At 39.8% G+C, this 53,798-nt stretch overlaps 1 protein-coding gene across 8 annotated transcripts; it reads right to left on the bottom strand.

The window, feature by feature from the left end:
* Positions 1 to 1,701: 1,701 nt before the first annotated feature.
* On the bottom strand, positions 1,702 to 51,695 carry PARP15 (poly(ADP-ribose) polymerase family member 15). 8 transcript variants are annotated; one of them, XM_086675249.1, is made up of 15 exons: positions 51,485 to 51,693; positions 43,771 to 44,038; positions 42,488 to 42,723; positions 33,966 to 35,309; positions 32,835 to 32,951; positions 29,200 to 29,436; positions 27,999 to 28,220; positions 26,723 to 26,801; positions 23,951 to 24,100; positions 20,775 to 20,837; positions 17,467 to 17,634; positions 14,508 to 14,714; positions 10,270 to 10,403; positions 6,721 to 6,895; positions 1,702 to 6,411 (listed from the first exon to the last, which is right to left on the bottom strand). In XM_086675249.1, the coding sequence occupies exons 5-15, from the start codon at positions 32,862 to 32,864 to the stop codon at positions 6,122 to 6,124; spliced, it is 1,755 nt and encodes a 584-aa protein (XP_086531375.1). In that variant the 5' UTR covers positions 32,865 to 32,951; positions 33,966 to 35,309; positions 42,488 to 42,723; positions 43,771 to 44,038; positions 51,485 to 51,693; the 3' UTR covers positions 1,702 to 6,121. The 8 variants fall into 8 exon arrangements, with proteins under 8 accessions (XP_086531375.1, XP_086531377.1, XP_086531376.1 ...); XM_086675251.1 differs by lacking the exons at positions 42,488 to 42,723; positions 43,771 to 44,038; XM_086675250.1 differs by lacking the exons at positions 33,966 to 35,309; positions 42,488 to 42,723.
* Positions 51,696 to 53,798: the final 2,103 nt, after the last annotated feature.

Consider the following 53,798-nt stretch of genomic DNA (forward strand, 5'->3'; position numbering starts at 1 on the left):
AGGGTCAAATTACCTCAACAGCCTCTACCCTCTGTGGAAGGGAAATGGAAATTCTCCTAAGGGCAAAGAATTGTTGAATCCGAGTTGAGACTTTGTCTTCTTTAATTTGGGAATTCGTTTACTTACGGTTTCTAAATGTACAGTCTCTTCTATCTTTCCTCTTTTTATTTGGTATGTTTTTAATTAGGCCTTATCTATGGTACACCTGCACACCCTGACTTGCTTTTCATAGTGGCTGTTATAATTTATTCTTCTACATCCCCAATACTCGATACTGTTAGACATTATTAAATTTTCCCAAGCTGATATAGGTGAAATAATATGTCATTACTGTTTTAATGATGTTGAGCATTTAAACGATCTATTTATTGATTATTCTAGTTTCCCTCTTCTGTGAACTGCCTTTTCGGTGGTCTTGTTCATATTTTTGTAGAGATTCTTGCTTTTTCTGTTGATGCATAGTTCTTGATATTGTCATGGATATGAGTCCTTTACTGGTTGTCTGCATTACAAATCTTCCAGGGTTTTTTTTTTAACCGTATTTATTGCTTTTTAAAATTATCGTACAGAAGTTTTTAAGGTTTAAGGGATAGTATTTGTTTTTTTAAATAGGTAATACATTTGTGAGATTCAAAATTCAAAAAGTATGGAGGTATGCAGTGAAAAGTCTCCTCCTATCCCATCTAGCCATCTAGTTTCCTTCCTTGCAGAGAAGACAATGCAAAAATGCTATGATTCTACATTAAGTAACCTTGTACATATATCAATCATCCTTCACTTTTAAAGAAAAAAAACCATTAATGTTTATTTATTTATTTTGAAGGAGACAGAGCACAAACAGGGCAGGGGCAGAGAGAAAGGGAGAGAGAGAATCCCAAACAGGCTCTGTGCTGCCAGCATGGAGTGCAACGCAGAACTCGACACAGGACTTGACATGGGCGATCTCATGAACTGTGAGATCATGACCTGAGCTGAGACTTAACCGACTGAGCCACCCAGGCGCCCTATCACTCCTCATTTTTATCTGTATGACAAATTCCTAGCAGTCGGATTGCTGGGTCAAGGATAATGCACTTGTGATTTTGACAGTTATTGCTTCTTGTGTATCCTCCCAGAGATATTCTATGCATATCCAAACGTGTGAAAATCTGGAAGAATTTCTCTTATTTGCGCAGACTTGTATTTTCTCCTGCATTGTAGACTACGATGACCAGAAGGCTCTTTTGCCAATACTGACTGTTAGAAATCTCTTTCTACTGGAATTTTGAAATCATTCACTTCACTGTCTTTAAGCTTCCAGTGTTGGTGTTGAGAAATCTGAAACTATTCTGATTCTTGATCCTTTGTATGTTTTATTTTCTTCCCTCTGGCAGTTTGTCCTTAGTGTTCCTGAACATTTCCCAAGGTATACCTTGGGATTAGTCTATTTTTTTTTTTTGCTGTTGTACTGAGCACTAACTACAGGCTTTCAATCTGGAAACTCATGTCCCTTAGTTTGGGGATTTTTGGAATAATTTCTTTCATTGATGATTTCTTCTGTGCTTTCTGATCTCTGGTTCTGGAATTACTATTAATCCAATGTTGGGCCCTTTGGAGCTGTCTCCTAATTGTATCCTTGTTTCCTTTTTTCCATCTTTGTGTGCTTTTACTTTCTGAAATTTCCTCAACTCTATCTCCCATATTTTTCACATGTTATTACACTTTTTAGTTTCAAGACCTCTTGTTTCTTTTTTTTTTTTTTAAGTTTATTTTTGAGAGGGAGAGAGCCCACTCAAGCAAGCAAGTGGGGGAGGGGCAAAGAGAGAAGGGAGAGAGGATCTGAACTCACAAACTGTGAGATCATGACCTGAGCCAAAGCTGGACACTTAACTGATTGAGCCACTCGGGTTCCCCCTCTTGTTTCTTTCTTTCTTTCTTTTAAATTTTTTTTAATGTTTATTTTTGAAGGAGAGAGAAACAGCATGAGCAGGGGAGGGGTAGAGAGACAGAGGGAGACACAGCATCTAAAGCAGGCTCCAGGGTCTGAGCCATCAGCACAGCGCCTGATGCGGGGTTCGAACTCACAAACCACAAGATCATGACCAGACCCGAAGTTGGACACTCAACCAACTAAGCTACCCAGGAGCCCCTGCTGTCAGTATCTTTAGGGTAAAATTTCCTCTTGACGTGGACAGGTGCAAAGTAAAAATGTCCAATGTCTTGCCTGAAAAGTAAAAGTCTGGCTTCTGCTATTTTGGGAGTCAAACAGGGAAGGGAGCTTTGGGAGAGTTGTCCTCTCAGGATTTAGTATTTGGTATGCATTTGGCCACAGACTCCTCTGTTTTTGCTATAGTACCTAAGACCTCATCTTCTCTTCTAAAATTTAGTCTTTGACCCTATTTCTTGACACAGAGTTGCTAAATGCCTTGGAATTTCTTGGGTGTGGCAGTAACTTTTGTTCTAATGAAGTGACTTTTGCTGGTTTCCTGGATTTGGAATCAGTCAACTAAAAAGGTCAAGCCATGATTAGGAGGTTGGAGCTTTCAGAGCGTCTGGGTTATCGAACTCAAGGAGGGGGATGTGGGCACACTGAGTATAAATCAGTAGAAGCACAATCAGTCAGAAGTACAGGGAACAACCTGGGCTTTGAGATTGGCATCTGAAGTGATGGGGAGGTAAGATAGTCTCATGGGGCTGAGCCCTTGTGGGATCTGATGCTATTTCCATGTAGGTAGTGTCAGAATTTAGTTAAATTGTGGGACCCCCATATAATGTTGTAGAGAATTATTTACATTGGGAAAGAACTCACACATCTGTTGTCGGAAGTGTTCTGAGTGTGGAAGTGTAAGTAAAGGAGAAATAGCAACAGTTTTTCCTACACAGCTTGTAAATGTGATAATTTAATCAGTTAAGCTCATAAAGCATGTTCACTATAAGAAACAGTATTTGTTCTAATAAACAGTTTAGCAGAAACTGAATTGGTTCATATTAGCTGTAAATAATCTTACCAGCATTGTGATAATTAGCCTACCAGCTGAAAATGAATTCACAAATCCTGGGTTCAACTAACCTGTCAGCATATATACTACATGGAATCTGTTTCTCTACTCTAGATGAAGAAAAAAAAAAATAAAATGTTTCCTCTGATTCATTCAGCAGAATGTGTGTCCTCATCCTCCCACAAGTAAGGGGAAGGATTAGAGGGAAAAGAAAGGAATGAGAAGGAGAAAGATGCTAAAAGAAGTAAACAGAGAAAAGGAGAGAAGATATATGGGAGAGTAAAGCCATCTGACTACCAGTCACAATTGTAGTTTAGGTTTTCTGGTCTCAGATCAATCAGGTACCATCAGTCTGAACTCTGGAAATCCATAGAAAAGAAACCTAGTTCATCAGTAGTTAGCAAAGTTAAAGCCTTCCAATTTTGGTTAACTGGAAACAGTGCGTTATTAAGAGAGAAGTAGAGACTATTCTAGTCATATGTTTAGAGAATGTTAAGTCAACTGGGAAGGAGAGAGACGTAAAAGGTTGAAAAACATGATTTGGCTTCAGACTGATGGAAGGTAGAGTTTATAATACCTATATAATTATTGGGGTGTCTGAGCCTGGGTGGCTCAGTTGGTTAAGCGTCTGACTTTGGCTCAGGTTATGATCTCGCAGTTCATGAGTTCGAGCCCCAATGCAGGTTCTGTGCTGACAGCTTGGAGCCTGGAGCCTGCTTTGGATTCTGTTCCTGTCTCTCTCCGCCCCTCCCCTGCTGACACTTGGTTTCTCTCTCTGTTTCAAAAATATAACTATGTAATAATTGATTGGCCTATATTTTGTTTCTCAAGAAACGATCACAACTTTAATAGCATGGGTGTATTATATTCAAGACTTCTATGTCTTCTAGTGAAGTGGGAGTATAGCAAAATCAAGTGGGGAGTCCTTGAATATTGGAGGAAACAGAAGACAGCAGTTTACACTGCAAGTCAACTGCAATGTAGTTGCAGTACTACTACCTAACCTAAGTAAAAAGAGTCCTTCCATGTTTCAACCTGGCTTACTAGGATTCTACACTGGAGCTGGGAGCCAAGGCCCACGTAGTAGCAGAGCGTTATTTAACCTTGCTTTGTTCTCTAGGTCTTTATTTCCCTCAAGAAGTTCAGGAGGTGGTGTCTCATTGAAGGTAGATTATGGTCCTTTGCACCTCATAATCCAACCATATGTTTCTCTAGAAATATAGGGCACCCTACTTTGACATGACATTTATGTAGAAACATACAATGAAATACTATACAATCATCAAAATTATATGTAAGATATTTAATGACATGGGGGAAATAATACAGATATATTACAAAAGAAAAACTGGATTATTAAACTATAAGGGAAGACTATGACATTTTAAGACTTTATAATTATATATACATAGAAGGAAAATATATAGTGGAATAACTTGACGATTAAGATTATGTTTATAGTAAAAATTAATAACATGAGAGTAATACAATGTTAAATGAAAAAAGGTAGATGCAATATTGTATAATTAAGTAATTGAATAAAGTGTGATTTTGACTTTGTTGAAGGTGGATGTAGAAGAAACTAGAAGGGAATACATAAGAACGTTGGCAGTGGTTTCCTCTGAATGTTGCAGTTATGGGTGATAGAGTATGGTGAAGAGTGCTGTTTTCTTTATACGCCACTCTTTTTAATGTGCATGTGCTTATTTATGGTATAAACCCATCTTAAAAGTCTTCAACTCTTAAAAAATGATGCTTCAGGATAAATAAGCTGCTAAACATTTCAAGAATTTGCCTAACTCCAATAGAAGGAAGAGATGAATCTGAAGGGCCACCATCTGTAAAAAGAATGAGATATGTACTGCATCCTCCAGAAGGTGGAACAGTGATTAGCAGGCAATAGATTCAAAAGAACAGATATCAATTCAATGTAAACAAGAGTTTTCCAATAATTAGAACTGTCTCAAATGGAATATCCTTAAGATGTGGAGTGTTAGAAGCAGTCAAGCAGAGGCTAAAGGCCTTTTGGCCCTGGGAGTAGGAGAAGGTGAGAGAGAAAGATGAGAGGACAGTGGGCCTAGATGGCCTCTAGAGTCCTTTTCACTGCTAACATTTTATCAAAGTATTAGTCATTCACTCATTTATACAGCCTCTAAGATGGTCCCCAATGATCCCTGCCTACTGGTGTCCATACCCTTGAGTAATTCCCTCTTACACTGAATGAGCTGATCTATGTAACCAATAGGTTACTGTAGAAAAGATGGAGTATGACTTCAGAGGCTAGATCATAAAAGGTATCATGGCTTCTTCTTTTCTCTCTCCTGAATTGCTGACTGTAGAGTAAGCCAGCTGCAAGCAGCCTAGAGAGGAGAGGACTCCTGCCAACAACCAGCAAAAGCTGTCTAGCTATTTGAGAGATTCACCATAGAAGCAGATCTTCCAGCCCCAGTCAAGCCTTCAGATCCCCTGCCAACATCTTGACTCAACTTCCTGAGTCAAGAGACCCTAAGTTAGAATGACCCAGCTAAGCCATGCCTGAATTCCCTACCCAAAAAGCCACTAAATTTTGTAGTAATTTGTTATGTAGCATTAGATAATGGTACAACACATTTTTGCCTGATTTGTTCCACAACAGATTTGAGGTAATACTCTTTGATTCTGTCATTAAAAGCTGAGCTATTGCTAATAAGTATTCTTAAGGAGGCAAAATTCACAGTTATTACAGATGCACAACAGCAGCCTATTCATTTAATAGTACAGTTGAGCTCAACACAGTTTGATGTCTTAACATGTTCTGTAAGGACAACAGCTTGGTTTTAAAGTGATTCATCTTATGTCTTCTCTGCTAGAAAAAAGTAATGTGCTCTTTGTTTTCCTACAGACTTGCTGTCTGTAAATAGCTGTAGCTATAATTGTGTCATCTACATTTCTTAGCTTCCACCCATCAATGTGCTCTGAAGAGAGGTATGCTACAAATTTCAATAGAGCATTTTTAAAAGGCTGTTTTCAGCATTTTAGCACCTGACAGATTTTTATCTATAAAAACAGGCCAAAGGCAAAGACAAAACCCCTATAAATTGTTTTTATGAATAGACGACTAAATCATCTCTTTGAGATTAAAAAAAAAAAACAACCCCTATTTTTCAACACCTGAAAGTTATGAGATATTCTGGGTAAGCCTGATTATCAGAGAACACCACAAATAGGCTTGGATGTTGTACATTGTCTGTGACAGAGTCAAACAGATCTGTGGGATTGTGAGGGTTCTTTGATGGAGGGGTAACTAATCCTGCATATCCAAGTGTGTAGACTCCTGTAAGTACTCGCACAACATAAATATGCTTTCTCCCATTGCTGTCTGGTCTGGAGTACTTATCATTAGCAGAATAACTGGCATCAATAGCAAAATAAGTTCCCTTTCCATAGGCTGCAGCTGTAAAGAGAAACACAAAAGCCTTTCTCAGAACATAAAATTATCACAGTATGTAGAACCAAGCCCAAACCTGACACAAAAAATTTTTAATGTAGTTCTTGCCCACCAAAACCACTTTTCATCATTTCTAAAATTTACTCCATCTATCCTCAGAAGGTTGTCATCCTCCTTTCTGGTGACACACAATGAGCCTTATCCTGACAATGACAATATGGCTGCCATATATGGTTCTACACTGCTTGGGTGTGAAGTCAACGCTAGAACTATCATTCACCTCATTCTGGTTGGCCAGATTACTCACTTCCTTACCATTCTTCCCAGCATAACTGCGATTGAAGCCATGCTGATTGACATATGGCACTGAGTCTGCAGCTGTCCCATGATATAGGACTCTCTCATTATCTGTATGGCCATTCTTGATGTCCATATGCTTTTTCTTTATCTGGTAGCTCTTCCAGAGCCATATATTCTGTATCCTCTCTATCTGCAAATGACAAAAAAGCAAAACATTTTGAAAATGACTTTAGAGCTCAGTATATTGTGTTTGTTGTGGATTTTTAAAAAAGCAATTTGGAGGAGAAGCAGGAGGACTGGAGGAAGGAAATGAGAAGGAAAAGAAAAATAAAATGCAAATAAACAGCAAATTCAGAGAATAGGTAGCTTTCCACCTTTAGAAAAAGGCTAGGTTAAGAGTACCTATACTTTGTAATAGTGCTGATTATTATCTACTTTATATAACAGAACTTATAACTTACATAAAAATGTTTACCTGGAATTCCTGGAGATTTACTAACATTCAAATTCCTACTCAAAAATTTGTCAAGTAATGATTTCCTTAACGCCCTCTGATCTCTAAACCCATTCCATTGGCTTCTTCCAGTAACAGTTTTCTTGTATTGCTCTGATTATGGTCACAAATGACCTCATAACTGCCTAATCTAATGACTATTTCTTTCTAGACCTTCAATAACATTTCAAACCATAAATCATCCCCTCCTTGAAATTTTGTCTTTCTTGAAAAATTTTTAACGTTTATTTTATTTTTGGGACAGAGAGAGACAGAGCATGAACGGGGGAGGGGCAGAGAGAGAGGGAGACACAGAATCGGAAGCAGGTTCCAGGCTCTGAGCCATCAGCCCAGAGCCCGACGCGGGGCTTGAACTCCCGGACCGCGAGATCGTGACCTGGCTGAAGTCGGACGCTTAACCGACTGCGCCACCCAGGCGCCCCTTGAAAATTTTTTAAAAATATCATTCCCTACGGTTCTATTTCCTTCTAGAAAATGAACTTATTAACATACATTCAGTAATCATCTATTGAACATCTACTATGGATCAAGCACTGTTGGATCTCTGCCCTCAGTCTAGTGGGGGAGAAACACAAGAAAAAAAAATCACTACCTCCCAGAGTGATAAGGGATGGGTCAGGAGAATACACATGGAGTATGAAAGCATAAGAAAAGGATCCAGATAATCTAGGTCTAGGGAGAGAGGAGGAAATCTGAAAGAATGATGTTCTAGAAACAAAAGAAGAAAGTTCAAGAAGAATCGAGTGCACCCTCATGTTCACTTCAGCATTATTCACAACAGTCAAGATATGGGATCAACCTAAGTGTCCATTGATAGATGAATGGATAATGAAGATGTGATATATATATTTTTTTTTTCCATAATAGCATTCCATTATATATATATGTATATAATTCTATTATATATATAATTCCATTATATATGTATATTCTATATATAGGAGTATACTATATATATATATATATTCATACTACAGGAATATAGGATTCCTATATTCATACTATAGGAATTCATACTATAGGAATTCATACTATAGGAATTCATACTATAGGAATAGGAATACTATTCAGCCATTAAAAAGCATGAAATCTTGCCATAGACCTTAAGGCATTATGCTAGGTGAAATAAGTCAGACAGAGAAAGACAAATACCATATGGTTTCACTTACATGTGGAATCTAAAACAAACAAAACCCACAAAAAACAAACCAAAGCTCACAGATACAGAAAATAGATTGATGGTTGGCAGAGGCAGGGGCTGGGGGGATAGACAACATGAGTGAAGAGGGCCAAAATTTACAAATTTCTAGTTATAAAAGAAATAAGTATGGGGATGAAATGCTCAGAATGGTGACTATGTTAATAATACTGAATTGCATATTTGAAAGTTGCTAAGAGAGTAGATCTGAAAAGTCCTCATCACAAGAAAAAAAAATTTTCATAACTATGTATAATGATGGATGGTAACTAGACTTATTGTAGTAATCATTTTGCAATATATACAAATATCAAATCATGTTATATACTTGAAACTAATATATTTCAGTTATTCCTCAATTTCAGTAAATAATTAAAAACAAATACATAAATAAGAAGAATGGAGTGGTAACCTGTAGCAGATGTTGAGGAGAAGCCAAGTAATAAAAGCAGGAGGGAAAGTTTTTTGAGACAGATGAAGACCTCAAGGAGATGTTGAAATTTTGCAATGGAGAATGCGTGAGGGAGTTGACTGGAGGAAGCAATAAAAATTTCAGGCACCCGGACAGTGCTGCAGAGGTTGGGGACCATGAATTAATAATGATTTTATCCAGGGGCAGCAGGAGAGAAAGTAGGCTATGGAATTAATCCAAAGTTGAGGTGTTTCAAAATGGATATGATAGAAGGATAAGAGCCAAGAAAGTTGGAGATATTGGGTAAACACAATTGAACGAGGTTCTTGTACTCTCAACATCTTTTAACATCAATGAAGCATCTCTTCCTTTAAATTCTCTCCTTTCTGCAAGAGTCTCCCTCTTTTGATTCTCTTTCTTTCTCAGGAATTAAGTTCATTTAGTAGGTACTGTGTCCTACAATATGCTAGCTACCGTGCGATCCTACCTTAAGAAGCCCACTGTCTAATGGAGCAGTCAGGCATGTGAAAGCTTATGAAAGCACAATTTCTTAAGTGCTATAATATGGTTAAGTACGCTGCTGTATGGAAGTAGCAGCTAGGTTTTTAAATGACTAGGATGGAAATATCAATTTCCATACCCTGCTCTGACATACATGGTATGATAATGACCTAATAAATTCCTGTACTGGCTAAAATTTTTATGCAGCACAGTGGATGTTGTGAGAATCTGAACATCCATTCCACTTCATTCCCATTGTACAGCAACTCCTGATTGGGTGGAGATGGCCTCACTTACAGCTCCCAGGTGCAGCCTAATTGGGTTTAACCAATCTGGATAATCTCATGATGGGATCACACAATGATGGCATCTGATAGCCCAGGTATAAGCCAGTCAGCACATAGCACTCTCCCAACACAGACTAGCTGTAGTGGTACATTCAACACAAAGCCTGGGACTCTTATCCAGTGGCTGTATCCCTTCCATGGTATGTGAATGGAGGACATAGAGACCCCCTGATTGCCACCAGCAGCCGTCCCACAATTATGAAGGGAGTCCAGCCTTCGGATGAAGGTGACAAAGCCAGAGAAACTGGATCCAAGACATCACTGAGTCACTGGATTCAACTGTTCCAAAGACCATCCTACTTCTGGACTTTCCATTAATTTCAAATACATTTCTTCTTGTTCAATCAGTTTGAGTGAGTTTGTTTGTAAATTGTTAAGTGAAAGGATCCAAACATATATATGTCGCTTTTGGGAATCTTCTTCATTACTGCTAAGGAAGGAACCATGAGATTTGAAGTCTAGGAGCTTGAGTGAGTCAAATTAAAATAAATCTAGTAAGGCATAAAGGAAGGAAGAGTGTTATTTTAAAAAGATATCTTTGATGTTAGTTCTTCAATATTTGAAGGAAGTAATTTTTTAGGCACAATATTACCTTCTCTATTTTGTAGGAAAGACAAGTCTCAGAGAACTTGTCCTTTACGGTGTCGTATTCTGACTGTCCGGGTTGTAGTTCGATCACACAGGACAGCTGCTGATTCATGTCAGTCCAGTGTTCAGGAATATTATCTGGAAAGTTAACATTTGGTGAAAACACAATATCCATTTCCAGGGACCATTGAAAATCAGGACACTTCCTATGCTCTTTTTTCTCATTCATCTAATCCTGGTCTTTGAGAAAAAACAAAACAAAACAAAACAAAAAGCTACACATTTCATCGTTGCTTCTTTTATCATCCTCAATTTGTCAAACACAGATGAAATGAATGGTTCTGACACTAACATGACATATATTAATGCCTAGCTAAAATATTTAGGTAAACTTAGGTTCACTATAGCTTGAAATTATAATTTTCCTAGACAGCGCTGTGCAATTAATTCCATAAGAAACTGATTATAAACATGAAACCCGATTTATTGATGTCTTCATATTTATCAGTTTATTTAGCGTGGTCCTTTATTATTTTTCTTTTGAAACATGTACCTTGCCAAAGTTATTTAAAACACATTATTTTGTACCCTATCTTCTACACGAAATAGAGAAAGCACTATATAAAGAAAACAGTGGAAATTCTAAGTGAAAGCTTTCATATAAGATGATGATGCTCAAAATTTTCCTTTGCTTTCCAATGGCTTCTGGAACCTTCTAACACACTGAGGCTACACACCAAGTTGCTGAGATGGCTTGATGAATAGAAATATGGACAGACTGTAGTAGAGAATAAAATGCCAGAAAATGGCACAATACCACAGATAAAGGCCAAAGGATTTCTCCTTACAAACAAAGCCAGAATTTGCTCATTGTTAGTGAAAGATATAATAATCCAGGAACTCTCTTCCTGTTTAGCGAGTCCATCCAGGGAATGAAGTTCTGATGACAAAAGGAAACATCAAACCCTAATCGAGAAGCTCTTTTCAAATTCTGCTTTAAATACTTAAGCAACAGAGTGTGTTGTTTCTGCAAATTAAATTCTTTCCTTTCTCCCAGTGTCCACTCCCTCCAGATCTTTTGGCCTCATCATGTCTAGTCCTAGGTCTTAGAGTCCTCTTGGACCTGCTACATTCTTTTCTCTGAATACAGCAAGCAAGCCTGGGAAGTAAAGTTTTTCTTTGGGCTCTCTCTTCTTTCATGTCATGAGTTTGCAGAGCAGAAAATACCAGTGCTTGGAATCAGAAGACCTGATCAGCCTCAACCTGTGACCAGCCATAAGACATGGAACAAGTAATACCACTTCTGAGTGAATTTTCATGCTCTCTTTTGCAAAATGGAACAGATACAATCTGCTCTATCACCTCATGGGATTGTTTCAAATTTAAAACATAATGAAGGGTGTGAAAGCACTTTTAGGGAATGCCAAGTCCTTTATTAACATGGTTATTATTCTCAAAAAAACAATTAATCTTGATCTTTCCTACATCCCAGAGGTATATTAAAGAGGGAGTAAAGCTTATGGAGAGCTACAGCTTGAGTCACACACTTAAACCACACCAAACCGTGCTACCTTACTCTGTGGACAAAAGATGACTGTGGTTGGACAATTTAGAGATGAGAAAACCTAGCCCCAGGAAGGCTGAATATTCACACATCCATTGTTACATGGAAGGCCTCCCTCCAAAGAAGGAACAGAATTGTGTTCTATTGACTTGCAGCCCAGTGCTTCATGGGAAACAACATGATGGCTCTTTTTCTTTAGGTGTTTACCATGCACCAGTCACTTTCCCAAGTGCTTTTCCTATAAATCTCTTTTAAAAGATAAATGTCACTCTACTTTCCCATTCCTGATGTTTGGGATAAATGCCCCCCTGCACCTCTCCTTGTGCACCCTGCCTCAGTTTCCTCTCCACAGGTGGAGGTGGAATTATACACCAAGAATCCTGCCTCTGCTTTCAGCCTTTACTCTCTCCACCTTCACAGCCTCCATGGATAATCCAGTCCACACTCAATGGCTTCAACTCCCACCTACTTACACGACTCTCAAGTCCATGTCTCTAGTGTCTGATATTCAGCTGGTGCTCAGTAAAAGCTCTCTGAATCAATCAAAGCTTTAATGTGCATTGGAAAAGCAATTGTGGACCATCGGCTCAAATGCAACTCAAAGTTGTCCTCTGTAAATTCTTTTTTAAAGAAGTCCACATGATAAATTCTTACTAAAATTCAAGTTTGTGTGTCTGCCAACAAACTTCCTTTTATCTGACATTTTATCTGCATTATTACTTTCATCTACAACGAAGATTATGTAAGGCAGTTTTGTTGTTTGTTTTTGCTCCAAGTGCCATAGGGTCACTGGTCTACTCATTTTAGTTAGCTTTTATTTGCTTGTCTCTTTAACTTTCGTGTCTATTTTGTAAATTTCATAAGTCAATTTAAATTCTCGGTGTAAGCAGGGAATGGATGAACCAGTTTCTCTTAATTTTTTACTTTACTGATAATGACTTATTGCTCTTGTATTTAAGTACAAATTTTCCTCTACAAAGACCAAAGTGGGGGGCATGTTAATTTATAAATCCCTAGATACTCTAGTAGGTATTATAATTTTTAACTATCCAGCAGCCTTTTCCCCTTCTTCTGATAAAAGCATCCTGAATTTCCTTTGGTGAACAACCCTTCCCCATTGCTTCAGAGAGTGATCCCTTTCAGCTCAAGTATAGAGCATATAGACTCTGTATTGCTAATTAGTGTAATTCCAGTTCCCTCGCTGCAATCATTACCTAAGCTGATTCAATCAGAATTTCAGCTATATGTGAACACCTCTGTTCCCAGGCATCATGTTCCTGATGATAAGTATATATTGCCACAGGATATACTCTTTCCTGTTGGACCTGACCATATAGGGATATGAGCCTGAAGCTGCTAGCAGCCATCTTTCACCATGTGAAACCTAAGCCTAAAGACAACACAGCTGACAAGAGACTGAGAGATGAAGAAAGTCAGGGTCTAGATTATATAATATGAGCACCTGGATCAAACTGGACCTGAAGCCAGGTATGAGTCAACTTTATAGTCATGTGAGCCAATTAATTCCATTTTTTTGCATAAGCCAGTTTAAATTGGATTTTCTATTATTTGCTATTACAAGAGTATTAACAGATCCAACTATTATTTTCATTTCTGTTTAGTGCATGCGTGTGTGTGTGTGTGTGTGTGTGTGTAACTCTTACATATGCTGTATGTGGAGGCACATTGAGAAGAACAGTTGTCAGAAAATAGGTGTAGGGGTGCCTGGGCGGCTCAGTCGGTTAAGTGTCCGACTTTGGCTCAAGTCATGATCTCACCGTTTCCATTTCCCAAGTTCGAGCCCCGCATTGGGATCTGTGCTGACAGCTCAGAGCCTGGAGCCTGTTTCAGATTCTGTGTCTCCCTCTCTGTCTCTGCCCCTCCCCCACTAGTGCTCTGTCTCTCTCTCAAAAATAAATAAACATTTAAAAATTTAAAAAAAAAAATAGGTGTAGAGAGCACTGAAATTCCTACTGGTAGTGTCAGACAACAATTTCCAGTTTAGGGAGGCTCCTGATGACAGGTACATTTCATCACTAGTGAAACTCACAGTGCTCTATGAGTGAGTGCTCCAAATAAACAAAAACAGTGATCGCAAGAGGAGGCTGTTTTTCTAGGCAGTACAGAAGCCACAAAATGGGGGACAGAGGGGCAGGTCAACACAGATGCTTAAGCATAATGCATACACACACACCTTACAGAGAAGCAGCTGGGAATCTGCCTGCTCATGAAGTAGCACAACCAAATGACTCTGACCACTCTCTTCTTGCATCTGCTTCTATTCCCAGGCTAACTTGTCTGGTGGTGGATAATCAATAAACCAGTATTGGTCCACTTGTTCACAGCTACAAGGGACACTGAGAGTAACACTAATCAATAAGTATATAATGAGACAACTAGCTAGGATTTTCAAAGCCTATCCTCCTCTTCCTGCTTTCTCACTTCTATCCTCTTCCTGTTCCTTTGCTATTCCTGTTTCCCCAGGAGTAATTTTGCCCCGCAGAAGAATAATCAGCTGACAGGAGGCTGCGTTCCATAGTTCGTGCACTTTCCCCACATATTATAGGAGGCTGTCTGTAAAATCCTAAAACTGATAAAACACTGAGCATTAATATCTAAACATTTGCTAAGTGATATGAGAGAGAACCACATGATCTTTTTAAAGAAGAACATCTTACATGCATTCTCGAAGAATGTGGACTGAAAGACGGGTGATGCAGAATTTTCTCTCTTTTTCATGTTGTCATAGAATACATTTAGCAGTTCAGACAGAAAGATGACAACTTTAACTTTTTTTAATGATGGGGTGGAATGTTTCCAGGCGAAGTCTACAATAGCACTGATCATGTCATCAGCAACTATGACTGGGTTTTTTCTGGCGTTGCCTGAAAAAGAAAAAAATTTTAGATGACAAAAAGAAGCTTTAGCTGGTGTTAGTCAAGTGATAATATTTGGCAGATGCAGTTTTTGGTGCCAAGAAAGAACACAGCCCCTAACAGCCAGAACAGATCTGGCGCTCATAGCTGGGTGTTGGCGTTCTCTGGCTGAACTCAAACAACTTCATAGAACAGCATCAAATGTAACCACTCTGTGGCTGTGATGAGTCAAGTCAAAAACCACCGCTGAATAATCATGTCTGACCACAGATAAAAACATGAACACCAGCCAAATCACAAAAATGGCCAAACACTCTCCATCTTGACTAATATGAGCAAGTGCTGCCTCATTTATAATCATGGCTTCTGCCACACTTTCTCCTGTTCCAGGTAAGATACCCAGTCATAGAACTATGTCTGCTTCCTTCAAGTATCCAATCCAGAGCAAAAGCCCACTTACCCTAGACTGCCAGAAAGTCACCCAACACAAGCTCACATCCCTCAATGATTCCTTAACAACCCCTTGGTGAGATGCGTGCTCCTGGTGGTCTCTGACTAAAGGGCTTTGGAAGCACAGAGAAAGGAACAGGTGATTTGGGTGCAGAAGATCTGGGTTTACGCCCTGGTTCTCCACTGATTAGCTGTGTGATCTTGTGGAAGTCATTTGATCCCTCTTACATTAGTTTGCTACGGATGCCATAACAAATTGCCATGACTGGTGGCTTAAGCAACAGAAATGTATTTTCTCACAATTCTGGAGGCTAGAAGTCTGATATCAAGGTGCTGGAAAGATTGGTTTCTTCTGAGGCTTGTAGATGGTGGTCTTCTCCCTATGTCTTCACGTGGTCTTCCCTCTGTACCTATGGGTGCTCTAATCTCCTAACAAGGACACGAGTCGTATTGGATGAGGGAGAACCCTGATGACCTCACTTTAACTTAATTACCTCTTGAAAGACCCTATCTCCAAATACAGTCAGGTACAGAGGTTAGGGCTTCAACATATGAATTTGGCCAGGGGAACATAACTCAGCCCACAACACCTCCAAACTTCAGTTTGCTCATCTGTAAAATTGGGATGATAATAGAAGGTAATAGCTAAGAGACATAAGGATGTGGCAGCTAAGAATATAGTAATAAAGGGCAAAATGGTAACAAAACCCACATAACATAAAAAAAAATGTAATGGTTGCAATGTAAAGACCAGATTTCCTGGATTTGAACCTAGTTACACTGCTCACTAGCTATATGATCTTGTGCTTTAATACTTCAAGTTCTTATCTGCAAGATGGGAAAACTAGGAGTCAGGGGTGGGTCCAGGTTTTGTAGGATTTGAAACTTATACATCTTGGAAAACAAAACAAAACAAAATAAAAATATAAAATTATGCATATAAGTGAATATTTAGACTAAAAAAAAAGAAATCACAATAAAGTATAAATTTTAAAATGTTGAAAATCATATTCTCAAGTCAACTTTCCTTAACTATATTCCAAAAATGCTTGCAGCCTCTCCAATGCCCAGTGCCAGGAAAAGTCTGAGGAGTCAAAGTGGGAAGAAACGGTGATCCTAACCCACAGTGGTTAAAATGCCTTACTTCTGAAGCTTTACTAAATCATATAACCGTGTGATGGCTTCATTAGGGCCCTCTCAGTCCATTTTAAAAAGCCTGTGTAGGGGCACCTGGGTGGCTGGGTCAGTTAAGCTTCCGACTTCAGCTCAGGTCATGATCTCACAGTCCATGAGTCCAAGCCCCACGTCAGGCTCTGTGCTGACAGCTCAGAGCCTGGAGCCTGCCTAGGATTCTGTGTCTCCCTTGCTCTCTGCCTCTCTCTCTCTCTCTCAAAAATAAATAAATGTTAACAATTTTTTAAATAAATAAATAACCTGTGTAATTGGGCACGAATGAATCATGGGGTGGGTCATTAGCATCACCTTCAACTGAGAAGAAATTACTGTATGCTATGATAGAGATGGGGGAGGAAAGTGTTCCTCAAAACTGTGAGCAGGACGGACCTGAACTTGTTGCTTAAAGGATGGCGACTGCATCCTATTCACTGATTTTATCCCTAGGAATTTGCAGTGGGCCTGGGAAAGAGCATTGCAATCTAGTGAATGTGCCAATGAGGAGCCAGTGAGAGATGCTGCTGTAAACCCAATAGGGGAGGTATTAAGGCTTTGGAAATAAACAGGAAGCCTGAAACAGAACAACCCCTGGAAGATTTAGTAGAATGTGCTGACTGTGCGGTCTGGGGGCACAAAGAAGCAGGGTACAGAACAGCTGGGGGCATCATGGCACCCCTGCAGGAGGAAACCAGGAAATGATGCAACTCAAGAAAAGTGGCTGTTTGCAAGGGGTGATGATGATGTTGAATCTGGATTCTGATATAAAGTTTCTGGTAACAGAAATCTCCCAGAGGAGATCTGGGAGAAGGAGAAACGCTGATCTGAGAGTAAGTGCAGAAAAGGCAACTGATATAATAAGAACAAATAAATCCCCCAAAGGAAAAAAAAAATGAACAATAAGAAAACCATGAAGTTAAGGACCAAACATGGAAAGATACTTAGGGAACATACAATTAAGGACAAAGATGTATGAGAGAGGCATAGGCCCCATAGATGGCCCTCAGGGTCTGAAAGTTTGCCTACTCTGGTTTAATATCACTATCACTGCCTGGACTCAGCATGGAGTTCATAAACAGTGAGCCTAAGTCTAAAGGAATCTGGATTATTCAGAATCTCTGAGTGATGAGAGGCTGCAAACCTGTTCCGATGGCTGGAAAGGAAACAGAAGTGTACTTCCTCTGCTCACACTCTTCCAGAACAGTGGAAACCGTTTTTCTGACATCATTTTCCCCAAGAACATGAATTATTATCTTGCACATTAAGTATCCACCTTGTGTAATTATAAAATCTCTGTGAGGCTGTACAGCTGGAACAAAAGAAAGAAGGAAACACACAGCACATTACTTACAGGAAGCAACACGATGACCACTGAGAAATGAAAACAGCTGAACTCAGAAAAGCCGTGACGATTCCTGACCAAGTCCAGCCTCCCTCCATCTAGCTGGTTTCCCTCACTGGGACTGTGACAGGCTCATTTTCTTTACAATCAGGATTCTTCCCCACCCCCCCCCCTTATTATTATTATTTTTAAATTTATTTTTAGTCTTAAATTTACATCCAAGTTAGTTAACATATAGTGCAATAATGATTTCCCGTAGATTCCAGTGATTCATCCCCTGTGTATAACGCCCAGTGCTCATCCCAACAAGTGTCTTCCTTAATGCCCCTTACCCATTTAGCCCATCCCCCACCCACAACCCCTCCAGCAACCCTCAGTTTGTTCTCTGTATTTAAGAGTCTTTTATGTTTTGTCCCCAGCCCTGTTTTATATTATTTTTGCTTCTCTTCCCTTATGTTCATCTGTTTAGTATCTCAAATTCCTCATATGTGTGAAGTCATATGAAACTTGTCTTTTTCTGACTAATTTCGCTTAGCATAATAACCTCCAGTTCCATCCATATTGTTGCAAATGGCAATATTTCTTTTTTTTCTGATTACTGAGTAATACTCCATTATATATATATATATATATATATATATATATATATATATACATATATATACATATATATACACACACACACACACACACACACACACACACACACCACATCTTCTTTATCCATTCATCCGTTGATGGACATTTGGGCTCTTTCCATACTTTGGCTATTGTTGATAGCACTGCTATAAATATTGGAGTGCATGTGTCCCTTCAAAACAGCACACCTGTCTCCTTTGGATAAATACCCAGTAGTGCAATTGCTGGGTCATAGGGTAGTTCTAGTTTTAATTTCTTGAGAAACCTCCATACTGGTTTCCAGAGTGGGCTGCACCAGTTTGTATTCCCACCAGCAGCGCAAAAGAGTTCCCCTTTCTCTGCATTCTCACCAACATCTGTTGTTGCCTGAGTTGTTAACTTTAGCCATTCTGACTGATGTGCAGGATTCTTTTACTCAACAACTATATTGTTGATATTTGGGGTGCTTTTCAAAAGCACTGTACCTGCATTAATCCACTCAGTCCTCAAAACAAGGCTATCAGGTGGGTACTGTTTTCTCCATTTCACAGGTTAAACAGAGGCTCAGAGAAGTAAGGTCCATAGCAAAGGTTGCCTGGGATTTGAACCCAAGCAGTCAGTGTCCAGAGCTCTTAACCCCCAAGCTGCTGTCCAGAAGAGCAATTTATGTGCTCATTTAGCTAGATTAATTTTTCTAGGAGATAAAAGCAATGTATTCATTGGTGTGGAGGTGTGAATGGATGAAAACTCCTCCCTCTCTCTCCACCCTGAGAGCTCTTGAACACATGGAAATCACCAGAGCTTGTTTTAAGGCACTGAGTAAGTACCTGTGGAAGGCGGGCCTCTGGCAAATACAGGAGGAGGAGAGTGGGCCCACCCCGCCCTGCCCAGGCACTCGCTGCTGCCCCTCGGGTGTCCCAATGGCTGTCCCATCCCAGGCAGCCTCAGTTTCCAGCTTGTTCGATACCCTGCTTCATTCTCTGCTTCTGCCTTCCAAGGTACAGCTAGCTTTTCCAACCCACAAATTCCTGCTAACATCCTCATGTTAGTGGTCAGTATTCCCTTCCTCTGACCCCTTTCCAGGAATACATTCATTCCAGAGAAAACGTCTTAATCAGAGGACAGCTATCAAGATAGAACTTTGAGGCACAAAAGCAGGTCAGTTGTGGGAATGTTTGTCAAACATGAGACCTTGTGATTTTTAAAATCACGCTCATAGCTGATAGTCTCCTTGGCAAGACATGAGTCCTGACTTTGAAGGATAAATAGTTTAGCATCACTTTTACAGGTTCCCCACTGTGGTATAATAAAAAAACAAATATTTGATCTTTGTTCATGGTTCTTGGCTCAGAGTTCCCTGAACACTTTGGAATCTCTTGAGTAATAAGTCTTTTGTAAGCAAATGAAAGGACTCTTGAGGGTTGTGAGGCTAGATAGCTTCAGAATGGGGGCTGGTCTTCAGAAAGACCAAGCCATGGTCAGAGTCCCACCCTCTGACCTTTGCAGACCTCCATCAAAAACACAATGATTTAATTAATTGTGACCACATAACGAAACCTCCATAAAAACTGCTAAAAAAACAGGATTGGGGAATTTCCGGGTTGATAAACACATCTGGGTACCGGGAGGGTGGTGCATCTGAAGAGGGCAGGGAAGCTCTGCGTCCCTTCCCATATGCTTTCCCCTTTGCATCTCTTCCATTTGGCTGTCCCTGAGTTGTATCCTTTATACTAAACTGGTAAATGTAAAAAAAAAAAAAAAATAGTGTTTTCTTGAGTTCTATGAGTCATTCTAGGGTACCGCCAGACCAGAGAAGGGGGTTTTGTGAATGCGTGAATTTATAGAGGATGAGTGAGAAGTACAGGTAGCCCCTAGGACTGGCGACTGGTGTCTGAAAGGGGGGAGTCTTGTGGGACTGAGCCCTTTACCCTGAGGGATCCAATGCTAACTCTACAGGTACATAGTGTTAGAATTGGAGAATTGGTTGGGGTCAGAAAACACCTCAGACCCACCCAGGCTCCACATTTCTTCACAGCAAGTAGATGTGGCGCTATAGGAAGTAGAACAGGGTTGGGAAAACTGAAAGATAATTTATACAGCACTTATAGTTTACGTAACTTTTCACACTCATTGTCCTGATCCTCACAACCACGTGTGAGCCAGCCATTACCATACCCCTCCTTAGTAGAGTCATCTTACAGACGAGAGAAACAAAGCTCTGACAGATTAGATGGCATGCCCAGGAGCCCTCAGTAAATGGTTGAGCCTGGACCGTTGGGACCCAGTTCTTTTTAATAGTCAGGAAGAGACAGGTGAGATGGTGGGAGAAAGGACGTCTTCCACACGGCCACAGTTACACCACCTGTATCTGCTCTCCCAGGGAATCGACCTTTTTCCAAAGCACTCAACACTCCTCCCGTAGGTCCTATTAGAGTACTCAGCCCTCTAATTTGCAGTAGATTGTAGCCAAAAGTAACATGTGACCATACCTCGTACAGCACATTCACTTTCCACAGCTGGTCCGGCACCTTCCAAAACTGCTTTTGACACCCCTAAATAAGACATGTTAGTGGTAAAAAGCATTAGTTAAAATCCAATACAAGACTGTAGCTTTTGTACCTTAGACTTTTATTCAGCTCGCCCCTTGGTGTGTAATTCATGGATACCCCCCACAGAAAAACCCACCTTTTCAATAGCAACCTTCATTCAGTAGCTGATCAATAAACAATCTGAGCTGCAGCATGATGGCGCTGCCCAACAGCCGACAGTCTCCTGTGTCTGCAGCTTTACAGGCTCCATTTGTACAGGGATAGTTCTGCGGTTATGTGAAATTGTTTGCATTCTACCCTTACTATCTGATAAAATTGAAAAATATAAAAATGAAAGTTCTGATGCTAATGGGAAGCATGGATCTCAAAACCAAAATAAAACTGAGCATTTTGCATAAGCTTTTTGGTTTTAATTTTTTGTTTTGTTTAGCTTTGTTTTTCACAGGTAGGCAGCTGCCTTCAGGCCAGTGAATCTTCCAGTCAAGGTTGTGGCTTCACCGCTTTGGTCACCACTAATGACAGCCGAGTTGAATGGCTGAAAACACAGACTATGCATTTTGACAGACTGTTAGAGTTGCCTCCACCATTTACCAGCTAATATGTGACTAGTCACTTTCTCATCAGTTATACAGAGGCTAGCACAGTACTTCCCTCACAGAGTTATTTGAACATTAAAAGAGGCAATGCATACAAAATGCTTAGCATGGAATCTGGCACACAGAAAGCATTGAATAATTATCAGTTATTTTATCATTTTAACGATCTATCTTCTATCCTCTATCTATCTGCTGTGTCTCTTTGATTCTGTGTGTGCATTATGAATTGTCTCTTTTTAAAAAATTCCTTTTTTCTTAATATGTGTGGGTCTCTGACTTTGCAATAATGGAGGTGTTCTTCAAATGTCAGATGATCTTCACCAGTCCATTTTAAGATGTTTAAGAGTGAGTTTGGGAGGACCATGTAAACGACGCTTGCTGACTAGTAGGCTTTAGTGTAAGGTAAGCAGGAAGTAAATACTAGGCTTTAAGGCAGCCGGTTTCTCCCCAGAAGGCTCCGCCGATCTCATGTCTTGGAGGGCAGAAGCTGGTGTGCTGTTCTGGGAGCCCCACAAGGACAGGGGCTGGGCACTCACGGTTCAGTACAGAAACTTTCACTTGAATACTATCCAGCTCCCCCTTTCATCTCACCTGTGCGTCCTGCTCTAAGTCCAGAATCTCTCTGGTTCTGTTTCTCCAGAGAATAAACCTCCCATCTCTGGCCAAGGAAGAGCAAGGGAAGTTACTGGTGCATCGGATGGATGGAGGATAGAATGAAGGATGTGAGTGCTACTCATACAGAATTGCACCAATTCTTTTTTTTTTTAATTTTTTTTTTTTTTACATTTATTTATTTTTGAGAGACAGAGAGAGACAGAGTACAAGTGGGGGAGGGACAGAGAGAGAAGGAGACACAGAATCGGAAGCAGGCTCCAGGTTCTGAGCTGTTAGCACCGAGCCCGATGCGGGGCTCAAACCCACAAACCGTGATATCGTGACCTGAGCTGAAGTCAGACGTCCAACTGACTGAGCCACCCAGGCACCCCAGAATTGCATCAATTCTGTTTTCATGTCTTTACTTGTCCTCTGCCTTCCCAGGTACCTGCTGCCTCCAACTCTTATGTCTCTAGGGTCTACCATTCTCTCCTGCTGATGCTAAGCTTTCACCACTCTGCTTCTCATATTCTAAAAGTACATTGTTGTCTCTTGTTCATTATTGGTCTGCCTCTGACTCTCCCTTTCCTTGTGGGTTTATGCCCTTTTGTTTCCTTTACTGATGCTTTTTTTAAAGTTTATATTTTTTTATTTTGAGAAAGAGAGAGAGAGAGAGAGAGAGAAAAGAGAAAGAGAATGTCCCAAGCAGGCTCCTCACTGTCAGCATAGAGCCCAACATGGCATCCAGTCCCACGAACTGTGAGATCATGACCTGAGCCAAAATCAAGAGTCGGACGTTCAACCTACTGAGCCACCCAGGCGCCCCTCCTTTACTGTTGCTTCAATAGAATTTTCCAAGGAAGCGGGAACAAATGCATATGTTCAATTTACCATGTTTCACATAATTGAATGTTCTTTATGTCTGCATTTTGAATGACCAATACATTGGATGGATATTCTACATATTCACTTCCACATAGTAAGTTCCATGATATTTTGCAGTTTCGAAAATGTTTAAACTTCTATTTCTATTTATGTATTATCTTACCCTTTTAATCTCAAATTTAATGCTTTGTATTAAAAATATATTAACATAAGCTTATATGTATGTAAGTTATAAACAAATAGACGTGGAGAGGGCATGCTCAGAGGTGTTACATCAATGGAGGTGGTCAGATATTCCAGGAAAAATCAAGAAAAGGCTGAGTTTCATTTCTGGATCAGTGTGACATAGAGAAGGGAAGAGTTACAAGAGGTGAGATATGAGTGCCCACTGAGTTACATAAAAAGAGAAATAAAAGGGGCACCTGGGTGGCTCAGTCGGTTAAGCATCTGACTTTGGCTCAGGTCATGATCTCACAGTTCGTGAGTTCCAGCCCCGCGTCGGGCTCTGTGCTGACAGCTCAGAGCCTGAAGCCTGTTTCAGATTCTGTGTCTCCCTCTCTCACTATACCCTCACCCCCTGCTTGCACTCTGTCTCTCTCTGTCTCAGAAATAAACATTAAAAAAAATTAAAAAATAAATAAAACTTTCTTAAAAAGGGAAAATAAAAATAGAACTTCAACTTATTAAATTAGAAGTGTGGCATTTTGATAGGGCTAAAGTGGGGACGAGAGCTAACAGAGACTAAATCTGACATGTCAGTTACACCTCACCTTTACATGGTTACACCCTGTCTAATCCTCCTGTGGGAAATCAACATCTGACAGGCAGAGAAACTGAGGCTCAGAGAGATTAAATGATATTTCCAAGGCCACACAATGGTAAGAGGCATAGTAGGGATTCAAACCCAGGTCTTTCTAATTCCAGGGCTTACCTATGTTCTGCTATATGCTCCATCTACTGAGGCAACATTAGCCACAATTTCCCTCCCAGACGTGAGTCATCTTAATAGTTACAGTCAACTACATTGCTTAAATAAAATACCTGATTTCAGATTAAATGTCCTTGTTGTTGAGTTTACAATCACATCTGCCTTTTCTTTGGTAATATCTCCAGTAGCAATCTGGAAAGTAACTGCACCAATTTTCATTTCATATGCTGTGAACCCAGGGTTGGAGACAGTCTTGAAGATTCCTGAAAAGAAAGCAAGCAAATGAAAGAGTGGCTGGAGAAAGAACAAAAAGAATGGGGCCTTATTCTCTTCCCAGTCCTCTTTCTTTCTCCTATATAAACCCAAACAGTAACATGCCTCCCAGCCTGTTAAGCTGCTGGGTTTTTTGTTTGTTTGTTTGTTTGTTTGTTTGTTTGTTTTGAGGAAATTAGAAAATAATGTTTTGTAGCAGTAGGAGTATCATTTTCTGAGTTAAATAGGATGAGGCAGAAACATCTGATTGGTCCATCTGCCAGTCTGCAAAAGTTGCTGTAACATTATAAGAAAGGCAAGAGGAAGGATAGAGGGCAAAACGCTCCCTCATGTCATCCCTACACCTCTTGGGGACTTTTTTTCAGCTTTTTTGAAGTATGATTGACAAATAAAAATTGTGGGTATTTAATGTGTACAATGTGACGTTTTGACATTCACATACATTGTGAGATGATTATCCAACTGAGCTGGTAACATACCCATCGCCTCACACTTTGTGTGTGTGGGTGAGTGTGTGCACATGCATGCGGGAGAGGTGAGAACACCTGAGATCTACTCTCTTAGTAAACTTCAAAAATATGAAACATTAGGGGCGCCTGGGTGGTCCTGTTAAGTGGCCAACTCTTGGTTTTGGCTCAGGTCATGATCTCACCGTTCATGAGTCCAAGCCCTACATCAGGCTCCATGCTGTCAGCACAGAGCCTGCTTGGGATTCTCTCTCTCTCCCTGTCTGCCCCTCCCTCACTTGCTCTCTCTGTTTCTCAAAATAAATAAACTTAAAAAAAATTGATTTAAAAGAGTATGAAACATTATTACTAACCTTAGTCCCATGCTACATATTTGGTCTCAAGAATTTATTCATCTCGTGACTGAAAGTGTGTACCTCCAATGATTCTTTTATTGCCATTTTATAGAAATGGAAATGGTCTCAGTGGCTAGGTCATTTGTCTCATGTTCAACAACAGCTCACTATCTCCAAACATGAGCTTTTCCTGTTGCCTCACATCTCCCTGGGGTAGCCATATCGAGGCTGCTTGGAGGAAATTACCTTGACTGTGTTGGCACATCACCATCCACTCTACACTCTGAGGCTTTACAACTTAGCTGCGCCATTTATACTCATCCCTTAAGCTCTTCAGGTCTCCCCTTCAATATGACACAGTGGCAACAGAACCACCTGCCCAGGCAGCCATTGTGTAGATTAAATAATATATATGAAGGGGCACCGGGTGGCTGAGTTGGCTAAGCCTTTGACTCCTGATTTCAGCTCAGGTCATGATCTCACGGTTTGTGAGATCAAGCCCCACATCTGGCTCTGTGCTGACAGCGCAGAACCTGCTTGGGATTCTCAATCTCTCTCTCTCTCTCTCTGCCCCTCTCCCCACTCATCTCTCTCTCTCAAAATAAATAAATAAACATAAGAAAACTTTAAAAAAATATATGAAAGCAATCAGTGAAGTTTAGGGTGTCGTACGTATTTTAGTTATGTATGCATGTGTGTGGTTCTTCAAAGGCCTTTACTGGATGAGTCCTTCAGAGTGGGAGGACACAGGCCCAGGAGGCTGTGGGCAGGTCCTGCTCCCAGCTACCCACACCTCAGTGGAATGAACTCTAGGCAAGGCAGGCTCCAGCACATTCACTTCTCCAGGGGCACGGCCTCTTATCACATACATGTGCACCAACAGCACGTAGAGGCAAGAGCAGTGCTTCAGGCCAGCACATCCAGGGCATCCCCCTCAGTGTACTATGCCCGCAGCAGCCCCAGGTAGGCCTCCCACTTGGTGTGAGGATTTTGCCGCGGGTGAAGCAGCACACAGGGATGATCAAGGAAGCCACGGAGCGGTCGCCAGTCCCAACCCTGGCCTCTGTCTTGTTCCTCCATCTTCAGTTATCTTTAATTATCATACCTTAGAAACCCTGGCCTCATTACCAGGGATTTGGTTCGTATCCTTATGGTACATGCTGGATAGCTGGTTTGTGCAAGCATCCCCTGAATGGCCCTGTTAATCACTATCTTGAATATGTAGAGATCCTGTCCTCCCTCTACATTCCCATCAGGCAGAATGTGCAGAAGAGCATGTTGTTCAGTGTTCAAGGCCAGGGGCTGGTTGTGGGGGGTTGGCCAACCCTGAATGTCCTCTTATAATGAAGAGTGTCCAAGTGTCAGGCCTTGATCTCCCTGGAAATGCTGGCCACACAAGGAGGGGAAGGGCCACTGATAGTTGCTAGGGTAAGTTGCTGTGATATGAAAACTTGCTGCATATAGATCCCAGCCGCAGAGCCTTTATCCCGTCAGCCACTCCCGGACTCCCTGTACATAAGTTTCCCCAGTAAAGCTATGTCTCAGTTGGTGTCTCTTTTCTTTGGCCTCACCGGACCAACACCCACCCTAGGCTTAGAGTTTGCTGGGGTGCACAGCACAGGGTCTGTGTGATGTATTCTTTGTGTGCTCAGACAACAGAACATGCTCAACACATGCTCTAATACCCTCTCCATCACTGATTTGTTCCTCATGTGAATTAGCTTTGTCTCCTTCTGTTGGCCTTAAGCTACCACTGAAGAGGTACGAAGCAGAGGGAAGTAATTTCCTCAGCAGAACAACTTTGCCAGACCTTGGCCATCTCCAGCCATGAGAATCCTGTCCTTGTCAGGATTTCCTCTTGACCATTTAGTGAATTCATCTAAAAATGCCTGGAAATAGAAATATAGTTACCGACTACAACAATATTCTGTAAAAATATTAATCCAATTCTTTGGAGCATTGATCACCAAACATCATTTAGGAACAATAGTTCTCCCTAGATTTCCACTTACCCAGAGACTTTTTAATTAAAGGATTACAGTTCAACCTAGGAATTTTCGCAGTATATATCAGTGCTGATTTAGTTTATTTCAAGGAAAGCCCACAATTCTATCTCAGATACCTGAGAATAACTAAGAACTTAGAAAAGAACACTATATTTGATATCTTTTTAAAGTACTCATGTTAGTAGTTTATAGCAATAGCCCTTAAAGTCAGGTAACAAAAAGATAATAATAACTACTTCTGCAACCAGTTTTGATGCTTGCTATATGCTAGACACCATGCAGAACATTTCAAATACATCTTCTCTTAATTCCCGCATCAACTCAAAAAGGCATTATTGTCATATTCACTCTACACATGATAAAACTGAGATTCAGAGAGGTTGCCTCACTCAACCTTTAAATGGCACAATTGAAATGCAAACCTAGCGGTAACTTTCTTCTTTGTACTTTCATATTGTTTGCATTTTTGCTATAACTAAGCACAATTTATATAAAATCAATATAACTTTTTCAAGAGTGAAAAACAGATTTCAGTACTCAGAGTGGGCCAATCAGCTAAGGAGTGCATCTCAAGGAATGTCACCTTACAAGGTCAGGTGTCAGGAGTTAAGTACTTACTAACTGTGCTTTGACTCCTTCTCTACTACTGAATACTCTACTGATGTTTCTAGCTTAAGACCCTCATAGATTTGGATAGACTGGCTATATTCTAGCCCGAAAACAACAATACCAACAACACCGTAAATTCTTGAGGTTTCTCTCAGTTGGTCTTTTCCCTATAAATAAAGCCATGACTTAGCTTTCATTCAGTCAGTGTTAAAATGCCTTGGCCAATTTTATGCCAATAGCTTTCTGCTTTTTCCTAAGAATTTATTAAGTACAAATTATCTTGCCTCTTGCTAAACTATCTGGGAAAGATTATATGAGTTCTCAGTGTTATAAATCTTACGACAACTCCCTATCAGTAACCAACACTTATGGACAGGGAAGTGAAAACATTATTATTTATAGATCTACAAAGACATCTGACTGCACTTAGGTTCACTTGCCCGAATGACCAGAAGAGATACGTAACCGTACCTGATGGATTTCGTTATCACCTGGATGTATCAGAAAGTGAACTTCTTGTAAGGTTTTCAGCCATGCACTGCTACTAAATTTGAACACTTCTGAAAGGATTAGTTCAGCAAAAGTAGCTTTGGGAAAACTCAAATTTCCTGTTCCAATCATGGGAAATGTGATTGATGAAAAAGATAACTCTTCCATAGTTGTCAAACATTTCTTGATTATATTTGCCATGATCTGAAATGTACAAAGTACATTTCTGTAAGTTAGGGCGTAAGCTGGTGAGAAATAGAGAGAGCTACAGCTCCAAAAACTCTGACTAGGGCTTCTCTGCTATTCTTGGCTTTGTCCGGGTCTAGGGTGTCAGAAAGGGAACCTAAGAGGGAAGAGGACATTCCAGGGAGATTCTAACTCATGCAGGAAGAAGGTTCCAATAGTATGGGAATGGTCACATAAACAATGGTGTCTTGTTGCAATTAAAAGCGATGTTTATGAAGAGTTTCTAACAACACGGGGAAATGTTTAAGTAAAAAAAAGCAGGACTAAAAAAATGTTTGGAAGGAGTCTCAACTAAGAAATAAGTATGAATAAAATTGATTCAAAGGGATTGCAATAAAATGTTCACCAAAGTTATCTCTAGATGGCTGGATTATAATTTTTATTTTTGTCTTTGTACTTCCTGTATTTTGTCCAATGTACATGTATTACTTTTATATTCTAAAAAAAAGAAAGTGGAAGTTAAACTGGGAATAGAGGTGAGAAGTCATCAAAAGAAGGGCAATGACCCTTCATCCTTTACCACAGCTCTAGCTGCATCGCTATCATACTGAAGGATCATTACACTAATTTTCAGATATCATTCTCGGAGAACCCCAAGGATTGTTACTACTTTCAAGGTCAATTATACTGTAATAACTGGTAGTTGTGATGGACTGTTCATGGAATGTAATAAAGATTTCAGTAAATTGACAAGGCTCAGTCAATACCAGGGTTTCTCAACCTGGGCCAGAAAAGTCTGTGTTATGAAGGCTCATGTATGCTTTGTAGGAGACTTAGCAGCATCCCTGGCCCCCACTTCCTAGCTATCAGTAGCCAGTGTAACAAGCCAAATGTCCCCTGGGGAATAAATTCACTTTGCTTGAGAACCACAGATCTATATCCTGCCAGAAGATTACCAGAGCTATCAATGTAGCAGAGAACTAAGGATTTTCTCTACCTGCTGAGAAGACCCTGCTCCATTATCCCAGCCTGGTGCCACGACATGGAGCACAGCTTTGCAGTTCAGATTGCAGCCACTTGTCATGAATATGCTACCCACTTTCTCCTCTGTTCCCTGCCTGGTGGCATATAACTCTTCCTGGAGCTTTGGACCAGCTTTCTGCAAAAGAGACTGAGATAGTGGTCCTCCTCCAAGCTGAAGATTCATGGGAACAGTGTTGACGATGACATCGGCCTTAAGGAAAACAGCAACATGTTTGTTAGAGTTCCAATCCATAGTTATTAAGCACCTATGACTTGCCAAGTATTATGAGGTAATGCACAAGATACGTTTGTCTATCATACTGACCTCCCAGCCCTACCCTCAAGGGGCTTACAATCTGTTGTTAGTACTTAGATATTGTAATGGGGTGAGACCCAAAACTTAGAAATTAAGGAAATATATCACCCACTACTGTTAAGTTAACATATGATGAGTCAGAGTAGGGCTACGAAAATGAGCAAACAGAAAGGAGAGTCAGAATGAAAGGTAGAAGCGGAAACAGAAAGATAGCTAGACAGATGGAAACAAAAACAGAACTCTGAAAGAGACCACTGAGGAAGAAAGAGTATGTTTTAGGCTGGCAGGAACTGAGAGTAATTGTTTTGACTTGATTAACATACCTAAAGAAAGAATGGGTCCATCTGAAGGGCGAGGGCAGGGAGGGGGTGCAGATTCTGGTCTAACAAAGGCCTAAAAAAGGTCTAACAAAGCCCTAAACAAAGGAAGGTCATTGAAGGAAGGTAGGCAGTGTCCACTCAAGCCATTCCAGGGGTATGGGGATCTCCAAAGCTTGCTGAGGCCATCCCCTTGGTGAGATGGGGTCATGACCTGATGCCGACAGATGTTAAATATTCAATTCATCCAATTCTATTTATTCCTATTTTGTATTCAAATTTAGAGGGCAGAATGCTTTGCTCGAGTGGATTTTGAGTATTCTGGTTCCTTGGGAGCTCTTCTTCATTGTAAATTAAAAGGTGTATATGTCTTTGGGCCACATAACAGTTATATTTCTCACTATCATGGGTCCACCTCAGTCTTGTATGAGGTTAGTTAACATAAACTAATTTCAGGATCTGAGAAGCTTCTTGCAGGGAAAAGTTAGTGAGCCTTCCACAGGGCAGTTGGTTAAGCATCTGACTCTTGATTTCAGCTCAGGTCATGGTCTTACAGTCCATGGGATTGAGCCCTACATTGGGCTCTGCACTGCTTGGGTTTCCCTCTCTCTCCCTCTCTCTCTGCTTCTCTCTCTCTCAAAATAAATAAATAAACTAAAAAAAAAAAAAAGTCAGTAAGCTTTCCAAAAAAACAAGATTCAGCCCATTTTCACCCTGCTCTCTGCTTACTGATTCCTACACAGTTTGGGGAAGCAATATATTAACATGTAAAACAGCAAAATAGTCTTAATGTTTATATCAGTTCAAGATAATCAAAAGAAACTGTGTTAAAAATAATTAGTAATTGCTATAGAATTTCAAAAAAAAAAAAAGCAGGAATCCTTTAGACTGGACTGGTTAGTAGAGTCTTTACAAAGAGGATAAGGGATGAATCTGGGATAGGGGAAAAGAAGGCAGTAAGCATTCTAGGTGGGTAAATATTTAAGAAAACACACAGAATTGCAAAAGGTCAGAAAGCAGTCCAATTTAGCAAACAGAGAGTATTAATGGTAAGAGACAGGGCTGGAAAGAGATTTGGGGCCAGATGATGTAAGACTTTGTAAGCTCACACTTTTTTGGGCTTTATGCTGCAGGCAGTAGGGAGCATCTGATAAATATGCATCAAATAGCTATGGAGAGAACAGACAGGAGGGTGAGAGGGTGACTGGGAGTGCTGAAAGACAGTTGACTGTGGGAATGAAAAGGAAAGGGCATGTACAAGAGACAGTGTGCAAGGAGGCTGGGAAACCAGTTGGATAGGGAAAGGAACTCAGAGAAGAAAGATTTAAAGGGCTCCAAAGTTTATATGGCGCCATCCAACCATGAGAATAGGTATCCTGACAGGGTTGGTGAGAGTTTATCAACAGACTATGTCGTGAAAAGACCTCAGTTTCCTCATCCATAAGATGAGGGCATGTAATATCTGTCTCAGATTGTAGCACTGATTGGGTGAGGTAAACTTTCAAGTGGTCCGTCCTAAGTGGATAATGATGATAGCTATCATTTTTTGAGTCTTCACTATGTGCCAAGAAGGTGCTAAGTGCTTTGTGTGGATTATTGTACTTGACCCACCGCACAGGAACCCTAATATTGTCATCATCCATAATTACAGGTAAGGACACTGAGACATAAGGGGGAATGTTGACCAAGATCAATGGCTGGTCAGTGGTAAAGTGGGATTTGAACCCTGCCAGGACTAACTTTGGAGTTGGTCTGCATAACCACTACACTATGCCTTCTAGAGTGAAAAAGAAACTTCCTATACTTTTACGTGAGCCAGTTGTTTTCTGGTCTGAGTATGCTCACCAAACCATCTCATAATAGGCAGCTACAGAGCTCTCTATTACCCACAGCCATGGCAATTAGCTTCCTCTTTGCAAATTAAATAATTATAATTCCAGTTTTATGAATAAGTCTTCTGTACTTGATTAGTGCCACCTTTCTGGGTAAAATTATAAGATTCAAATTTTCACCTTGAAGCTCTGAGTGAAGGTCCTGAAACCATGTGACAAAGAGAAGGACTCTAGCTACTCTAGAGAACATGAAGAAACTGGCTGGCTGCCTCCCTGCTGCTGTCTCATTAGATGCAGCAAAAGCAAAGAATATTTCCAGTGGCTGATAATCCATGAGTCTCCAAATTTCTCAAAAGAATTCTCCTTTCATTAATCTTGAGTGTATGCCATCTGGTAAATATCAAGTGTCAAAATGGTGGAAACTACAGAATTCTGAAGAAGAATCCACATCAGTAAATCTCTTCATATTAGAATCACCTTGAATTCTTTTAAAAACTACTGATCCCTCCCCCCCCACCACATACCTGACCAATTAAAATCAGAGTCTCTAGGGGTAAGTTCTTGGCATCTGTAGTTTTAAAAGCTTCCCAGATGATTCTGATGTGCAGCCAGCACTGAGTATCATGGATGTCAACTACAGATGGGATATAGCGCCTGCACCTCCTGCTAATTGGTGATTCCAGGGGGAGGGGAGGGGGAGCAATAGAAGGGGAGGCAGCAAAAGGCAGGCTGAGCATTTAGTACCTGTACTGGTAATCTTTCTCCTTTCTCATTCTGCCTGTGTCTCAGAAAGTGCTCAGACAGGAGCAACAGGGTATTTGTGAAGGATAATATTATAATAGGATGTATCCCCATAAATGTCGATTGGAACAGGAGAGAAAAAACAGAACTGGGTTGAAAATAGGTAAAGATAAGTTATAGAGAAATAAAAGAGGTGCATATGCACAGCCTGGTTTGTGGTCAACTTGGATCTCTTCACATGAGAACACATGGAATGCAGGGGATGGTGAGTATAGCCCTGCTTGAACCTCGGGTGGGTTTAACTTCCCAAATTTATATGGTCTTCATCTTTGATCTTAAATCACAGAACCAGTTAATTAGACACCATTGTTTCTTGATGGATTTACTAAATAGTACCACTTACCTGGAAATAAATAACATCTCCACTTATCATCACAAGCTTTAGACCTTCTTTGGTTTGGGTTGAGGCTATCACATGTCTGTTGGAAAGATCATTTTTCCAGCTGGCTTGGTCTCTTGACTGTGGAGAAAACAGTAAAAATAATTACCAGGCAATGCTATCTGGAGACTTTCCTCATAGGTGTCCAAACAGAACCTATTAGATTCATCATCTCTCTAACTCAACTCATAACCCAACCCTAAGATTCAAAAGCAAATAATGTATTACCACAATGTATTTAACACTTCAAATGCCAGTGAGCTCTTTTACTTATTCCCCCAAGAATTCTAGCTTAGGAGACCCTGCTCATATCCCCTGGCTCTTCCTATTTAAGGGCACTTGGGTCTTATTTCCAGCTGTATTTCTTTTCTTTCTTTCTTTTTTATTTTTTTAATGTTATTTATTTATTTATTTATTTATTTATTTATTTTTGAGAAAGAGACAGAGCAGGTAGGAGAGGGGCAGAGAGAGAAAGAGAGACAGAGGGGGTGGGGGGGGAGACACAGAACCTGAAGCAGGCTCCAGGCTCTGAGCACAGAGCCTGACACAGGGCTAGAACTCACAAAACTGTGAGATCACGACCTGAGCCGAAGTCAGACTGAGACACCCAGGCACCCCTCCAGCTGTATTCCTTGTCAGAGGAGTTTCTGTAGTACCAAAGCCTGCTTTGCTTGCAGGTGTAGCAGAGAGGAATCGCAGGTAAATTAACCAGCCCTCCCACAACCCCCTCTCAAGTCCTCATCCAATGATTGATAGGAGTTCCTGTAAAACCACCCCAGCAACCTTGCCTTCCAGGTAGGCCTCACTCTGAGTTTCCCCAGTGGGATTAGTGGTAATGGATTTGAAAACACACCATCAGTATCTTTTACTTCCCTATTTAGATCATTTGCACTTGAATCCTGTCTCAGGTTCTCTTCTGAGGGAACCCAAACTAAGACACACCCCTTAGTTCTCCACAACAACGCATTTATAACTTGACTATTCATCAGTCATAGAATTTTAGAATTTAAAGGGTCATCACAGATCATCCAGTACAGAAACTTCATGGGGGGGGGGGGGGGGGAGACCAGTGTACAAAGAGATGAAACCACCTACTTAAAGTCAAATTATTAGCTGATAAAGGACACAATCCTTGAATCTGCTCTTCACAGAATCTGCAAGAGGAGCTGATCTGCCTGACGGTATTGTCACACTTACCAATGGTAAAAACATGGGATACATCACCACCCCATCCCATAAACCTTGTCATCCACATCTGTCACAGACATTAATTGGTATCAACACTCTTTTTCAATCAATGCAGATAGTTTCAGAATCTTGCTCAACGCAGAGCTCCAGGCAACAACTGTCATTTGATCAGAGGTAACCCATGAAATGAAATGTATTTTCCATGCCTGATCTAACTCAGAAAGGATGTGACTTTTCTTTGCTTAAAATAATCTTAGAGAATTTTCCACACTCTACTTTCTATAACAAATAGGAAACTCCAGAAGGACTGGAAATGGGCTTGAACAGTCCTCTTCACTTGCTCAAGAATTTCATTTTTTATACTCTCCTGCATGTACTGTGGTATGTTTGCTGCAAGCATTATCAATGACCTCCCACCCTGGTGAGCGGTGGGATAAATGGGTATTAAGAAGGGCCCTTGTTGTGATTAGCAATAGATGTTATATGTAAGTGATGAATTGCCTAATTCTACTCCTGAAACCAACATTACATTCTGTTAACTAACTAGAATTTAAATAAAAACTTGAAACAAACAAACAAAAAAATGACCTCGATCTCCCACCCTGAGAATTCCTCAGGTATAGACTGTTTCAAAGCACTGATATGAAGACTAGAAAACCTTTCAGAAGAACCAGCCACATTCTCTATCAAATTTTGTTTTTTTCCTTTTCAATGTTATGATTGGTGTCTTGTGTTAAATTCTTTTCACATCCTCCAAACAACCTATTATGACCACCTCCTTGACTATATCAGACTCAATTGAAGTCCTATCATCGTCTATGCTGTTTTTTATGTCTTCCCATACTGCTGGTTTCATATTCAACTCGGTGACTTTATATTTAAAGATGATATGGCAGAAGTTTTTAGAAATGTCCTCTTTCCAAGTCTTGATGACATTGATCTTTGTTCTTCTTTGAGTGAGTTCAGTGGTCGCAGACCTGAATGTTACCTCTAGCCTCTTACAGTTGACTTGGTGCCATGTTACCTCAGAGTGTCACCTTCCCCTTTTATAATTTATCATTCCAATCAGGAGATGCTTCTTCTGCATGATCTTCCATATGAGAGGATGCAGAGCCACCCAAAATGGTGCTAGCAACTTTCTCAGGGGCTTCTCCTTTCCATATAAGGCTACGCCCAAAGTCACATAATATGGAAACACAGTAATGGGCCTTTCATTGAAGACAAGCTTTTTGGCCAAGTAGGTGTCCACCACTAAAAAAAGAAAAAGCAAAAGGTAGGTATTAAGACAAAATCTTTGGCACAAAAAGAAATCCTGATACTAATGAGACTCTGCAATATAGTATATCTCCCTAAAATGGTACCACCACTGTCAGGCAGCTCAATGAAAGATGTGACATTCATGAATGCAATGGATCCAATTCGCACTGAATGAAATAGATCTATTCCATTCATGTTTACTTTGTAGTGAAGGTCTGTACAATTAATCTGGTATTCCCATTGACATTCATTACAATATTGGGGAGGTGATTTTTTTCTGGAAAAAAAAAGCAAACAAACTTGGCTCTTAAAGATTCAATAAATACAAACAATAATGCATGAGCAATTAAAAATGAACTGTTAGAAGTAAAGCCAATACCATTTTTAAAGGAATAGTTGTCATAGCCAAAAATAGTTAAAAACAATTGCATGCTGTAATAAAAAATTTCATAAAATTAGTTCAGATTCCCTAGAAGCAGAGCCTGAGATGAGGATTCATGTGAATTATTAAAGTTGTACCCTCAGGAGAAACCTGTAGGATGTGAGAGACAAAGACAGAGAATGTGGTTCAGGTTAAGCCTGGCTTCTGCTAATCCTGCAAGGAGCTCTGGAGTATATAAATTGCATCATGGTGTTATCCCAACCTTGGGACAGGGAGCTGGGTTTAGAACCTCATACCAGTCAGTTATTGTCTACAGGTCATCCTGGTTGGGTGATGAATGTAAACTCCCAGATACCTCCAGTTCCCAGGCCTTTAGTCTCCTGAAGGCAATCCCTCTGGAGAAGGTTGTGAGTCCTTCACAGCAATACCTATAGCAGTTGAATTATGAAAGAACCTAATAAATAAAAGAGACCCCAGGACTTTTGGAGAAGCACCAAAAGAAAGGAAGGGCACTAAGAAAAGTCCAAAGAATAACTGCACAAGTTTGGGAGAAAGTGTGGCTTAGCAGCTAGTATAAAAACATCTAAGGGATTTCGGTTGACAGTAAATTCTGTATAAATCAACAGTGATGTAGCTGTGTTTAAGAAGGAAAAAAGGGGGCGCCTGGGTGGCTCACTGGGTTAAACAACTGACTCTTGATTTTGGCTCAGGTCACGATCTCACAGTTTCATGAGTTCGAGCCCCGCATTAGGCTCCGCGCTGACAGTGCAGAGCTTGCTTGGGATTCTGTCTCCCTCTCTCTCTGCTCCTCCCCAACTCGTGCTATCTCTGTCTCTCTCAAAGTAAAAATAAATGTAAAAAAAAAAAAAAATGAAAGAAGAAGAAAAAAAAAGTCACCAAATGCTGGGAAGCACATGGAGCAGTAGGAACTCTCATCCATTGTTGATGGGAATGCAAAATGGTGCAGCCACTTTGGAGACAGTCTGGCAATTTCTTATAAAACTAAACATACTTTTACCATATGATCCAGCATTTGTACTTTATGGTATTTATCCAAATATCTTGAAAACTTATGTCCACACAAAACCTGTAAATGAATGTTTATAGTAGCAATATAGCTTTATTCATAATTGCCCAAACTTGGAAGTAACCAAGGTGTCCTTCAATAAATGAATGGATACATAATAGATATGATGCCTCCATAAAACAGAATATGATTCAGAGATAAAAGAAATGAGCTATGAAGCTACAAAAAGGCATAGAGGAAATATAATGCCTGTTGCTAAGCAAAGGAGCCCATGTGAAAGACTACATATCATATGATTCCAACTACATGACATTTTTGAAAAGACAAAACTGTGGAGACAGTAAAAATATCAGTGGCTGCTTGCAGTTTGGAGGAGGAAGGGAGGGGTGAATAGGTGAGCACAGGGGATTTTCAGGGCACTGAAATTATTCTGTATGAAACTATAATTGAGGACGCATGACATTATGCATTTGTCAAAACCCAGAGAAGCATCCAACACTAAGAGTGAGCTCTAATGTGGTGGAATGTAGTTAATAATAACGTAGCAATACGCTTTCATCAATTGTAGCAAATGTACCACACTAATGCAAGATGATAATACTAGGGAAAACTAGGGGTAGGAGGCATTCTCCTTACTTTCTGCTTAATTTTTCTATAAACCTAAAATTGTTCTAAAAATAAAGTCCATTCATCTTAAAAAGGGTAGCAATGAGATTTGAGGCTATAATTAAAAAAAAAACATAGTAACAAGAATATGTATGGTGAATAAATAACCCTATTCTACTTTTGACTGGTAAAAATCGGCAATACCTGGGGTATGGTACTTAGTTTAAGGTGCCAAACATTGCAAAGGGATTATGAAAACTAGCTATGGTGTTCTGAAGAGGGAAACTGATGCTGTAAAAGGATTCAAAACCACATCACATGAGGATATATAAAAGGAACTGAATATATTTAACTTGCAGAAGTACAGATAATAAGTAGATGAAGGGAGCCGCACGTAATAGTTGTCATTAAACATTTGAAGGGTTATCTTATAAAGGATTTATTTCTACAACTTTAAAAGGAATAACAAGGACTAATAAGTAAAACATATTTGGGCTTCATATGCTGCTAAATTTTTTTAATAATTAGAACTGTCCTAAGGAAGAATGGGTCAACTTGGGGGACAATGAGTTCCCAGCCAAGCAGAAGATGGACCATCACTTAGGGATGTGATTTTACATCTAAGACAACCATTTTTCTTTTTGGGGGGGCAAGGGAGATTTTTCTCTAAATTCATTAGCCTATTTCTTTTTCTTCCTTCCTTCCTTCCTTCCTTCCTTCCTTCCTTCCTTCCTTCCTTTCTTCCTTTTTTTTTTTTAGAGAGAAAGAGAGCACACAGGTGTGCAGGAGTGATGGGGGGCAGAGAGAGAGGGAGAAAAAGAATTTGCTGTGGGGCTCCATCTCATGACCCTAAGATCTTGACCTGAGCCGAAATCAGGAGTTGTATGCTTAACCGACTCAGCCACCCAGGTGCCCTGACTAGCCTATTTTCAAATACATGTTCCCCAGTAGAAATAGTTTATTACAGTACTTTTATGTTCAGAGGTGATAACAGTATCAAAATGAAGGACACCAAACTATTCAAACATCACTTAATAATAGCACTTTATCCTGTAGCAGCTGAGACCTACATTTATCTAGAACACAATTCATATCTATTATTTCCCATCAAATTAGTAACTTATGCTTTCCATTCTTTCCTAATTTGATAGTTATAATAACTTTATTTATTGAATACCTGGTTTGTGTCAGGCAGTGTACAAATATTATCCTACTTAATCTTCATAACGACCCTGTGAGATAGGTTTTATACCCACTTTAAATAAGGAAACAGAGTAAGGAAGTAACATTGCTATCACTATCCAGCTAGTAAATTCTAGAATTTAAATATGTATCTTTGGGATTCTAAAGGCCAGTGATGCTCTATTTCTATATAGAAGGCTTAGGAGTGACAATCTGGCTAGAAGTAGGGGGCAGTATGTGGAACTTGTCTTAAAGCTGTATTTCCTTGGATTGTGTAAGTAAGATGGCACCAATGATCCCTGATAATCATGCCTTTCTATAATTTCCTTCCATCTTGTATCAGAGTTGGTCTCTGTGACCAACAGAATATGGCACAAGTGATGCTGTGTCTCTTCTGACGCTAGATGACAAAAGGCACTATAGCCCTTGCCCCCTCCCCTGCCACCCTCTCTCTCTCAGATAACTCAGTCTGGGGGCAGCCAGCTGCCACATCATGAACAACCCTATGGAAAGGCCCTCAAGGCAGGGAAGTGAGGCCTCTGGCAGCAGTTATGTGAGTGAGCCTAGAAGAAACTCTCCAGTCCCCATCAAGCCTTCAGATAACTGCAGCCCCAAATAACAGGTTGATAGCAACCTCATCAGGGGTCCTTATCCAGAATCACCCAGTTAAGCTGCTCCCAAATTCCTCGCCCTCAGAAAGTAGGATAATAAATGGTTGCTATGTAAAGCCACTAAATTTGGTATGGAGCAATAGAAAACTAACACAGACTGTATGCTTATTTAGGATGGCTTGAAGAGGCAGGCTGGTGGAGACAGAGGGGATAAGGTTAAAACCCCTACCCCCTAATCCTTTGTGTCAAAGTCATTGCTGAATGCCAACCTCTGATAACTATGCCAACAATATGAATTTTAAGGGTCTAAACAAAAAACTATAAACAACAACAAAAGCCTCAAAACCCAACCAAACAAAAACAAAACAGAATATAATAGAAAACAGAGTATAACAGTTCCTTAGCAAGAAATGCATGTTGCAGCAAAACTTTTTTTCCAAATTGCAACAAATGTTTTTGTTTTTACATAAGGTATGGGTTGGGATATAAAATCCCTATTTTTATGGTGCCCCATGGTTTACAAAAAGTTTGTAAAATGCTGCACTACACCCTATATCACTCTGCCTCTCCTGATGGCTTCTTTAGCTCACAATGGTTGGAGTGCAGACTCAGGCTTTTAGCTAACCCAACTTGCACATTATCTCCAGAGACATTGACTGTGCTTAGCCACTAACCATTTACCAGAGTATAACCATAATTAACTGTTAAAAAAAAAAAAAAAGCTCTTCAGATGTCAACACTAGCTAAGGACTAGGTGACAAGTATGCAAGAGAGATGGGACCTTCATATTTTGCAACTTTGGGAGGTTAGTATGAGTCCTAAGAATTATACCGTTTTAAATGTAGAAGTCTGCTAGGTGAGGGATACCCACACTAAACATTTGTCTTCTCATAAAGTGCCAATTAAAAATGTCCAGTGGTATGGGGTGCCTGAGTGGCTCCAATGGTCAGGTGTCAGACTTCAGCTCAGGTCGTGATCTCATGGTTCGTGGGTTCAAGACCCATGTCGGGCTCTATGCTGACAGCTCGGAGCCTGGAGCCTGCTTCAGATTCTGTGTCTTCCTCTCTCTGCCCCTCCCACGCTCGTGCTTTGTCTCTCTCTATCTCAAAAATAAATAAACATTAAAAACAATGTCCAGTGGTATCAATTCATTGCTATATGAAGAATCAGATATTATTTCAGTCTAGTCCTAAGACTATTAGCTTCTTAAACTACTGAAAGTTAAGCTCCTTTTCCTTCTAGAGAGGATCTCAATTTTTGGCTTTCCTGCTTGACTGGTTTCCTTCCAAGCTATATGAGAAAGATCCTAATTTTTGCTTCTTTTCTCTTGACCTCATTCATTTCCATCCCCCAGCCTTCTATCTCCACCTACAGTTTCAGAGATATTTTTTGGCTTTAGCAACTCTTCCTAAGGATCATAGTTAGGAGGGGATGTGCAGATGAAATATGGCCATTAATAATGGCATTTATTTAGTCATATTATCTAAAATATAAACTACTCTGTGGCATAAGCTCTTTGGGAGTTTGTTACTACCTTTAAAATGGTTCATTTAATTTTCCAAATTCTTATCATGCTCTTTGAGAAGTGATCAGATTATGAATACATCTTGAAGCTAGAGTGAACAGGATTTCCTAAAAGACTAGGTGTGGGATATGAGAGACTCCCAGGTTTTGGCCTGAGCAAAAAATGATGAGTTTTTGAGGTTAAGTGTGGGGGCGGGGGGGGGGGGGAGGGGGGGAAAGAGGGCTGGAGCCAATGACCAAGAAAGAATTCTTGAAAACGTCTTCAGTGCAAAAGGTGATGTTATTAAAGCACAGGGACAGGACCCATAGGCAGAAAGACCTGCACTGGGGTTGTGAAGAATGGCTGGTTTTATACTATTGAGTTGGGGACGTAAAGTCAAAAGGGAGGCCTCCAGAGGGACTTTGATATGCTAAAGAGGACTCCTAAGATACCTGAGGCCTTGCTATTGTCAAGCTTTGTTTTCCCTCTACTAAGGCATTAACATTAGGATGGTAGGGGGTTCCAGGAGAAATGCTACACTCTGTATTTGCCTTAAGTATTTGTCAATGGGCTGCCGGTTATAAGGATATTCAATTTTACCTGCCATTTTCTTCCTGCCTTTGTTTCCCATATCACTATTGAGGGGTGATGCTGGGGCTCCAGGAAACAGAGTTTATAGGTTTCTGGAGATTAGTCTATTGACAAGATTGCCTTTTTCTTATAATTTACCAAGACATTTGTAAACTGATGGAGACCCATGTCCTATATGACTGTGATCTCTATCAGTTAGTCATTTGTTTTCTTTCCTCTCCTTTGTCCTAGGGTAGCCAGGAGTGCCTGAGGAATATCACACATGTCCCACCTAGGGTGTGTGTGTGGTGTGTGCTAGTCTGTATTTTGCCCTCAGCCTGCCTCAAGCTCCCTCATCACTAGGAGGATGGAACTGCTATCAACTGAGATGGGAAAGCCTGTGGATAATGCAGGTTGGTGGCATAAGGTGAGAAGGACTGGGAGTTTTGTCTTGGACATGTTATATTTATGTCATATACTTTTAGGCAACCAGGTGAATAGGTCTACTAGCAGTGAAAATTGACATTGGAGTTTATGAGAGAGTCTTGACTGGAGACATGAATTGAAAGTCATGGATACATAGACAGTATTTAAAGCCACTAGCTCTCCAAGGAACTGAGTGTAGACAAAAAGAAGTAAAGAACTGAGCTCTAAATTAAAAGTTGAAGAAAAGGTAAAATGAAGGAAGAATGAGAATTAGCAGCTACCGAGGTAGGAGAACAAAGTGTGGCATCCTAGCAGGAAGTGAACAAAGTGCACTTAGAAGGAGAGAGTTATTTATCATTGAGTCAAGTGCTATGAAGAGATCAAGTAAAATTAAGCCTGAAAACTGGTTCGTAAATTTAGTTTAGGAGGTCATTGCTGAACTTGACGAGAGCAATTTTGATGGAATGGTGGGGATAAAGCCTCCTCTCGGATGGATTTGAGAAAGAGTAAGAGGAGAGAAAATGGGGATGAGTAAAGACAAACTCACCTGAGACATTTTTCTGCAAAGGGAAACAAAAAAATGAAGCAGTAACTGCAGAGAAATTGAGGTCAAGAGAAGTTTTTGTTTTCTGGGTTTTTTTTTTTTTTTTTTTTTTTTTTTTTTTACTGCACAAAAAACAATTCTTTTATCTAGGTCTTCACAAAGACCTATTCAAAGCCTTGAGTTAATTCATGGCATATTCCAGTAAGAATGGGTGGCTCTGATGGTTTTCCTAACCACTTTGTGGCTTCTAATTTGACTTCATTTGTGCATGAAATGGTTAATAATAACTGTAAAGATTTAGAAAGAAGAGAATCAATTACCTTGGTAGTCAGAAAACTCAACCAGGGCTGAACTCTTCTCTGGGAAAAGCTGTGCATTGGTTACTCCTTCTCCTCCATTTGTGGGGTTTTCCAAGAAAATTGTTATGTAATTTTATCAACATGAGGTTGCAGATTTTCAACCCTAATGGTTCTTATCACTTCCAGAAGTCTTGGGAAAATCTGAAATTGCTGAATTCTGTAGTGTCTGACACAAACATTAACAAATGCCTTGTCATCTACAAATAAAAATCAGTTTATTGGTACTATAATCTCATTTCATGGCAAAAGAAAACAGATTTTAAATAGTAACTTGATTTAGAGGCCATAACTAAGAATTAAAATTTAGATACTATATTTCTACATAAAGTTAAATTTCACAGTATCAACTTCAACCTATCCCACGTTGCTTACCGAGAATGCATGAGTGCACACTGGCCTCCACTTAAGACCATTTTGGGAACATGTATCAACAGCTATCTCTCTAAATGAAATCAAGTATGTGCAGCCATTGTGTAAGCTGATAATAATAATGATTATAATATGATATTGTTTCCTCACTCTAATTTCTCTCTGCCCACCCCCCCCCCAATTTCACCATATCTTGGTCTCTATTTGGACATGTCATTGTCATAAAAATAAATTTGTTTAGGCTCATAGGAAATTTGAGGGCATAGTCACAGTGGTTCAGAAAATACACTCAGGGGGTGCCTGGATGACTCAGTCGGTTGCGTGTCCAACTCTTGATTTTGGCTCAGGTCATGATCCCAGTGTCAAGGGATCGAGCCCTATGTCAGGCTCTGTGCTGAGCATGGAGCCTACTTGGAATTCCCTCTCTCTCTCTTTCTCACTCTCTCTCTCCTTCTGCCCCTCTCCCCTGTTCATGGTCTCTCTCTAAAGTAAAAAAAGAAAAGAAAAAAAATACACTCAGAAGTCAGAAATGTTACTAGCAGTGTGACTGTGACCAAATCATTTAATTCTCTCTAAACCTAGATTTCTTTATCTGTAAAATGGCGGTAATAACAGTACGTATCTCATAGTGCTATATGTTTTAAGAAGAAGCAAGTAAAAATTTAGCACAGTGCTTAGCATAGAGCAAAGCACTTGATAAATGCTAGTTTTTAGGAGTACCGGAAATAATAATACATAATCCTTTGCAATTGTCTTACTGGGAGTTAGAAAGAGCACAACTTTTAAACAAAACCCACTGTGAGATGTCTAGAATCTCAAAGTAGGATACAAGCACAATTCGCAAATGAAAGGTTAAAAGATATTGTCTGTCTTACCAGTATTTTTGTGAAAAGTCATGACAGCAACTTTAATATTGGGTATTATTTCCACCCTGAAGTCACCATTGGCTTCTGACCGGCCACTAATCAACTCCACAAGCAAGGAGAGCACATTCTCAGGCATGGTGTCTTAGATATTGTGAAATGCAATCAAAATGGAGGCTTGTAAAGGGTATTTTGAAAACTCCTCTATTTCATCCTCTTCCATTTCATCCATTTTATCCACTCTTCTGAAAAGTATTACTTTTATACTGAGGTCTTCCAACTTAGCAATTTTTAAGGAGACAGAAATGTTTAAGATGTTAGAAAGGCTTTGGCCTTTATATTACTTTCTGATGTTTCGGAAGAAAATAGATTTCACTCATTGCCTTATAGGAAGGAAGGAAGGAAGGAAGGAAGGAAGGAAGGAAGGAAGGAAAGAAAGAAAGAAAGAAAGAAAGAAAGAAAGAAAGAAAGAAAGAAAGAAAGAAAGAAAGAAAGAGAAAGAAAGAAAGAAAAAGAAAAAGGAAGGAAGGAAGGAAGGAGGAAATAAAGGAAAAGAAAATAGTAACTCTGGCTAAATGATCATATAAAATTAAATATTATTCTTTGTAAGGTCAGATCTTCTCACCAAATCACAAGGAAAAAAACCCACAGAAACATGACAATAAATGATGGTGCTCATCCACTGACAAAAATTACTAGAGCTATAACTTGTTACTGAAAAGAAAGAAGTTTCTGTTACTGCATAATGAAAGGGCAATCTACAGATAACCAAAGTACAAAAATACTACATATTCACAAATAAGACTGGGTATGGGGTAGACATTTATGGGGAGAATAGAGACTATTGCTTTCATTTTTCACCGTTTTTAACCCTTGAAAGAGAAATAAAGGAACTTTAAACATGATAAAGAGGCTTACTCTGAACTCAGAAGTTAGCAGTATTCACAGTGAAGAAACATGACAGTCACTCTCCTTAGAAATGTGAAAACCAAAATAAAACAAAAACTAAAAATGTGCTCCGTTACCACTTCTATTTTTGATATATTTTTCAGAACTCTTCCTGGTCATCAAAATAAGGTAGTGAAAAGAAATGAGGATAAATATAGAAAGGAAAAGATATCCAAAACAGACATTCTTTATAAATACTACAACCACATATTATGAAAAAATTTTAGAATCATCAACACCATGAAGACAATGAAAAGACAATCCATAAAACGGGAAAAAATATTTGTAAATCAGAGTTGATAAGGGACTCGTATCTAGAATATATAAAGAACTCTTACAACTCAATAATAAAAAAGCAAATAATCCAATTTAAAAATAGGCAAAGGATTTGAACAGATACCTCTCCAAGAAAGATATATATATGGCCAATAAAGACATAATAAAATGTTCAATCGTTAGTCATTAAGAAAATGCAAATCAAAACTGCAATGAGGTACTACTCCACACCCACTAGAATAACTAAAATTTAAAAAGACAGACAATAACAAATGTTGGCAAGGATGTGAAGGAAATGGAACCCTCATAACTTGACATACCCTCATACCGTGGGACTATAAAATGATACGATCACTTAGGAAAATACTTTTGCAGTTCCTCGAAAAGTTGGAATTACCTTATGACCCAGACCTTTTACTCCCAGATAAGAATATACCCAAGAGAGGGGCACCTGGGTGGCTCAGTCGGTTAAGCGTCCGACTTTGGCTCAAGTCATGATTTCATGGTCCGTGAGTTCAAGCCCCGCGTTGGGCTCTGTGCTGACAGCTCAGAGCCTGGAGCCTGCTTCGGATTCTGTGTGTCTCTCTCTCTCTCTGACCCTCCCCTGTTCATGCTCTGTCTCTCTCTGTCTCAAAAATAAACAAACATTTAAAAAAATTAAAAAAAAAAAAAAAAAAAAAAAAAAAGAATATACCCAAGACATGAAACCTATGCCCACACAAAAACTGTTCACAAATGCTACGGAGAGAATGTGTGCCCCCAAAATTCAGGTGTTAAAAATCCTAAATCCTTGGGGCACCTGGGTGGCTCAGTTGGTTAATCGTTTGACTTCAGCTCAGGTCATGATCTCACAGTCTGCGAGTTTGAGCCCTGCATCAGGCTCTGTACTGACAGCTCAGAGCCTGGAGCCTGCTTTGGATTCTCTGTCTCCCTCTCTCTCTGCCCCTCCCCTGCTCATGCTCTGTCTCTCTGTGTCTCAAAAATAAATACAAACATTAAAAAAAATTTTAAAGATACCAACATGATAAATTATAAAATTTGACAAATGAAAGCAAATATAACTTAAAAAACAAGATAATACCAAATGAAATGATAAGGGACTTTGGCCTGCTACACTTTAAAATGCATCTTTCCATAGCCTGGAACAAAATATTTGCAAAAGACAGAACTGATTTAAAAAAAAAGCTGTTATCCAAAAATATAAAGAACTCTTACAATTCAACAATAAGAAAACAACCTGATTTTAAAATGGGCAAATATTATCATCCAACAGTGTACCACTGAACATTTTAGGTAAATAATACTCCTCAAATAGCAATCAATAGCCTCTGCCAGTGATGAGTGATTTACCATGTCTATGATCCTAGTCGCCTTCTTCTCTTCTAGGAGTAATTAATCTGAGTGTGACAACTTGGTTTAGGCCAGAACACTAAGACATTAAATCTAATGGACTTAATTAAAATAAGATTTCCACTCATCATCAGGGAAATACAAATCAAAACCACAATGAGATACCACCTTACACCTGTCAGAATGGCTAACATTAACAACTCAGCCAACAACAGATGTTGGCGAGGATGTGAAGAAAGAGGATATCTTTTGCATTGTTGGTGGGAACGCAAGCTGGTGCAGCCATTCTGGAAAACAGTATGGAGGTTTCTCAAAAAACTAAAAATAGAACTACCCTATGACCCAGCAATTGCACTACTAGGCATTTATCCAAGGGATACAGGTGTGCTGTTTCGAAAGGACACATGCACCCCCATGTTTATAGCAGCACTATTAACAATAGCCACAGTATGGAAAGAGCCCATTCATCAATGGATGAATGGATAAAGAAGATGTACTATATATATATATATATATATATATATATATATATATATATTCTCTCTCTCTCTCTCTCTCTCTCTCTCTCTCTCTCTCTCTATATATATATATATATATATATAATGGAGTATTACTCGGCAATCAAAAAGAATGAAATCTTGCCATTTGCAACTATGTGGATAGAACTGGAGGGTATTATGCTAAGTGAAATTAGTCAGTCAGAGAAAGACAAAAATCATATGACTTCACTCATATGAGGACTTTAGGAGACAAAACAGATGAACATAAGGGAAGGGGAACAAAAATAATATAAAACAGGGAGGGGGACAAAACATAAGAGACTCATAAATATGGAGAACAAACTGAGGGTTACTGGAGGGGTTGTGGAAGGGGGGATGGGCTAAGTGGGTAAGGGGCACTAAGGAATCTACTCCTGAAATCATTTTTGCACTATATGCTAATTAATTTGGATGTAAATTAAAAAAAAATAATAAAATTAAAAAATAATAATATTATGGGGGAAAAAAAGAATAGATGATGTTACAGGAAGTATACCAGAAATTCCGGATATAGTAACTTTATTCATAACTGCCAAAACTTCGAGGGAACTAAGATGTTCTTCTACAATAGGTAAATGGATAAATAAACATTGGTACATCCAGACAATGGAATATTATTCAGTGCTAAAAATAAATGAGCTCTCAAGCCATGAAAAACATGGAGGAAACTTAAATGTATATTACTATGTGAAACAAGCCAGATCTGAAAAGGCTAACAAATGATTCCAACTAAATAACGTTTTGGAAAAGGCAAAACTATGGAAACAGTAAAAAAAAAAAAAAAAAAAAGGCAGTGGGTACTGGAGATTAGAGGAGAGGGAAAGATGAATAGCAGAGTACAGAAGATTTTTAAGGCAGTGAAACTATTTTGTATGGTACCATAATGGTGGATATATGTTACTAAACATTTGTCAAAAATCATAGAATGTATTATACCAAGAGTAAACTCTAATGTAAACTATGAACTTTGAGTGATAATAACATGTTAATGTAGACTCACCAATTGTAACAAGTGTACCACTCTGGTGTGAGATGTTGATAGTGGGAGAAATTGAGGGGGGCCAGGTGGTATATGGGAACTTTCTGTATCCTCTGCCCAATTTTTAAAAATGTATCTTTAAGTAGTAATTATAAAGCTAAACAGTTCTAAATTAAGAATAGATGATGTGATGCAGGCAAAAATCTCTTTGATCTTGGCTGCAGCAACTTCTTACTCAACACGTCTCTGGAGGCAAGGGAAACAAAAGCAAAAATGAACTACTGGGACCTCATCAAAATAAAACACTTCTGCACAGTGAAGGAAACAATCAGAAAAACTAAGGCAACCAACAGAATGGGAGAAGATATTTGCAAATGACATATCAGATAAAGGGTTAGTATCCAAAATCTACAAAGAATTTATCGAACTCAACACCCAAAAAACAAATAATCCAGTGAAGAAATGGGCAAAAGACATGAATAGACACTTCTCCAAAGAAGACATCCAGATGGCCAACCGACACATGAAAAAATGCTCAACATCACTCATCATCAGGGAAATACAAATCAAAACCACAATGAGATACCACCTTACACCTGTCAGAATGGCTAACATTAACAACTCAGCCAACAACAGATGTTGGCAGGGATGCGGAGAAAGAGGATCTCTTTTACATTGCTGGTGGGAATGCAAGCTGGTGCAGCCATTCTGGAAACCAGTATGGAGGTTCCTCAAAAAACTAAAAATAGAACTACCCTACAACCCAGCAATTGCACTACTAGGTATTTACCCATGGGATACAGGTGTGCTGTTTCGAAGGGACACTTGCACCCCCATGTTTATAGCAGCACTATCAATAATAGCCAAAGTATGGAAAGAGCCCAAATGTCCATCAATGGATGAATGGATAAAGAAGAGGTGGTATATATATACAATGGAGTATTACTTGGCAATCAAAAAGAGTGAAATCTTGCCAGTGCAACTATGTGAATGGAACTGGAGGGTATTATGTTAAGTGAAATTAGTCAGTCAGAGAAAGAACAACACATGTACCGGGCGCCTGCATGGCTCAGTCAGTTGAACATCCAACATCGGCTCAGGTCATGATCTCACAGTTCATGAGTTGGAGCCTCGCGTCGGGCTCTGTGCTGGCAGCTTGAAGCCTGGAGCCTGCTTCAGATTCTGTGTCTCCCTCTCTCTCTGCCCCTCCCCCACTCACACTCTGTCTCTCTCTCTCTCTCTCTCTCTCAAAAATAAGTGTTGAAAAAATTTAACACAATTTTTTGAATGTTAATTTTAAACACTCCAAAAGTAATAGAATAAAGGTTCTATACTTATATATTTCTATAAATATATAATATATAAATATATATCTGTAATCTATAATCTATAATATTATTTTCTATATAGATTATATATATATTTATAAATGCTTGTAAATATAAGAACACTTATTCTACATCATTTGGAGTGACAAACAAATAGATTCATTAAGGGGAATTAATAATCCTAAGCATGGGGGCGCCTGGGTGGCTCAGTCGGTTAAGCGTCCGACTTCAGCCAGGTCACGATCTCGCGGTCCGTGAGTACAAGCCCCGCGTCGGGCTCTGGGCTGATGGCTCAGAGCCTGGACCCTGTTTCCGATTCTGTGTCTCCCTCTCTCTCTGCCCCTCCCCCGTTCATGCTCTGTCTCTCTCTGTCCCAAAAATAAATAAACGTTGAAAAAAAAAATTAAAAAAAAAAAATCCTAAGCATGTGTACAGCTAATAATAGATTTTTAAAATGTATGAAGCCCAAACTGATAGAACTCCAAGGAGAAATAAATCTGTAATTATACTTGGGGATTTCAGCATCCTTTCTCAATTACTGATAGTACAACTAGTCATAACATAAGTAAGGATATGAGGACTTGAACAACATTTTCAACCAACCTAATCTAACTGACATCAATAGAACACTTAACCCAACGACCACAGAATTTATCAAGATAACCATATTCTGTCTAGAAAACAAATCTCAGTATATAAATTTAAAAGGATTCAAATAACACAAGCATGTTCTCTAACCACTGTGAAATTAAATTAGAAAGCAATAGCAAATTAGTGATAATTCCAGCTATGTGGATGAAAATCAACTGCCTTATGCTAAGTGGAAGAAGCAAGGCTCAAAAGACTATGTGCTGTATGGTTCCACTTACATGACATTCTGGAACTATCAGCACCAAAATCTGACCAGTGTTTGCCAGGGACTCACCTTGAGTGAGCTTGATTCCAAAGGAACTGGTGGGAATTTTCGGGGGTGATGAAACTCTTTTTTCTATCTTTCTGTCTTTGTATCTTTTATATCTTGTGGTTGCCACACGATTGTGTACATTTGTCAAAAAACAGACTGTATACTAAAAATTATAAATTTGCTGTATATAAATTGTACCTCAATTTTAAAAATGAAAGGATGTCAATAGCATTCATATACACAAATTGAAGATATAATGAATGAAAAATCGCATTTACAATAGCAAAAAAAAAAAAAGATAAAGTATTTAGGAACAAACTTAACAAATATTCTATGTAAAAAAACTATACACACTCTTTAAAGACACAAAAGTAAACCCAAACAAATGAAATGATATCCTTTGTTCTTGATTAGAACATCTCAACACTATCTCAAGATGTCAGTTGTCTGTAATTTACAAGCTTAATGCAAATCCAGTACAAATCCCAGTGAGCTTTTTTTTTGACACTGATCATAAATCAGAAGTCAATCCTAAAGTTTATAAGATAAGCACATAAGAATAGCTAGGAAAACAGCAGTAAGGAAGAGCTCTTAGGGGAGCTAGCCCTGATATTAAAATATATAACAAAGCCTCTCTGCAGCAGATGAATAAACATGTCAATGGAATAAAAAAGAAGTTCTAGAAACAGCCAAAGTACGTATAAAAATCTGGTATATGATAAATGTTGTATCTCAAGTTACTGAAGCAGTGCTAATCTTTTTAATAAATAGTGCTGGGACAAGTGGACACCCATTTGGGAAAAAGGTAAAAGTTTTATCCATTCCTCAAATCATAAACAAGAATAAACTCCAAATGTATCAAAGATCTAAACGTAAAAAATAAAGCATTACAAATAAAATGCGTGACTATAACCTGGGCAATGAGGAAAGCTTTTATTTATTTATTTATTTATTTTTTTATTTAAAAAAAAATTTTTTTTTCAACGTTTATTCATCTTTGGGACAGAGAGAGACAGAGCATGAACGGGGGAGGAGCAGAGAGAGAGGGAGACACAGAATGGGAAACAGGCTCCAGGCTCTGAGCCATCAGCCCAGAGCCTGACGCGGGGCTCGAACTCCCGGACCCCGAGATCGTGACCTGGCTGAAGTCGGACGCTTAACCGACTGCGCCACCCAGGCGCCCCAATATCCCTGATTTATAAGGAACTTTTGAAATTTGAAAGCAAAGAGACCAAAGATTCCCAGGAAAATGATGCCCGACACTCTACTCTCTTCCGAAACAAGTCGCGGCGGTAAGCTCCTCCCTAGGAAGAGAGGGTTCGAAGGCCGAGCAGTCTCCGCGACGCCTGGTGCTGCTGTGTCGCGCGCCGCCCTCCGCACCCCCTCCCGTGGCGCCCCTCACCATCCTCCCGGGGGAAGGGGGCCAGGAAGCGGGTCGGGCTGCCGGGCTCCCGGCGACCTCGGCCTCCCGGCCTCCCGATCGCTTGGGCTCTGTTCGCACAGCCACAAGTTGGTGCGCAAGTTCTTCGCGTGTCCGGGCCCAGAGAAGCACGGCGCAGCTCTCCCCAGCTTTGCCGGTCCACTGTCACCGCCCCGGACCCACCCAACCGGCGTGTGCCTTTTCTTTCACTTTCTTTTCTGTGAAAAGCACTTCTGCCTTCCTTGTGGTCTTGAGGTTGCAAACAGCTGCCTAAAGATTATATCATCCATTGGGGACAGACATTGCTGTCACAAATTTGGTGGCCAGATTCTGAGCTCTGCGATTGGTCAGGTGTGGAACCCCAGTCGACTGCATCTGTTAACAGTGGGCATAGCTACTTTATATTATCATGGCGATTAAATGAGGCAAAGTATGAAATACTCTTCGAATTTCTTTGCATTAGAAAGAAATGTAGGTCTGTCATAAAAGCAAAGTATCTGTAAAGGTGAACTTTCCACCTGGCTGCCTCAGTCCGTGGAGCATACCAGTCTTGATCTCAGGGTCTGGAGTTCAAGCCACAAGTTGGGTAGGAAGCCTACTTGAAAAAAAAAAAAAAAAAAAAAAAAAGGAAAGAAAGAAAGGAAGAAAGAAAGAAAAGAAAACATTAAAGGTGAGCTTTCCAAAAGGGGTTCGGGCCACATGTATACTCAAAATGGGTAATCGAAGAGAGTTTAATAAAGTAATTACCTATATAGGTGGAGGCAAAGGGTTAAGAGAAATCGGTGAGAAATGTTGAAGCAACCTCACCCTCCCCTTAACATCTAGACTGAAGGGACAAGGGAGGAGTGTGTTCTACACCTGTTACAGGAACCCAAGTTCGACTGCCCTTGGTTAGAAAGGCCAATACACAAGAGAGGAGTTTTGACTGAAAAGGAATATAAGCTTTATTCAGGAGGCTGACCACCTGGGGAGAAGGCAGACTCTTGTCTGAAAACCTACTTCAAGGTTTCTGCCTGGCTGATAGATTTTTACAGGAACTTTAGGGAAGTTAATCAGTAAAAGGAGAGCACAGTGGTCTGTAGTCTGTAGCAATTCTTATTTTATTTTATTTTATTTTATTTTATTTTATTTTATTTTATTTTTATTTATTTTTGAGAGAGAGCACGAGTGGAGGGAAGGGCAGAGAGAGAGAGAGAGAAGGGCAAAGAGGATCCAAAGGGGGCTCATGCTGACAGCAGAGAGCCTGATGCAGGGCTGGAACTCAGGAACCATGAGATCATGACTTGAGCCGAAGTTGGAAGCTTGTGGGACTCAACCATCCAGGTGCCCCTGTAACACTTCTTGGTTGCATGCAGACTCAATGGTGCCAGCTACAGAAGTTCTCATGTTGGTTGTGTTTTGGTGTGGGGGCTGGGTTGTGCAAGAGGGTTTGGTTCCGGTCTTTCTAGGAAACAATGCATGATCTATAGATATACCAAGAAAGATTTAGTTAATCAATCCACACGGGCTAAATGTACTTGCTAAAACTTAGACTACTAAGTTGGCTGGAGGGGCAGAGGCAACGGCTTCAAACCTGGTAAGAGCCATATACCTACAGGAGAGAGCCATTCCAGGGGAGCCATGGCTGCTTTCCAGAGACAGCAAGGGAAATAAGTCCCCCAACCACTAGCTTCCCCTACCTTCCTATCTCTTTCTGGTACTTACCATTGTTGAACCTAACCAACAATCAGGGCACAGAATGGAGTTGATGCAGTCCCAAGGTGGTGGATTTTGATAGCACATCTGTATTACTAAAGATAGGTATAAAGTATTAGGAACACAAGGAAATAGGGGATTTGTAATTTGAAGACAAGTTTGGAGGAAAGTGTTACGGAACCAGGCTGGAATGCTGGCAGAAAAACCAAGTGGCACTCGGGGATCTTGGTGGATCCGAGATTTATTTAACACTGGCGGGCTCAGAGGAGACCGTTTCTCCAAAGATCTGAGCTCCGAATGAAGGGGGGAAGGGTAATTTATAGTTGTCAGCTTCCGTATCTATGGCGAGTTTTCGCGCATGGCAAACAGGGCAAGAAGAACCTGGAAGAGGGGTCTCTAAGCTAGAGACCAGAGCTTGTTTTAGTCCCATAGGCCATCTTATGGTGTAAAACTTTATTCATTTTCCCAACATTGCCCCCTTTGCTGCCTTTTTAAAAATCTTTTATTAGGCATCACTTTTTAGCTCTAGCGGTTGGTACCCTCGGAGGGCTAAGATACATGCTGCAGTTTGGCGAGCGACAATGTTTTAAGTAAAACGTAC

This window comes from Puma concolor, chromosome C2, assembly GCF_028749965.1.
Source record: "Puma concolor isolate L17-30 chromosome C2, mPumCon1.1.hap2, whole genome shotgun sequence".
Classification (NCBI taxonomy): Eukaryota; Metazoa; Chordata; class Mammalia; order Carnivora; family Felidae; genus Puma; species Puma concolor.

Bases quoted from the DNA above. Each gene is read 5' to 3' on its own strand.
- PARP15 (XM_086675248.1), bottom strand. The intron at 10,404-14,507 runs GTAAGATGTTCT...TTAACTTTCCAG, and splicing joins CACATTCTTCGAGAATGCAT to ATAATATTCCTGAACACTGG. The intron at 6,412-6,720 runs GTAAGGAAGTGA...TTCTCTTTACAG, and splicing joins CAGTTATGCTGGGAAGAATG to CTGCAGCCTATGGAAAGGGA.